At 40.8% G+C, this 72,089-nt stretch overlaps 1 protein-coding gene and 1 pseudogene across 1 annotated transcript; both read left to right on the top strand.

The window, feature by feature from the left end:
* The first annotated feature begins 31,300 nt into the window (after positions 1-31,300).
* Positions 31,301-51,905, top strand: LOC128364297 (uncharacterized). Its single transcript, XM_053324834.1, has 7 exons — positions 31,301-31,334; positions 31,956-32,600; positions 32,831-32,887; positions 42,768-43,928; positions 44,053-45,007; positions 46,355-46,943; positions 51,666-51,905. The coding sequence occupies exons 1-7, from the start codon at positions 31,301-31,303 to the stop codon at positions 51,903-51,905; spliced, it is 3,681 nt and encodes a 1,226-aa protein (XP_053180809.1).
* Positions 51,906-55,668: 3,763 nt separating this feature from the next.
* Positions 55,669-70,825, top strand: LOC128364296 (GTPase IMAP family member 8-like; annotated as a pseudogene).
* Positions 70,826-72,089: the final 1,264 nt, after the last annotated feature.

Here is a 72,089-nt window from a genome sequence, read left to right as displayed (position 1 = left end):
GCTTGAGGTTAGGCCTCTTGTCCATCCATTTGTGCCTGCTCTGTAAGGTGCTCAAGTACTCTCTGCGCCACCTGCTCCAAAAAGACTCTGCTAAAGACTGGACTCGTTTCCATTCCTCTTTGAGAAGCTCTCCTTTCCCAAAGTCACTAGGTGGAGGTGGGGGAGCTCCAGTTTTCTGGGTTAAGAGCATCAGCGGGGTGAGGATGATGGGTGACTCTGGATCAGAAGACACAGGAATGAGAGGTCTTGCGTTCATAATGGCACTGACCTCAGCCATGAGGGTCGTCAAAACTTCATGAGTTAGACGTGATTTCCATTCAAGCAACATGCAGTTCAAGATGTGGCGGGCAATACCAATCATTCGCTCCCATACGCCACCCATATGGGAGGAATGCGGTGGGTTAAACACCCAGGTACATTTCTGTTCTTGCAGATACTTTTCAACGCTTTCTTGGCCAGACTGAGATCCATCCATTCCTAACTCTCGACATGCACCCACAAAGTTTGTACCACAGTCTGAGTGTAGCTGTTTCGCTGGTCCTCTAACAGCAAAAAACCTTCTGAGGGCATTGATGAAGCTGCTGGCACTGAGGGTTTCGATCACCTCAATATGCACGGCACGTGTGCACATGCAAGAAAACAACACCGCCCACCTCTTGCTATTAGCAAGCCCTCCTCTAGTGCAGCGAGAGACCACTTCCCAAGGCCCGAAGACATCTACACCCACATAGGAAAACGGTGGTGCTACTTGTAGCCTCTCAGCTGGAAGGTCTGCCATTTGCTGGTGCTCTGTTTTACCTCGAAGCCTTCTGCAGACAACACACTTGGAGAGCACACTACTGATTCTTCTTTTAGCCCCAACCAACCAGATACCAGACGCCCTGATGGCACCCTCTGTAAAATGCCTCCCTTGGTGTTTCACAGCCTGGTGATGATGGCGCACAATGAGGGTTCCCAGATAGTGACGGCCTGGAACAATGATGGGGTTGACTTCATCCGTGCTCAACAGCGACTGTGCGATGCGACCTCGCACTCTAAGTAGTCCAGTGCTGTCAATGAAAGGATGCAGTTTCCGCAGACTGCTTTGATGAGAAAGGTTGGCTGACGTTTCAATGCACCTGAACTCTTCTTCATAGTGCTCGCGCTGTACACTCTTGATGACCAGTAGCTTAGCTTTCTCCCACACTTCTTCTGATAGGCTCTTGTGACAAATGTGCCATCCATGGCAGTTATCTCCCTGTCTAGCCTGAGAGAAGAATTGTGCGATGTGGATTAAGTGTGCTACTGCCTTGATGAGAGTGTTGAAGTTGGAGAAACGCTCAAAGCGTTCAGTGCTCAGTCTGTCCTTGGTGACGTTAGTGATGTTCACGGTCACTTGTGGGCGTATCTCAGAATCTGAGTGAGGGTCAATGAGATCATAGGTCTCTTGTGGTTCTGGTACAAGGGAGGATGGTTTTTGCAGAAAGGCTGGACCTGTGAGCCATGTTGTACTGCCCAGAAGTGATGCTGGTGCCGATCTAGATCCATAATCTGCTGGATTATGATCCGTGGGAACATACTGCCACTGTTCAGGAGCTGAGGACTGGCAGATTCGCTGAACCCTGTTGTTCACATAGACGTAGAACCTCCTGGATCGATTATGGATGTAGCCAAGCACCACCCTGCTGTCGGTGTAGTACTTGATGCTGTCAAACTTGAGATCCATTTCCTCCACAATCATGTCAGCCATCTCGACTGCCAACACTGCTGCGCATAGCTCCAGTCGAGGGATAGAGAGGTCTGGTTGTGGTGCTAGCTTAGCTTTCCCGAAAACAAAGCCAACTTCTGCATGACCGCCATCATCGGTTACCTTTAAGTATGCCACCGCTGCCACTGCTTTCACCGATGCATCCGCGAAGACACAGAGCTCCCTAGTCTTGGCATTAGTAGTTGGGATGGATGTGTAGGCTCGTGATATTTTGAGCTCTTGGAGGTCCTGGAGAGAGTTCCTCCATCTGTCCCACTCTGCTTCCATGCCTTTTGGAAGGGGGGAGTCCCAGTCTTCGGCCTGTGTGGAGAGTTGTCTCAGAAGTAGCTTTCCCTGTAATGTTACTGGGGTAAGGAAACCGAGAGGGTCGTAAATGCTGTTTATGGAGGACAGAACTCCTCGCCGAGTGAAAGGTTTCCGTTCAGCAGCCACTTGGAACATGAACATATCTGCTGCTATGTTCCAGGATACTCCAAGAGTCCGCTGTAGAGGCAGATCATCGGAGAACAGGTTTCGGTCTTGAATATCCTTTGCTCGGTCTTCAGGGCGGAAGGCATCTATGACTGCTTGTCTGTTGGAAGCCACTTTATGAAGCCTGAGGTTGGAAATGGCAAGCATTTCTTGAGCTCGCTTCAGGACACTGATGGCTTCCTCTTCCGTCGGGAAAGACTTCAGTGCATCGTCAACATAGAAATCTCTATCGATGAACCCTTTTGCATCGCTACCGAAATCTCCTTCTTCTTCTCTGGCTGCTCTTCTTAGGCCATAGACAGCGACGGCTGGGGAAGGACTGTTCCCGAAGACGTGGACACGCATTCTGTAGTCCACTATGTCGTTGTCCAGGTCGTTATCACGGTACCACAGAAAGCGTAGAAAGTTCCTATGGTCTTCTTTCACCAGGAAGCAATGAAACATGTGCTGAATATCAGCAGTAACGGCCACAGGATCTTTTCTAAACCTCATGAGCACTCCTATGAGGGTGTTGTTCATGTCCGGACCTTTGAGTAGCACGTCATTGAGCGAGACCCCCTGATAGGCCGCACTGGAGTCGAAAACGACACGGATCTGCTCCGGCTTCCGTGGATGGTAGACTCCAAAGAATGGGAGATACCAGGATTCATGGTCATCCTGTAACGGAGGTGCTACCTCTGCATGTTCATTTTTGAACAGCTTCTCCATGAATTCCATGAAATGTGCCTTCATCTGGGGACGCTTCTCTAAGGTTCGACGGAGTGACATGAGACGATTTTTTGCACAGTCTCTGTTATTTGGCAGCCTACGCCTAGGTGTCTTAAAAGGCAAAGGTGCAACCCAGCTGTTCGAATCGTCTTGATGAACCTCACTGTCCATGATATGGAGAAACCTCATGTCATCTATGGAGGGGGCAAGCTTGTTATCACTGGGAGTACGATGAAAGATAGAATGACCCATGTTCTCTTGGTCTGGTGTTGACAGTGAACCGTCTGAGGAAAACATTGGAGAAGGTTGGTACAATGAGGTGGGACTGTATCTTTCTTTGACCTGAACTTGATTGCTGCAGGGTTGAAAGTAGCTTGGACGACCATTCTCAAGGATAGTGGTCTTGAGAGTGCTCACCTCAGATGGTTTGTGAGCCCCTTTTAAACAGACGTCACCAACAACGACCCATCCGAGGTCCAACTTTTGAGCAAACGGTGCACTGTGAGGCCCATTGATTTGCTTTCTGACTTTATGTACTCTCAGGATGTCCTTGCCGAGCAATAAGAGTATGTCTGCTTGAGGATCCAGAGATGGTATCTCGTGTGCAATCTTCCTCAGGTGACTGTGATAATGGGCTGCATCCGGAGTTGGTATCTCAGAGCGGTTGTTCGGTATCTGGTTACACTCCAGGAGTGGAGGTAGTGGAAGACTGATCTTCTGATCGATGGACTCAATTATGTACCCACAGGCACGTCGTCCTGCTGTCTCCTTGAGACCTGCGCATGTCTTCAGCATGTATGGAAATTCACCACCTTGGTGGTTGAAAACACTGAAGAATTCTGATTTCGCCAGAGATCTGTTGCTCTGCTCGTCAAGTATAGCATAGATTCTCTTCGATTTATCACGGTGACCATCTGGATAAACACGGATGAGACATATCTTTGAACATGTCCTAGCACTGACTCCTTCTCCACATACCTGAGTACATCTACAGTAGTAGCCACTTCAAAGTTCCCCTCCAAGCTGAATGCCAGCTGAATGGCAGCTGACTCCCAGCCAAGTTCCAGCCAAGTTCCAGCTGAGTTCCAGCAGCTGGAGAGACCCCTTCCTTCTCCTGGGCGTGTCTATCTTTTCCTGTAAACCCACCTATTCATTGTAATACAAGGTTTGACCAGGAGATGGCGCTTCTGTCACAAACTAGCCCACATTCTGATGTTTTATGAATTTTTACTGACAGGTCAGTGGTCATCCGAAATTCATTGAATCAAATCAAAAAATTAAATAACCTACTGACTACTGATTATTTTGTTATTTGTTTTGAATCTAACACAAAAAACGAAAAAAAAAACCTTTTCATATTTTAATTTTAGGCTCAGATAAATAATACGAAATGACAAAAACGGACCACAGGAATGTATTTGATTATGTGCAATTATACAGCACATTTGTGCCAGCCAACCCCGGTCTATTCAGTGCTTTAAGCCAGGTAAACCCATCCACCTTATTAGCATTATCATTGCTCAACCTTTTGTTTGGGCTTAATGGGCTATTTGGTTCCATTGTCACACAAATCACGCACAGAGATCAGAATAGTGTTCCTGGACGTCGGAACTATTTTCTGAGAGGGGTCACTGTTAGCTTTCATAATAGTCAAATCTCTCCTGCGTCATGGTGCTGCGCAGCCAGGTTTTCAGCCTGCGCAAGGCTGAGAAAGAGCGCTCAGATGCTGCGACAGATATGGACCAGACAGAGTTTAATGAGCACTAATTATATGAAAAAGATTAATATAAGTCAGACAAATTGAGTTTAAATTCAGATTCGTTATTATTATTACAGTAACTAACTAGTTAATTAACTATAAGTGTAAAACTGAAAACTCAATCACACATATGTGCTGGACAGAGTGGGGGCACCACACACATCTACAACTACACCCCTCACTCACTTAGAAAAGATGTAAAAATGAAAACTCAACCACACATACAGTAGCATATGTGCTGGATATAGTGGGGGCACAAACAGTGTCTTGATCTTGATTTTCGGTGGGGAGGTGTCCAGCACGAAGGTGATGGGTTGAGGGGGATGGTTACAGTGCTGTCCCATTGTCTTTCAAAGCGAATGCCCCCCGTCCCCCGCTGGCCCGCACTCACATTACCTCAAAACCCAAGTGTGCCTCCGACACAAACGTTGCGCGAAAACATAACGCGAGCTGCGCCGGTAACACAGAACACAGCCGATCAGTTAACACAACTCACTATGATTAAAAAGTACAAGCATATTCTTCTGAGTCATGCCTGAGTCATGCAGTAGCCTGCTACAGATACTTGTGTAAAAAAGACTGAATGACTTGGAAGTCGCCAAATGACTTGCTTTAACGAATTTCGTTAGTTTATATAATGCAGATTTGTAAAATATTATTTTTATGAGGGTCACAGTCACAGACTGTAGACACTTAGCATTTCATAATTGTGATAGCAGCGGTGCAGCAGATGTAATAATGTCCACGCAGCACGCTGGATGAAAACTAATATTAAGCCTATAGCCGATTCATTATAATGTCCATGGACATAAATTGAGTTATTTTGCCTTAATAATGATAAAGTAATACACAAAAAAATGGTCGGATTGGGAACCCATATAATATTAACACTACGTATTAAATAGCGCGTCCTGTTTTAAATCACTAGACTGGGTTTGTCTCATGGGCTGTTTCTTGGTTTGACAGTGACAGTGATCAGTGATCAGTCAGATGAATTATTAAGTGTCCGCGAGTGTTTCCTGTGACGGACGGTGTACTGTCAGATGTAAGGCATCCGTACTTTCTAATGGATTAACTATATTGTACCCTTCATTAGGCGACTTTATACAGAAGAATAGAAGTAAAACAAGTAATATAAGTGTATATAATATTTAGCCTCGTATTTTAATCAGGTTTAATCACAGGGTTGTAATGTGATAAATCCAATTTTTTTAATCGTTGGACAGCCTAGTCTTTTCTATGAGCAGTGGGTCTAAACCGGTCTAAACACACTGCTCCTCCCCGTGGATAAATGAGGCATTGCAGCTGGTTTTCACTCGGGCAGCTTAGGGGCGTTTCCAGTCGGGGCCTCATTGACCACGTCATCGCGGGGGGATCGCATTTCCCCCCTGCTTCCATTATCGGCCAGCCAAGGACCGGTCAAGGACCAGTCAAGGAGCCATCAAGGAAACACGGGAACTTTGAAATGGCTTCATCTGTAGAGGTTACATCTTGAGTGGCTGTCTTGTCTTCCTCCCCGCCGTCCTCTGTAGAGGGAGAACAAGACCTGACTTTCCACGGTGCAGGACCTGGATGGAGCGCTGATGGGTGTCAGTCACTCTGACATTCTTTGCATTGCACTTCAGCCTTGCATTCTCTTGCAAAATGGTCGAAAGATGAGCAGCATCTAAAGCAGATGGAGTTTTCTTTGAGAAACTGCTTGCGTTCTTCGAGAGTTTTCTCCCTGAAGCCTCTGCACTTTCTCAGTGGATGAGGCTTCTCGTGGATTGGACATAACTTGCCAAGATCTACGAATTTCTTCTCACCTCCTGACTTCCTAGGTGGGGACACAGTCATCTTATGAACAGATATGGATGGCCTGTTATATCTGTCTGACCTCTCTCTTCTGTCTGATGGTGCTGTAGAAGTGGTGAAGTTGAAACTGGGATCTGTGCGTGCCTTAGCTTCTGTGCACACAAAATCTACGAAGACAGAGAAAGGAGGGAAGCTGACTTTGTGATCACGCTTGAATTTTGACCCAAAAGACATCCACTTGTCCTGGAGATTATATGGCAACTTCTCTACGATGGGATGAACCCCCCTGGAAGTGTCTAAGTAGGATAGCCCAGGTAAGTAACCATCCAACTTTGCTGCTTCAAGCTCCATCAGCAGGTCTCAGAGTTCTCGAAGCTTTTGCGGTTCCTTATTAGTCAGCTTTGGGAAATTCTCAAGTTTTGTGAAGAGAGCTCGCTCGATGGCTTCAGGAGAGCCATATGTCTCTTCCAACCTCTCCCAAGCCATAACAAGTCCAGCTGGTGCGTTTCTTATGTTGGCTGCCTTTATTCTGCGAACCTGTTCTGAAGACTCTCTACCAAGCCATTTACTGAGGAGGTCAAGCTCTTCTCTAGAAGTCAGGTCCAATCCAGCAATGGCACTCTGGAAAGATGACTTCCAGGCCCAATAATTTTCTGGTCTTTCATCGAAGGTGATTAGGCCTGTTGTGATGAGCTGGTTGCGAGCTAGACACTTAGCAAGGTCATAAGTGGTTGGGGTTCTGTCATACTCTGACTGACATGAATTTCTGTGCAGGTAAGTGGGAGATTTATGTTGAATATGAGGAATTTGTCCAGCTTGGTCCAACACCTGATGTTTGATTTCCAAAGGAAGGGCTCCGTAACCATCATTATGGTGTTCATCTTCCCTCTTGCCTTTAATATTGGATGTGTGTAATAATGGTTTTGTGGTTGCGTTGACTTTACATGAGCTAGATCTCTCACATAATCTTCGGTGCGCTGCCTGCTATTTTGAGGTGGGAGAAGAACGGGAGTTTTGACTGCACTTCCTGAAGCAGCATCCATCAAACCAGCCTCCAAAATGTCTGCTTCGGCCTGAGCGGCATCTCTCTCTTTTTCCACTTGAAGAGCTTGAAAGGTAGCTTCAAGGCGAGCCTGTTCGACCTTTAACTCTATCTCCCTCTTAGTATAGGCTGCTCTGGCCTGAGCTGCTTCGGCCTTTGCCCGTGCTCTAGAAATAGCCAGACTGGCTCTTGAACTGACAGATGATCTACTTGAACGAGTGTGTTGTGATTGAAGATCCTCATTTTCTTCTTGTTTCTCTTTTCCTGCCTCATTTTCTTCATGTTGTTCGAGACTTTTGTAACTGTGCTGGCTCCCTTCCATAATTACTGAAAGTGTGTTGATGACTGCCTGATATGAGATGAGGAATGCTCCACGTGGATATTCTTGTTGTTTTTGAACTTGTTGTTATGCTGTCGTTTTACTGTACTGGCCTTACTAGAGCTCCCTAGCTATCCAGTCAGCTTAAACATAACACCACTCAAACAGGAGGACCAGGATCCGTTTTTGAGATTTATTTGAGATGGTATTCTTTTTTGTAAAACTGAAAAGATACAGAAATAATATATATGAATTACACATTGCACATAAAAGGGTAAATGAGCACAAAAGAAAAGTTACGCTAATTGTCTTTAAGCTATACACAGTAACAAATATATCACAAACTCAAAATATCCTCTTTCTGATTAAATCTACCTTCAATGCAAACATTACTCACCGACAATGCGTTTAACAAGCCTCAAGGTTTAGCAGAACAAATCCGTGTGGACATCAACATGCCGCATGGCAATGGAGGCCAAAAAAGAAAGTGAAACTTAACATCATCTGCACTAACGTTTAACTGCCACTAGGAGGCTCTAAACTTAAATAGTTAATGTCCAAAACATATGTAATATTAGTAGTTTACCATAATGAATGTAATATTAGTAGTTTACCATAAAGAATGTAATATCAGTAGTTTACCATAATGAATGTAATATCAGTAGTTTACTGTAATGAATGTAATATTAGTAGTTTACCGTAATGAATGTAATATTAGTAGTTTACCGTAAATTAATGTAATATTAGTAGTTCACCGTAATGAATGTAATATCAGTAGTTTACCGTAATGAATGTAATATTAGTAGTTTATCATAATGAATGTAATATTAGTAGTTTACCATAATGAATGTAATATTAGTAGTTTACCGTAATTAATGTAATATTAGTAGTTTACCGTAATTAATGTAATATGAGGCGTTTTAACCTCAATGTGTAAAATACAGGGAGGAGAAAATGTAAATACGTTATTTATCACACACATTGTGATTTACCAAACCTGAAGCTAATGTTGCTACGGTAACTGTGTCTATAATAATAAGTTAGAAAGGCAGGTATTAACCGGCTGTTACTATGGAGACGAGGAGACGGAGACACAATGACAGAATACACAAAGGAACAGAGTTTTTCCACCTGTGTTAATATTTTAGGTTTTACTAACGGCATTAACTTTGTCACTAATGATCTCCCATATGTGGGTTAACCCTAACCCTCTCCTGTACAGCATTTATCTGGTAATATATTTCTGCTGTAACTCAATATGTTACTCAGAACCTTTAATTCCATGAGATCATTTTTCTGCTCATCCAAACTCTCCATTAAGACACAAAACCTTCATTTAAATACTGCTGTCTGCTCCTGTTGTTATTTACAGTTATTCTTAGTAGATCACCTGAAATACACACAATAACTAAACATGTAATCTATTACACTGAACATGCAACTTAGTACCTTTGTTTGGGATCTTAGTAAATTAGGTCCTAAGTGTAAATGAGAATTTTAAAACCTGATTGAATCCAACTTGCCAAATTTAGAGAGAGGAAGAGACATTTGTTAATAATCTTTGAAAATAAACTGTAACCTGATCAAAGTCTAAAGGTTTAGACAACAACACAGTCTGAACCTGGAAATCCTGTTTAGCTATGAATATGTACACTCCATTACTTATCAGTGGGGGTGGGACGACATGCTTTGGTCACGATTCGATTGTATCACGATTCTCGATAATTGCAATTCTACAAGTATTGCGATTCGATATAATCAATAATTGCAATTTTCTTTTCCTTCTTAAAAAACAAAGTTGAATCACACACTTCTAGAGATGATAAACTATGAATGATATTCCCATAAACAATGCACATCAGTCTGTGTCAATGTAATGAATTGTTCAATAGATTAACCAATATGTTTTAAAATAAGTGCTCTGACTACTCAGTGCTCTCTGAAGTAGTGTTATGTCTGATAGCTTTAACAAAATAACATACACATGTATGCTGCACATAAAGAGGTATTTTCTGTTGTTCAGTCGACCTGAGCTGTTGGAACAATAAATAAAAGATAAATAATATTAATGGTTTATTTTTGTAGTTACCAGTTTTACTTTTTCCATCATTAGGCTTCCATACTAACTATGTGCGCTAGATTCCCCTGCTGCTCTCCTCATCTCCTACTGTTGACTGTGAGATCTGAGCAGGTAGAAGCTGATAGTTCACTAACTAGAACCAGGGAGCACACTGTAACAAGGTTAATGATCCACACACTGACATATCATTGATATGACGCGCAAAAGCCATAGGAATCCCATCGTTTTTTGTGCATGTGCATACGTGCGCAGGATGCAGCACACACTTTCTAGTTTTATGTAGTGTGAACTGCTCCTACACTTTAGAAGATTTAGGTGTGATTGGTGTAATAAGCAGCAACACAGATCTATCAGGATGCTGTGCTCTCACACGCACTGCATTGATAGTCACACACACAGACACACACAAGCGCTCAGTCACTCCAGTGCGCGCTGTTGCTTGCTCCAGATGTCTCATTTGCGGGCTTTAAGGAGCCGCTATCAATATGTGGGAGACACACAGAGCATCCAGGAGAGCTACTGAAGCATCCTCCCCTACTTCAGTAGTTTATGAAGGGAGGGGCAGGTTGTGTTATGAAGGGGGGGGGGCAGGTTGTGTTATGAAGGGAGGGGCCAGGTTGTGTTATGAAGGGGTGGGGGCCAGGTTGTGTTATGAAGGGAGGGGCAGGTTGTGTTATGAAGGGGGGGGGGGGGGGGCAGATTGTGTTATGAAGGGAGGGGCCAGGTTGTGTATGGAGGGAGGGGGCAGATTGTGTTATGAAGGGAGGGGGCAGGTTGTGTATGGGGGGAGGGGCCAGGTTGTGTATGGAGGGAGGGGGCAGATTGTGTTATGAAGGGAGGAGCAGGTTGTGTTATGTAGCCTACACCGAAGCCAAAAGCGAAGTTATATGGTTAACTAGCTGCTAGCAACTTCTAATGAAATCGAGCAAGTTGAACTGATGAAAATTCTTCAACAACATTTTATATTTCATGAATAAATTAAGAAACATCCAACTAGTTAAACCATCAAAATTTCCAGAAACATAAAATAACTACAGTTAGACCTGAGAGCAGAGGTGTTTATGGAAAGATGTGAGGCTAAGTTAAGGTGATTGGGGGGGGGGGGGTGTATACTGTTTATATAAACAACACTTTGATTAATCAATGAGCATTTGACAAAAGAGCTTCTATAGAAATGAATGTGTAAATGATTATTTCTTGTCTGATATGAATGAAAATCAGAGTTAATCTCAAAGGGTTAGGGTTAGAGATAATGGTTAGTGTTTTTATTAGTGAGGCTGTAATTTGACCAGCAGAAGAATCTTTAAACTTCATGATGATGTCAAGTACTTCTGAAGACTTTACAGATTCAGAAATATGTAGAGAGGGAAAATCTTTATTTATATATTCAGAACCACAAGCATTGCCAATATGTTTGTAAGACATATTCCCATATATACAAAAAATGTATTCTATTGATTAGTAATAAGTAAGGAGTCTGTTATCTGTACACCATATATGCGTGAAATCCAGTCAGGATGGAGTAAAGGAGTTTCTGTTGTTGAGTAATTCATTCAGAGTATCACATGTAGAAGATCTGGTAAAATAGTCACTATTATATTTCTGTTTGACATTCACCATAATTTTTATATGTAGTGCCATTTAAGGGATTGGGAATTAGAAAATATATTATCATATAATTAATTTATCTTGAGATCAGATTTCATTGATTAGTAGTAAATCATAGTTTATTCATGTTCACAGATCTTTTGTTTCCATTAGAGGAAAACAATGGTTGAAAACAGGTTTGTATAGAAAGTATATAAACCATATTAACATCAGATGCTTCATATTCTGTTTCTATGAACACTTTTACAAACATCTCTATGAAGTTATTAATGTTTTATTGTTTACATTTCTAAATGAGGATCTCTTTAGTTTATTCATATTTGTCTTATTATGTAGGATAAAAACGGAGAAACAGGAAGATGATTAAATATCAGTATAAAAGATGCCAGACTTAATAACATCAGTCAATACATTAGTAACAATATTGTTTGTTTACAAATGAGGATAAAATCAATTGGGAGATAACAGATTTATGTATATATGTAACACATCTAAATAGGGCTGTCAGCCTTATCATGTGAATCTTGCACGTCTGTGCACAGTGCTCAGCATGTGTTCATTTGTCAGGAGTCTTACAGCTGGTGTTACATTCCTGCACTGTCTGCTCATTGTTGGACTTTTCTTCCATGTGCTTTGGATTTGGGTAAAAAAGATTGTTTTTTTATTGCTTATTTAAAAGTCATGTCTTCTTCTTATAAAGTCACTGAGGTTGAAACAAGTAACCACACTGTTTTGACAATGTAAGGAGTAGAAAGTTCAGATATGTGTTCAGATGTAGAGAGGAAAAGTAAACTATAGATACTTGAAAATTCTACTAAAGTACAATAACTAAGTACAAATACTTCATTACCTCCCACCTCTGTTAACATGAAGTTATCCGTGTAGCATTAAGGTCTGTGTGTGTGTAAGGAGGACAACCTTAAAGTCAACTCTGAAACTCACAGGAAGTCACAGCAGAGCAGATAAAAAGTGAGTTATCTCCTTTTAGTTCTGGTTAATAGTCGAGCTGCAGAGAACTGAAGTTTAAATTTGAATCTAAAATAACATCAAGATTTAATTTTCCAAATTATTGTACTCAGTTTGTCATCATTTAACTTTAAGAAGTTATTGCTCATCCATTTATGTTTATGACTGCATCATCATTTGGTTCGGGTCATATCAGCCTGTAGCTGGACAGAGCGTTACTATCTAGGTTGGGGTTTTTAGTAAAGGTTTAACTACAGCTGTTTTAAATGAATCTGGAAAGATGTGTGTTTGAAGTCATATATTTATGATGTTTAAAGACATGACCTGAAATACTGTTGAACACTTGGTTAAAAATGCTCTCGGTTCAGGTTCAATACATGAGGAGGAGGAGGAGTTACATTCACTGATAGTCTTGTATTATTTACTGAGATCTGTGTTTATATCAGTGATAGTAACTTTAATTATGCAGCCCATATATCAATGCAGAGAGTAGACAGGAGTCCAGGATGTCTTGTATTGAAAAGGTTTATTTGCTTGGCCAAGGAGAAACGAGCGAATGATCAGTACACATTACATGCCCTGATGCTTCCTTCAATTCTGAAGCTTCTCTCCTCCGGGATAGACTTTAAACCACACACAGATAATGTCCATGGTTGAGCCATGCCCAAATATGGACAGATCCAACACATCTACGATATACAGAATTTAGTCTACTGGTCTATAGACAAAACATTGCTTAGACCTCACTCAGGACCTTTGTCCTACATCCAACACTATATCAAACCTCTGACTGCAGTTGCCTCTACCCCATTCAGGGAAAACAGTCAAACACATATCTGACCTCGGCTGCTATAGCAACACTATCAGAATGGCTCCTGTTTTCCCCAAAAGGAGCAGACACACTGCTTATACTATCTCAAGAAGAGACAGTGTCTAAACCCTATCATTTGGTGAGGCCTTGCGATGACCGCACAGCCTAGTTTGACCCAGTGCATATTAATGATGGAAAATTCCCTAACAATCCCCTCTTATTGATCAGGAGATCAATACTGACTACCCATACTCTAGACATTACAGTGGCAAGACTACCCACGGAGTACCCCAGAACAGAAGCAGCATCTACCTTACAAATCCACAAAAGTCACATAAGACAAAATCAAATAGTATTGAAAACATAAACTCACACAGTAACATCATTCCATTACAATTAATGTCCCTAGGGAAAAATAAAATGAATTTGAAACATTTCATGAAAATCATTAAAAAACATTTCATGCAAATCATAACAATTCCCCTCTTATGTACCACATATGCCTATTCTGTCACATGACACATGAGTTCTGCCTTCCGGCCAACAAGGGCAGTAGTGAGGCTCACCCTCAAAGGAATGAAGAACCCCTGAAACAATGAAGTATTAAGGAGCTCAGGACAGATATCATGAGTCACATGCACCTATCTCACAGAAGCTATATTTCCCTAAAGATCCTGAAAAAGCAAACAAGAACCCTGTGCTAACTACTCCTAGACTAGCAAGGTGCTTAAGGCCACGCCTCGATGGTATGGAGGTAACAAGACCTATGCGTTTACCCTATCTTATCCCATTAGGAAACCTTACTCTTTAAAAGGTGGTACATACATACACATGTGATTACAGCAATACAGCAAAATACTCATTTCATCCCTGAAAAGGAAAAGTTAAATCACATTAACAATTTTAATCATTGTCACACATTTAATTTATGCACTGACGAGTCTTCAACCCATGTACTTAACGTACAGTCGAGGGTCACCACCATGGAGAGGTTACTAGCACTTTCGAAGCATGGTGGCCTTGAATCCATCATCCATCTCATCCTCTTCATCAGTTGCAGTTTTCTCTTTTCATTGCATTCAAATACACATTTATGAAATCAAAATCACATACAACATTCTCTATAAACTAAACAAAGAAATGATTCTGCTTATTCAAACTAGAGAAATGTTTAACTGTACTTCATTAAACAAAAATGATTAAAGTGATTAATAGTTATTTTGAAATTTGGAACACACAATAAAATCTGGAATCGTTAAAAACCCTGAAAGGAAAATAAAACAAGGAGTACATGAACACACAGAAGCCTCTGAGTTTCATCTGCAGACAGCAGGTGATACGCATCTGCCTCAGTTTAATCGAAGCTTGATAAGCGCAGTTTCGGGAGCGGGAACACACACCAGTTACACCCCTTCCGGCTCCTATATAAACAGACCTAACAGCTTCCCCCTCGTTCACTCTCACTTTCGAGTTTCACATGCAGGCAGTCTCAGTCAAGCTTTCATGGTCATCCCAGAAACAGATCGTACTTCCCGCATCGCATCAACAAAACTTGAACAAATGCTACGATTACTACTCCAAGAGTGAACTCACCACGGATCACGAACTGCAGATCAACCCGTCCGACTTGACTGAAGATTCGTGGGAAACCGGTTCTCCTCTCGTCACACAGTAGCAGACCGCAGCCGAGCGCCCCGCGGGGCACATGCCGGCCTTGCGGGCTCTTCAGCCCACACTGATGTGACACTCCCGGTAGATCTCCGGCTTCCTCTCCTCCACTAGCGAGGGCAAAAACCAGGGAAGCAACGCACAAAGCCGCTGGAGCAGCAGCTTCAACTCTCCCCTCCTCAACCGCTTCAACAGTCCAGATAACTCTCCACCACACCGGACTCGCACTCTCCGTCCGGCCGCCTTTACATCCACGAACGGACCCCGACATCAGGGACCGAACTGCCAACGATTCCTGCATAGGATGCATTCCCTATCAACCTCAGCCACATTAAACTAAAGCTTCATCGTTTACTCAGCATCAACTACAGCAACCGGCGCTCCCGCCTTCCGGGTTTTCGTCTAAGCCAATCACCGCCCGGTTCGGCACGCGTGACGTCACAGAGCCCCGTAGCCCAACGGCCACAGCGCCCCCCGGCAGGGGCCAGGTAGTATTGCGCTACTCATTCTACTCAGACTTGTCAGTATTATCGTTTTGCTGTCATAAAAGAAAAAGAGGGAAAATAAATTAATTAATTAATTAATAAATATAAATAAATAAATTAAATTAAATTAAAGTGGCTCCTGAGCAGCAGTCCACAAACCAGTGGGTGACGTCACATTGTTACGTCCATTTCTTCTATACAGTCTATGGCATTATACCAACGGCATCAGTCCTGCATCATACGTTATCCATCGCCACTACTTTGTAGTAAAGATTCATAATTAATTTAAAGTTACTTCCACATTGTCTTTTCCATATACCAGCTGGAAGCTTCTCACGCAGCTACTCTAACGTCACTTTGCCATTGCACACCGTTACATGTGCTTGAACATTACAAACACCAGGTTGCACGTTGCCAGCATATCGAGTCATCGTCATTTTAGGCATCATCTGCCATTAAACGCATCGTATTGCACGTTACTAACACAGTTATCACAATACTAACCGAAATCACTCTGTATCGTCCACGTTAAAAGCTGGATCGCAAGCTACTAACACAATTTATCACAAATACAACTAACCTGAAATTGATTCTATATTGTCTGAGTCATAAACCCCCTGCCGTCTCCTCACTCCAACCGCAGCGCCGCTCCTAGACAGGGACATCAGGCACCGGGATGCTTGCGACCCATGCGGTTTCTTACTCCAGCCACAGCATTTCGTTTAGACAGGGACATCAGGCACCGGGATTCCTGCGACCCATGCGGTTTCTTACTCCAGCCACAGCATTTCGTTTACACAGGGACATCAGGCACCGGTATGCCTGCGACCCATGCGGTTTCTTACTCCAGCCACAGCATTTCGTTTAGACCGGGACATCAGGCACCGGGATGCCTGCGACCCATGCAGTTTTCTTTACTCCAGCCACAGTGTTCTGTTTAGACGGAACATCAGTCACAGTGATACCAGCAACCATGCCATTTCCTCAATACGACCGCAGCGCTTCGTTTAGACAGGGACATCAGGCACCGGGATGCCTGCGACCATGCTGTTTTCTAAATCCAACAGCAGCACTTCGCTTAGTCGTCTACATCAGGCACCGGGATGCCTGCGACCTATGCGGTTTTCTTTACTCCAGCCACAGCATTTCGTTTAGACAGGGACATCAGGCACCGGGATGCCTGCAACCCATGCGGTTTTCTTTACTCGAGCCACAGTGTACCGCTTAGACGGAACATCAGACACAGTGATACCAGCAACCATGCCATTTCCTCACTACGACCGCAGCGCTTTATTTAGACAGGGACATCAGGCACCGGGATGCCTGCGACCCATGCGGTTTTCTTTACTCCAGCCATGCATTTCGTTTAGACAGGGACATCAGGCACCGGGATGCCTGCGACCCATGTGGTTTTCTAACTCTAACCAGTGTTCCGCTTAGACGGGAACATCGGGCACAGTGATACCAGCAACCATGGCGTTTCCTCACTACGACCCCAGCGCTTCGCTTAGACAGGGACATCAGGCACCGGGATGTCTGCGACCATGCTGTTTTCTAAATCCAACAGCAGCACTTCACCTAGTCGTGTACTTCAGGCATCGAGATGCCTGCGACCGATGCTGTTTCCTTAAATCCAACAGCAGCACAGCGCTTGTTTAGACAGAGACATCAGGCACCGGGATGCCTACGACCCATGCTATTTCCTTAAATCTAACAGCAGCACTTTGCTTAGTTATGGACATCAGGCACCGGGATGCCTGCAACCCATGCTGTTTATTTGTCCAACCACAGCACTTCGTTCCAACGGGAACATCGGGCACCGGGATGCCTACAACCCTTGCCGTCCCTTCATTCCAATCACAGCACTCGGCTTAGGCCAGAACATCAGCACCAGGATGCCAATGACCCCTGCTGTTTTTCACTACATCTGCACCACTTCAATTCGGCCAGGATGTTTGATGTCAGTGACCCCGCCGTTTACTCAACCCAACCTTGGCTCGCCTAGTTCGACAGCAGGCAGCTTTTATCGTGGACATCCTGCTCTAGTTGCCACAGAAGCCTGCTCTAGTCAAGGCTCCTGGCACCGAGAGCTGCCAGCACTCTGCTTCAACCGGAACATCTGCCCCCGGGCTTCCAGCGCCCCGCTGTCTCATCATCAAGGTACCAGGATAACCCATATTTGACTACACTGATCCCTGCAGCTCATTTCTCCCGGGCAGTGACACCGGGATGTCATTGCCCCCAAGTGCTACTCCTGCAACTTCATCAGACAGAACGATGCATCGTTCTCCGCCAAATGGCCAGCTGAGACCACCCCCTTTCACACGTTTGACGTAAACTACCTGTCGTTCTCTCTCGTCACTTCGACCATTTCATTATCAACGCCCCTTTCACATGTTTAACGTAACCTACACTTCATCCTATCTCATCACTTCTACCATTTCATTGTCAATGCCCCTGTCACACGTTCAAAGTAACATATATATGTCATCCTATTTCACCACCATAACTATTTCATTATCGACGCTCTTAGAGCCACCTGCGGTCTATCGTATCGTCCTGTCGCTTCTGTCTTCCTTGTCACGGAACCAATCCTGTCTCGCCGAGCTTCGCTTGTGGTTCCATCTCCTCTCTAGCCGGAACGGTATCTCCTTCTTTTATGATGATCAGCTGACTAACTCCCTTGACATCCAGCTACACTGATGCCGCTCCTTCTGCTGATTTTGGGGGTTTCTACAATGGTAGATGGTTAGCATCAGAATGGCCCCCAGAACTCATGGACAATTGCCAGGTCGCTTCCTCCGCCTCTTCGAAATCTACCCCCGTAGTAGCCACCGCTGTTCTATGGGGACACGAATAGTCTAGTTAATCCATTCTTATACACTATGATAATCTCAGTCGTTGAAATCATTAACCAAGGTCGCTCCAACTCCTTTTCAATCACGCCATTCATGCGTCGCTCACGTGGCACTCCATCACTAACCAATATCCTCCGTGCGGCCTACGTCCCAGGCAACCATAATACCATCGCTGACTCTCATTTTATGTTCCAGAAGTTCAGAAACTGGCTCTGCACGCCAAACCGCTGCCGACTCCAGTTCCTCCATATTCTGCACTGACTTCAATCTGTAAATCCATCTTTAATACTACTGATCTTCGAATTCCAAACTACAATATTAACAGCTTATCTTCTACACTCTCCTCCTACTGGACAGCTTGGAATAAGTTCCAACACTTTCATGACCGACACAACATCATTTCCCCCTCGTTCTATCTCACCACCGTCATCTGCTACATCACCTATGCTCATTCTGCCATGAACATAAAACACCTACTATCAAATCCTACCTCAGCGGTACTAGTTTTTCTCCAAACTAATCACAGGTAATCCCAGCCCAGCCATAAACCATCCCCAAGTAAGTCACTTCTCGCTGGTCTCGTAAGCCAAGAACCAGCCAAACGGCTTTCTCTTACCGCCAATCTGCTGTCCACTTGCTTACACACCATTCGCTGAGGATACCAAACTCCTCACATCGCCCTGACCCTCAAAGCGAGGTTCATATTCCATATTCCATATAGCATCTTCAGTTTCCTTGGATGCTCAGAATTCACTGTGTCACCATCACACTTCGACCCGTGCCGTCTTGCTTGTATCTTGGACTCTCACTATTAACGCTCATTAACGTATCACAGCTATATCTGCTCAGACTCAACGATCTAAGATCCGCACGAGCACATCTCAAATAATTGGAGGTTTTTTGGGGGTTCGTCACTGCCCGGGCGCAGCGGCGGATCCTTCGTCCGACCTCCCCACACCGCATCAAGAATCACCGTATCAAGAATCGTTCCGTATCAAGAATACACAATTCATTCAAATTCTGTCAATAAATCTGTTAAAAGTATCTCGTTGGTGATGTGTTCCTTGCTCGTGAATCGAAGCTTGATAAGCGCAGTTTCGGGAGCGGGAACACACACCAGTTACACCCCTTCCGGCTCCTATATAAACAGACCTAACAGCTTCCCCCTCGTTCACTCTCGCTTTCGAGTTTCCCTCCCCCCCGCCCTCTCTTCTGTTCTTCTCTCCTCTCTCATAGGTTCCTGGGGGTTCGTCACTGCCCGGGCGCAGCGGCGGATCCTTCGTCCGACCTCCCCACACCGCATCAAGAATCACCGTATCAAGAATCGTTCCGTATCAAGAATACACAATTCATTCAAATTCTGTCAATAAATGTGTTAAAAGTATCTCGTTGGTGATGTGTTCCTTGCTCGTGAACACTCAGACACATCACGCCTCCCACTATCTGACTCCCTGATTCATTAAACTAAATACTTTTGCTTACAGACCTGAGGTCTCCTCCTCCTCGTCATCATCCTCCACGGAGAGGTCATCCAGCCCAAGACGCTGTATCCACTCCTCAAAGCCTCGATAATCATAATATCTCATTGTCACATTATTGTTAACATTTGCGTCAACAGTTGTACACACCTGGGGTGCTTGAATGACGGATTTAGTGGTCTTCTTCACCATCAGCTTAATCAGCCAACTCATACAGGCACAGAGGAGGATGAGGAGGAGAATGATGACCAGCAGTGTAGTCAAAAGCTTGATCAGGTTGGACCCCCATGGCCCGAAGATACCTGAAAAATCTCCAAAATTAAACCCATGGTTAACATGTAATTCCTTTATACCTAATGCAGTTTCATGTGCCATATTTGTTGCTACTGAGCTTCAAAAAATGAATTACTCCGTCCTTGCATTCAGAGTCTATTACCTGGTTTGTTTCTCCAGGGCTCTCCCGCAGAGGGCACCCCCTCTTTGAGGACTCTGTAACTACGACTGTATCATGAGCAGAGAAGCCTCCCTGCTCTCCATCTCCTGAAACTTTCAGACCTGTAACTTGGCCCAGTCCACCTAGCAGGAGTGAAAATATGAGTAATCGTCTGATTACCTGCAATTGACCTGCACATCCTCTCCGGCAGCTGGGGGGGCAAGTCTGCACCTTGTGGCATGAATCCATTCTGCCTTTCCTTCAACCTTTAAAGCTGTCCTGGTTGTCAGCAGCACCTGGTACGGTCCTTTCCACCTAGGAGACAAAGACACTTTTTCCAGAGATTTGATTAGTACATAGTCACCCTCCTTAAAAGGATGAATTGGTTCCTCTGATGGTTTGGGGAGCCTCTTGGATACCTGCAAATGATATTTTCTCAAAATCTCTGTTAGTTTTTTCACATAATCAGTCATGAACTCATCCGTCCAGAGCAAGGTAGTTTTGTGTGGAGTTAAAGGGGGGCTTGCCCCTGTGGACATTTGCCTCCCCATCAACACTTCATGAGGACTAAGTCCTGTGGTTGCGTTTGGTGCACTTCGAATTGAATACAACACCAGAGGTAGGGCGTCAGGCCATTTTAGACCCGTCGCCATTACCGTTTTAGTCAGTCTTTCTTTGATAGTTGCATTCATCCTTTCAACTTGTCCTGAACTTTGTGCCACTTGAATCCTAAAATAGCTGACAGTCCCTTTGTGATGTGTGATACAAAAGCTGGACCTCTGTCACTATCTATTCCCTGTGGCACCCCGAATCTTGGGATTACTTCCCTTAGAAGACATTTCACAACAGTTCTGGCATCTTCTTTCCTGGTTGGGAAGCATTCAACCCACTTTGAAAATCGATCAGTTATGACTAACAAATACTTGTAGCCTTGACAACTGGGCATATGTGCAAAATCTATTTGCATATTTACAAATGGACCTGATGGGGGTTCTAAATGGTCATGTCGCACAGTGCTGTTCTGTTTTCTGGTCTGTTGGCATATCAAGCAACTTTCAACAAGAGTTTGTGAGACCTGTGTGATACCCGGTGCAAACCATTGTGAGCGAATAACATCATTGATCACCCCTCTTCCGACATGTGCTGGTCCGTGTGTAACACGTGCCAGAACATGTAGGAGAGCTCGAGGACAAACTGGTCGACCATCAGGGTGGAGCCACAAGCTAGACTCCGCATCAACTGTACAACCTTTTCTCAACCAAAGACTACGCTCCCTATCATCAGCGTGATTTTGCAACATCACAACATCATTAACGGAGGGTAGCGAAAATGGATGGACAGGCTATGTGGAGGCACACTGACGTACCATGGAGGAAGAGGAAGTTGCTGCTTGTTTGGCTGCGAAATCAGCCATTGCATTTCCTCGTGAAACAGGATCATTTTCTTGACTGTGAGCAGCACATTTCACAATTGCAAGCTGGAATGGGCGCATAATGGCGTCTAGCAGGTCATTTACCAACGCATGATGTTGTAATGGCCTGCCAGAGGATGACACAAACCCTCTCATTTTCCATAATTGACTGAAATCATGAGCTACACCAAAAGCATATCGTGAATCAGTGTAGATGGTGGCAGTTTTACCAGAAGCGATAATACAGGCCCTAGTGAGGGCATATAGTTCTGCTGCCTGCGCTGAAGTGCCAGGAGGCAGAGCTCGTGCTTCTAAAACCTCCCAATCATTTACTACTGCATAGCCTGCTAGGTGAACGTTGTCAGATGGTCTGCTAGCTGAACCATCAGTGTAAAGAATCCTCTCAGAGTTAGGTATTGGTGTCTGCAATAGGTCTGGCCTTGGTGATGTACACATATCAATAGTAGCAATGCAATCATGCTCATTTTCAGTTGTGTCAATCAGTGGAAGGAGAGTGGCTGGATTTAGGGGGGGTGAGCGCTTTAAAGTTATGTGTGGGCTGGAAAGGATAGTTGCCTCATAACCTGAACGTCTAGCTGCTGTCATGTGTTGAGTAGCTGATGTGTTTAAAATGTGTAATACTGCATGCGGAACGTGCACGACACAGTCATGAGCCAGTACAATGGGAGCGGACTTATCAAGCAGAATAGCAACTGCAGCCACCGCTCTCAGGCAACCCGGCATACCAAGGACTACAGGGGTCAGTCGAGACGAATAGTACGCAACAGGACGGTAGTGAGACCCATGTTTTTGTATTAGAATGCCTGTAGCAAAGCCTTCTCTCTCATGTACGTGTAGATGGAACGGCTGATGATAGTCCGGCAATCCTAATGCTGGAGCCATGGTGAGAGCATGCTTTAAGTTCTGAAAAGCTTTTTGCATGTCATCAGTCCATTGAACTGCAGTGGGAGCTGACTGCAGTGTGGCTGCTCGCAATACAGAGTCCATAGCTGCATACTCAAAAATCCAGTGTCTGCAATAGTTCGCCATCCCCAAGAATGAAAGCATGCCCTTCTTAGTTCTGGGGGGCGGCATGTTGACCAGCAGTTTCACCCTTTCTGGTGATAGGAGGCGCTGTCCATCCTTCAGGAGGTGACCCAAATATGTGACCTCAGATCGGCAAAATTGCAGTTTGGGCAGTGATGCTCTATGTCCACACTCAGCCAACCTCTGCAGGAGCAAGATTGAATCAGTTCGACAAGCTTCCTCGGATGGAGAGGCTATCAAAAGATCATCTGCGTACTGCAGAAGTGTTGAACCCCCTGGGAAGTGGAGGTCATCAAGGTCTCTTTTTACCGCTGCTGCGTACACTGTTGGACTCTCAACATAACCCTGTGGCAAACGCCGCCATGTATACTGTTTGCCTTTGAACATGAATGCAAACAGATACTGGCTATCTGGATGCAACGGTATAGAGAAAAAAGCTGAACATAGATCAATGACTGTGTAGTGTGTTGAATTGGATGGTAACGAGGCTAAAATCAAATTAGTGTCTGGCACAATGGGAGCTGTGGGCACGACAATATTATTAATAGCCTGCAAATCTTGCACAAATCTCCATTCATCTGGACGATTTGGTTTTGGGATGGGCAAAATGGGTGTGTTGCATGGACTGGAAGTTTGCACCAGTACATTTTGATCCAATAGAGATTGAATAACTGTTTCAATTCCAGTAATGGCTCTGTGAGGCAAGTTGTACTGTCTGATAGCCGGCAATGTGACATTTGGTTTGAGTGTGACTTTATGAGGTTCACAAAACCTACATGATTTTTATGTTTTGCCCATAAATATGAGGGAACCTCTGATAATTCTGATGGAGCCCCATATTCTGCAGGGTGAGGTGGCTGAAACAAAACAAATGTGCTATCTGGTAACTGAGTGTTCTCACTTAATGATAACAAATACAGTTCCTCGCCCAAGTGTATTATTGTTTGGTTTTGAGAGGCTGTTACAGCTCCTCTCAGTGCTTGGCATCGAGCCACCATTTTACCAAGATGTTTTGCCTCTTTTCCGGGCGCAACAGCAACAGTGATGTGTGGAAATGAATCTTTAACATCAAACAGTGTATGTTGTGTATCAGACAGTCGAATTGGAATAGCGCACCCCTGCGGACCAACAAACAAACATTGCTCACTCTCCAACCCCTCTTGTTTGTTTAGGAAATCATTCGCCAATACCTTATACTGTTCCAAAGGGTTAAAGGCTGCTGTGCAATGACACGTCAGGAGAGGCCTCATGGCAGACATCAATGATGCACATGCTGGTGATGTTGTGGCAATTTTCTGAATGTTGGGCACTGTGAACATAGAAGACATGTTCAAATTTTGGCAATGTCCAACAGTACAAACAATCAACAGTGGATTGCAAAAACTGAAATGCTTGGGCTGCTCTGTGATCAGGTAGAGTTAAAAACAGCCCTTCAGGGGTGCAGTGAATTGTTGCATGTAGCTTACAAAGCAAATCTCGCCCCATGAGGTTAATTGGGCTCTTTTCAGATATCAGAAAAGAGTGCTGTACATTTGTGCCTTCTACGCTTATCTCAGCTTGATGTGATAATGGCTCTTCATTAGGAATGCCAGAGACTCCGACTGTTGTGATAAATCTAGAGGTCGGAGTGCACACATGCTCAGAAGATTTTACTGTGGAGATAGTTGCTCCACTGTCCACCAAAATATCAACATTATTACCATTAACTTGAACTGACATCATTGGATCCTCAGAGGGATTTTTGGAAATTTGAATAGTTGCAGCTTGAATGTGAATTGGTTGTTCTGATCCTATCTCTCCATGGCCTCCCTATGCTTGATTGTAATATGTCTGCGATGTGTGCGCAGCCGGCTGAGGTGTGTGTGTGTTAGGAGGAGGAGGATGGGGAGGAGGAGAGTAAGGGTTCGGCTGTTGAGAATATTGGGGCGCCTGTTGGGGTTCGTATGTGAGGCGAAGCTGGTTTGGATTTATGGGATTACTTTGACACTCTTTGGCCCAGTGTCCCTTTCTTCCACATCTGCGACAATTTGATTTCTTTTTGTTGTACTTTCTGTGTGTGGGCTGCTCTCCACTCTGATATGGTGCCTGTTGCACCATCTGTTTAGACCTAGAAGTGGATCTTTCAGTAGTGAAAATACCACTCCTGTACATATCCATCAGCTTGCCTTTTGTTGTTTTCCAACCTATTCTTTGCCACTCTGGGGCTGACAGTTTGTATGCTGTGGAAATTTGCGGTTTCAAATTTTGCAGCAAAGTGTGAATGGCAAGGAGAGCATTCTCCTCTCGTTTCATTCCAGCATTATTATCCCACACTTGCATAAATCGCTGAAGAAATTCAGGCACACCCTCATTAGGACCTTGAACACAGTCAACCACTTCTGAGAAATCACACTGCGTTTTACCACATTTTGTTATTGCTGTTTTAGCTTCATTGTTCATCCAATCACTCATAGGTCTGACTTGCGGCCACTGGCCATCCTCCGTTGCAGCAGGGAAAACAAATTCATCCTTACACAGAGGCCAATGAGTGCGATATGTAAATTCAAGCAACATTTGGACATCAGGCATCAGACCGTTATACACCTTACATGTTTGAGACAACCACAGCCAGTACTCCTCAGCCTGTGTTATTGGATTTGGAGACTTTCTGGCCAAATCCAAAATTTCAGCAGGTGTCCATGGTTTGCAAACAGCTGTCTCCCCAATCGTTATTTTAGGAGCATTAAGGAAACCTGACCCTGTGTCTGCCTGTTGTCTCTGTCTAGTAACTCTGGGTGATGTATTTGTACTCCCAGGTTTTCTGATTGTGGTACGGCAACGGGAACTTTTAGCACCTCTTGAAGCTTGTGCTCCAGCTCTCTCAATTTTCTCCCCGTCTGTGTCAAATTCTGATTCACCTTCACAGCTCTCATCTGATGCATTTGAGTCTCCAGTCTCAGTTAAGAGAGCTATCTTTGACTTTTTAAGCCAGTCTTTTGATTTCTTTCTTTCTAATCCTGATTGTCCAAGGCTACTCTTTTCTTTCTGCCTCACAGCCTGTCCTGTGTTATCTCTCTTTTCCCTTTCTTCTGCCTCCAGCTTCTCTCTTTCCTGTCTGGCCCTAGCTTCTGCTAGCTCTTTCTCCTGTCTAACTCTATCTGCAGCTTCTGTTAGCTCTCTCTCCAGTTTGTACCTTTCTGCTAGCTCTCTCTCCTATCTAACTCTGTCTGCAGCTTCTGCTAGCTCTCTCTCCTGTCTGTATCTTTCTGCTAGCTCTCTCTCCAGTTTGTACCTTTCTGCTAGCTCTCTCTCCTGTCTAACTCTGTCTGCAGCTTCTGCTAGCTCTCTCTCCTGTCTGTATCTTTCTGCTAGCTCTCTCGCTCTCCCAGTCTAACTCTATCTGCTAGATCTGCAACTCCTTCTCTATCTGCAGCTTCGGCTAGCTCTCTCTCCTGTCTAGCTCTATCTGCAGCTTCGGTTAGCTCTCTCTCCTGTGTAGCTCTTTCTGCAGTTTCGGCTAGCTCTCTCTCCTGTCGAGCTCTTTCTGCAGCTGCTACTCTTTGTCCCTCTATCACTGCAGCAGTCTGCAGGAGGAAATCTGTATCGGCTGTGGCTTGCCGTAAGCTGGCCTGTTCATCTGTGTTACTGTGTCGGGCAGGATTTGTTTTAGTGAGCTTGGGATAGTTGGAGACTGAATGTTTACTTTTCTGTAGCTCTGGACGTACAAATTCAACATCTTCCAAAACAGTTAGCAGGTCTTGCTGAGAGGGAACTTTAGCTTGACGCTTTGCCCAATTGTGCATCATAGCTGTGGCACATGCACGCAAATTATCACCATGTCTTTGCTTAATGTTGGTCAATTCAGTAGCTCTTGTCTGCAAAGCCGCTTCTAGCATAGGAATATGATGCGTCTCAACACGGGCAGCAATTTTCTCTATGGCAGCTTTCAACTCAGCAGAGCACTTCTCAGGCCTTTTCTCATCCACATGCACTCCATATCTCTGATGAGCCACAGTTATCCACACTCGCATGCATTCTCTCATGTAAGCAAAGTTCCAGGATGGATTACCCATGTTTGTGTTAACATTCTTCTCAGCCATTTGCAGTTTCTCTTTCGCAAACGACCCCTCATACAGCCACTCTCTCTCTGTCCAGTCATTCATGAGGGAAGAGAACGGAAACACAAAATGCCATCCTTTTAACCTGCCCACAACTCCTGCTGGCACATATGGAGAAAACATGTCTTGAAACTGTCTTGCTGGATCAGCTGGTTGTGCTGAACTTGTGTGTGCCTGTGCCTGTGCCTGTGGATTATCAGGTTGATTTGTCTGTTCCACATTTTCACTGGTGTTTCTTACTGTTTGACAGTCTCTCTGTCTTCTAAATTTTGTTGAATCAATTTGTATGGTTTTAGACTCCAAACTACCACCTGCGCTGGACGTATCATTGCCCTTTTTTTTTTTTTTTTTTCACTTTACAACATCAGATAAAACATACGATTTCAACAGCATATAGGACTCCAACTTCTCTTTTACAATAGCAGCAGTGTTGGTTTGAAGCTTAGAATATGCGTGTATACACAAAATTACCGGCGCCCAGGCTCAAACCGAGCCATGTTTCCCAAAGGACACTGAGCAGATAGTCCGCAATCTTGATTTAAGCGAGGTAGAGCCAATTACTATCCCCGAAAATGTCTTTTCTTACAGCTTAAATCTCATGCGGGTCCCTCTGTGCCGAGTGCAGCCCGTAAGCTGGCCCAGAAACCAAAACAGCCACAATGTGGCCCTACGAGGGGTTGAAAACTCCCACCCCTCCTGACCCTCCAACACCACACACTCTGCTATTACAACCAATCGTTGTCAATCACACTGATTCGGATACAGTATCCATGTTTTGGTCAAATGGATATTTCGTCTGTGATCAGTGCCAATTTATGGGCTTTCTTACTTTTGTCAATTTGCAAAATTAAAATCAAAAAGGTTCTTTTATTTTGATCTCGTCAAACAACGACATGGTAAGGCATAAATTCATAAAATTTTGCACTTACCCAGTCGTTGTTATGTTGAGATCCTGTTCCGGTGACGCCAGTTTGATAGTAACTTTAATTATGCAGCCCATATATCAATGCAGAGAGTAGACAGGAGTCCAGGATGTCTTGTATTGAAAAGGTTTATTTGCTTGGCCAAGGAGAAACGAGCGAATGATCAGTACACATTACATGCCCTGATGCTTCCTTCAATTCTGAAGCTTCTCTCCTCCGGGATAGACTTTAAACCACACACAGATAATGTCCATGGTTGAGCCATGCCCAAATATGGACAGATCCAACACATCTACGATATACAGAATTTAGTCTACTGGTCTATAGACAAAACATTGCTTAGACCTCACTCAGGACCTTTGTCCTACATCCAACACTATATCAAACCTCTGACTCCAGTTGCCTCTACCCCATTCAGGGAAAACAGTCAAACACATATCTGACCTCGGTTGCTATAGCAACACTATCAGAATGGCTCCTGTTTTCCCCAAAAGGAGCAGACACACTGCTTATACTATCTCAAGAAGAGACAGTGTCTAAACCCTATCATTTGGTGAGGCCTTGCGATGACCGCACAGCCTAGTTTGACCCAGTGCATATTAATGATGGAAAATTCCCTAACAATCAGCAGCAGCAATACTGGCTCTAATTGATGTTATTTTGTTATTAATGAATAATGTGTGTGTGTGTGTGTGTGTGTGTGTGTGTGTGTGTGTGTGTGTGTGTGTGTGTGTGTGTGTGGTCAATAGTGGAGAATAATATTCAAGAATTTTTCTTCTTTTGACCTGACAATGGATTTTAGGCTGTGTTTTTCTCTCCATCAGTCAGTCACACTCTGAGCAGCTTACAGACTTTGCTCAGTTTGGTGACATAACTTTTACGTTGTCTTTTGCAAGTCAGAAAAGGTTTGAATACCAGGCTGGGTAGAGCTCTGAAACTTTCCTATGTCCCAAAAGTTACCGTAAAAACCAGTGTTTAAGTCTCAGTCTGTTTTTGGGGGTGTCATGCTGGGAAAACTTTTTTTTAATAAAAGACTGGTTTATTTGAATGCACCAGTAGTTATTCATTTATAGACATATATATTTATACTCCAAAACATTCTCAATTTACTTTAATTAGAAACACAATAAAACATATTATACCTGAAACAGTGTGTCAGCTTAATGGTTAATGGTCCAGTAATGATTTAACTGAACTGGACTGGTACATTAACTCAGACCGGGTTCAGATAGGATGAGTTTCAATTAAACCTTTTAAAAGAACACAGTAACTTTATATATTTAATACAGTGTGCAGCTGTGCGGGTACTCGTGTCGTAAGGCCCACCAAGCTCACTGACCTCAGACTCTGTGTCAGTCAGAGTCAAACAAAATATCATCCTCTGATCCATCCAGTGGAAAAGCAACAAAGTTAGTGAATCTTTTATTCTTCAGATCTGTGCTCATACTGTGTTTCTCTGCCACAGCTCAATAAAAGCTGATTATCTGTGCGCTCCAACATCTGCTGCTGTTAGTCGGATCAGTTTGGTCTGTAAATACTGAAACATCACAGCAACTAGTGTCTGAAATACTTCTGATCAACGCACTGAATCAGCACTCGTCTGTGAACCCACCTGGTTTTAGTTTCTGTTTTTCTGTACAACATTCAGCAGTAACGGCTCATCAGTAGTCTCTTTTGATTAGCTGCAGTTACAGCTGGATTGTGCAGCATGTGCTTAACACCGCTGTTTATAGGAGATTATACTTTTATAAGTTTGGACGCTCACATCATTATCTTTATAGTTATCATTATACAGCAGTTTTTACAGTAATTATTGTTCCGCTTTGCTGTTCCATTATATTTCTTTAGTGATAGTGTAAGCAGTAAAAAACTGTCTTTGGAGTAATAGAAAAAGTGAAAGTTCAGGTTTGTATATACAGTATACATTGAGTAGAGAGCTGAGAGCCAGAAGACATCAAAATAGTTAAATGATGTTCTGTAGAAACATCATGTGTTCTCCTCTGCATCACAGTCAGTCTCAGAAATGTTTCTGTTTCTGTCCAAACAATCTTTTAATAATCTCAGTCATCAAGTTTTCCCAAAACATCTCTCCTCTCAGAGAATATCTCTTTAATAAATTGATATTAAAATCAACTACTGAGGAGCAAAGTTTAAAACCCTTTAAAACCCCAAACTTATAAAACCCTTAATAGCCAGTCTATGAAGTTGTTGATATCAATATTCAGAAGATTATATATAAATCCTACAATCACATTTATTTCTAATTTAGAAAAATAGATCTGAAATTACATCCATGAAACTTCACTGTTTGAAATCATGACCCTTTTTTACATAAAGAGAGATATCTCTGCTTCCTCTATACCTGTGTGTGCCAGTATAATCTGAACGATTGAATAGTGAGTGAATTTCTTCATTAAACAATGTTTCAGACAATTCAGTTATTGAGAGGACATGATTCAGTGATTCAGTGATGATAGAAAATGATAAATTGTTATAATTTCTGTGAAGGCTTGTTATGTTCAGATAGTAGGCAAGCTGTTGGTCTGTAGGTTGCAGTAAGAGAATTAAACTGTTTTTCAGAATAATAATAATAACATGCAGATGGCCAATAAGCATTATTTAATTATTTATATCATAGGAGTCAGCATTTATAGATATGTATTTTGAAGAAAATAATAGATCTGGATTAAAAGAGATATATACGATATAGTTCTTACAGTCATCTTAAAGTTCAAATAGATAAAAGACCAAGTTGGAATAAATTGTTGAGTTTGAAGCGTTTCCGCTTGAGGAGGATTGAGAGGAACCAGAGGAGAGATCATCAAGGATGACATTTAATATTTTGGAACTGTTGAAATAAAAGATAAACAACACATATCATATAAGTGAGAACTCTACTGAGGTGTGATGGGGATACTTCCCATTGATCAAATCTGATGTATAAAAAATTATTTAGTTCTTGTTGTTCCTTTAGTTGAGGTAAAAGTTATTTTTCTGAAAAATCCTCATAAATATAATAATTAGCTGCTTTCAGGCCAGTGGCAGTTCTAGCTTGAATGACACCCTGTCCACAAGGACATATAATAAATAATATATAATAAATATATATTTAATAAATATATTAAATATATATTTATTAAATACATTAAATACATATTTAATAACCATATTAAATATATATTTAATTAATATTTATTATATGTCCAGAAGGACTTCTAATGATATATGTTAAATATAAAAAATCTGTGGAAAAAAATGATAATATAAATAATAATATAATAATAATATTGAAATAGAGAATAATATTTCTCAATTGCACAAATCCTTCATCAGAACAATGGAAAACACACTGAAGAGAATCTAATTATTACACTACTGCATTTAACACACTGTTTAAATGGCACAATACTAAACCAATTCACCTTGGAGGTACACAGATTCATTTTGTATCACCTTTTTTTTTTAGCCATTTCACACAACCCAGAAAAATAAAAATGTGAATGAACTATAGGCCTGTATTTATAATATTATTAATGAAATGTGCGCTATTTGAAAGAAAGTAGAGGTGTGACTAATTCCATTGCAGTATTGCTCTATGAAGTGGGTCCCCATTCCCCCTGCCCGTTCCAGTAGGGAGACGCAGAAGTGAACTGTCCCCCTCCCCTTCTCTCACAGCTTCTGTGCACACGGCACAACAGAGTGATAGATTGACTTGACATGCAAATAATAGAAAACCACTTTGCCGTATAAACCTTTTTTTTTTGTGTCGCCACCCATGAGTCATGACAAAATGCTGCCCTGGGCGCTTGCCCAATTAGCTCATATCAGGGATCGCTACTGCTACAGACATCTTCTCTGTCTTTTTGCCTCAGTTGATCTAAGCCGCCCTCCTGCATCAAACCCGTTCTGTGTGCTTTTTCAGTTTCTACAAATTCTGGATCTACTTTTAAGTGATCAGAAAGGAGTTTCTTGGTTTCTGCCTTTTCATCTGAAACTCTATCAATTATAATATTATTCTGTCATGGCTGGTTTTCCAAATAGTCAGATTTGGTGGAGAGATTATCTATGGAGGTTTTGAAATTGCTGAAATTGTCAAATATGAATTTTAAAGCAGTCAGATTAATATTATTGACATTTTTCCAGATTGTCAGGGTCATCTAGAGTAGTTATATCATTTATGTGTTTCTAAGGTGTTTAGCACAATAACTTCAGAGTTCACTTTATTTTATTCACATCACTTTTCATTTCAGTGTCTGAGCTGAGGGTTGTTCTGCTGGGGAACAGCTGGTCTGAGAGGAGTTCAGTGGGGAACTTCATACTGGGAGAAACTGTGTTCAACACTGAAGAAGAACCAGATCACTGTCTGAGAGTCAGTGGACAGTTGAATGAGAAAAAAATAGCTCTCATCAACACCCCAGATCTGCTGAATCCGAACATCTCTGAAGACAAACTATCAGAACATGTAGAAAACTGTGTGAGATTCTCTGATCCTGGACCTCATGTGTTCCTGCTGGTTCTACAGCCTGAAGACTTCACTGAGCAACACAAGGAGAGACTACAATCAATCCTTGAATTCTTTAGTGATCGATCATTTGATCGTTCAGTGATACTGATATCAACACAAAGAGAGAAGAGTTCAGGTTTGATGAAGAAAAGTATGAAACAGCCACAGTTCAAAGACATGATCAGTAAATGTAAATCCAAGTTATTTTGGCAGAAGAACCTTCAACGTCCAAAGCTGTTACAGATCATGGACCAAATTGTGAATGAAAACAATGGAGATCATTTGATCTGTGAAGCATTTGAGGAAGCAGCAGCTGTTTTACCAAGTGAACATGGAAGTATGAAACAAGAGGAAACAGCCAGGACCCGCTTGGATACTGTTAAAGCTGCTGGTGAGTTCAGGAATGTTTTTACTGTGATGAATACAAATGATCTGTGATGAAGTTTGAACAGAAAGTTAAGAGTTATTTTGGTTTACATTTATTTTTTACAGGGTTGAAATCTTTCTTGAATCCAGCAAAAAACATCTTCAACAGTGAGTGAACTTACTAATTATCATGTATATTAGACATCTATAAGATAAAGTTGATTCTCTGTAATTGATGTTTTTGTCTTTTCACAGGGTTCAGGCCTCAGACATCACAAACTCCATCACCACCTGGATGTACAGACAACCAGTGTAAGTAGATTACATTCAGCCCAAATACTATGTTTATTATTATAATGTTTTATTTGAAATTTGATCGACTGCATCCATCTGATTAAATCTCAAATTCTCCTTGTTAGTGTAACAGCTGAGCTTTGTCCTCCAGCTGGAGATGTTCCTAAAATAAACTGTCCATCTGTTTACTGGCTTGTTATTTAAGACACATGTGTACCACTAGCTTAAAACAGCAGAGGTTAAATAAAATCCCTAATCAATATTTACTCAACCTGTCAGTTCAGCGTGTAGCCTCCAGGTGTGTCTCTGTAGTCTCCACATGATGAACTATACATGTAGATATCAGTGCACACTTTCACACAGTCTCTCCTTTATGACCTTCATGGTGTTGTATTAGTTTTTCACATAAAAAGTGACAAAGTCAGTTGAAGACTGAACAAAAGAGACTTAGAGAGATCCTAGGGTAACACTTTACAATAAGGGTCCCTTAATTAACATTAGTTTAGTGCATTATTAAACATCAATTAACTGTTTAATAATACATGAACAATAATTATTATGTATTACTTAGCATTAGGTAACACATTAGCTAATGCATTAGTAAGCACTTAATTAATGTTTAATACTCAAAGTTAATTAATAAATTATTAAGCATTAATAAAAGTTGAATAATGTAATTAGTTATCATTATGCATGCACTACTCAGCATTAATTAACACGTTAGTTCATATATTAGTAAGCCGTTAATAACGTTTCTAGTAATCATTTACTAATGGTGATTATTTGGACTGAATAAGCATTAAGTAACAGCTAACTAATGCATTAATCATGAGCTATATGGCATACACTATAGGATTCATGGTACTGGTACTTTGAGAAGGGCAACTGTCTGCTATTTATATGATATACCATCACACAACAGTAGGTAGTGTTAATGTCTGGAACGCTTTGATGAAGGAATTTGGAGTTTTCAACGGGGAGTTCCCCAGTTCCGAGTTGTCACCAGCTTAGCACATAATGCTGTTCTACAGTATAGAAAAAATACTGATTTCACTTTTAACGTTCATATCCAGTATATTCCCAGGACTGGGATGTTGGAGTCTACAATTTGAGGTGCTGTGTTATTTACTGGTGTGGCTACAGAGTCTATAGTTAATACATGAATAAACAAGGACATGCATGGAAGCAGGGACAAGAGACTAACGTTAACCTCTATTATAGTCTGCCATCATTTCTCTCCGGTTTCTACTTTATTCCTCCTCACTGTTCTGTATTAAAGGTCCGGACACTGAACAGGGACAGAGTTGCTCTGTCAGAGCCGGTGTTTTAGTTTGATTGGTGACTGTGTTAAATGGTGACTTTCACGGAGGTGTTCTCTTAAAAGCCTTAAATTTAGTAGTTTAATCCTCTTTAAATACTCATCTGTGTTTAATATCTAAGTTACGCTAAAGTTAAATTGTGCTCAGAAGACTTATTCACCTCTTGTAAGGTATCTTGTAATGTGAGAAAGTCACCAGTTAAATCAAAACACCGGATCGACTGACGCGGCGGTAGAGTGAGCTAGAGAGTGCAAGTGAGTCTTAATGAGAGATCTTCTTTATTTGCATTTGTACAATAAATCAACTCTGATCCTGATCCACTTCTAAGACATCTGGAAGTTATTGATCAGCAAAGACAGTTTAGTAATTTGAAGAAACACAATGTAGAAAGTACTCTCAGAGTGCACCAGAAAAATGTACAAAAGTTTTCTTCCAGACCCCCCTTGAAAATTCAGTGGGAAACACTGAGCATTGAATGTCAAATTCTCATTGGAGCTGAGCCCCCCTAAAGTTCTAATCCTAGAATCGCCCCTGCATGGACGTGAAGCATTTGAAAGTCAGTTTCAAGTATCATTTCATCCAAATATTTCAACTTTGAAAACTGATTAAATGATTATTATTTATTTTATTTTTTTGCATAGATTAGTAGAGAGAGACAGGAAACTCCTTTAGAAGACTGAAGCATGTTTTACAGTCGCTCCCTCTGACAGATGAAGGTTTTTTTTGTGAATGTGGAAATGATTCAGCTTAAAAACTGTAAATTAAGTATGATGCAGTTTTAGTGAAAAAAATAACATGAATGAAGAATAAATAAATATTAACTACAATACAATAGTATTAATTAAACTAGAAAATTCCAGGGAAATTTTGAGTGCCACGGGGCTACTGCTGGGATGAGTACATGATTTATTTCCTGTGTTCAAAAGTCACCCTGATCATATTCTGGTTTCAAGAATTGCACTACCACTAACTCAGTAACTTTTACTGTTGCAGTATTAAGTACATCTTACTGGTCAGTATCAAGTGTAACAGTAGATGTAAGCAGAGAGTAGCACACAGAGCACAAGACAGTCTAAGCACTACACTACAGCATTTTACACTTCATACATACCCTGTACACATATATACATCTTTATATACATATATATATATATATATATGTATATAAAGAGAGAGAGAGAGAGAGAGAGAGAGAGAGAGAGAGAGAGAGAGAGAGAATCAATACTAGCTTGGTTAGCTGGCAACCAACGTCACATTTTATGAATCCCAACACTTATGTCGACATTTTGACAAAAATTATTTGTCTCCTTTTTACAGTTGGCCGTGAGCTCGAGTTAAAAATAAAAATTAAGGTTATTTTTTACTGCTTCTCACACTCAAGCTAACTGCCGCTTCCACTCTAACTTTGACGAAAAAAATTTCCACTCCTCATTTGACTGCCCATAGTTTGAAGAGTTTACATGTTATGTAAAAAGTTTTTTATTTTGGAGAGAGGACAAGTTTTCCTCCGTTTTAAAGTTTGAATCACGTTTCTACCTGCAGGTATGAGAGAGCTAGGTGACTCCGAAAAAAGGTGACATTTTGTGTTGTTTTACATTTTGATGTATGCTTCGAGGCACTCCTCTTTGTCTCGGAGCTGTGCACCTGTGGCACTAATTTAATGAAATTAATCAATAATAGGGTGACATAGATTTTGATTTCCAAAAAAGTGGACACTCGGCCGGCCATGAACCTACTTAAATGATACTCGCAGTTTACTCAAAGATTCCTTATAATTTTAATATATTTAAAGTTTATATGTATGGATAGAATATTTTGTTATATCCATCCATCCATCCATCTTCTTGCCGCTTATCCGGGGTCGGGTCGCGGGGGCAGCAGCCTAAGCAGGGAAGCCCAGACTTCCCTCTCCCCAGCCACTTCGTCCAGCTCTTCCAGGGGGACCCCGAGGCGTTCCCAGGCCAGCCGAGAGACATAGTCTCTCCAGCGTGTCCTGGGTCTTCCCCGGGGTCTCCTACCGGTGGGACGTGCCCTGAACACCTCACCAGGGAGGCGTCCGGGAGGCATCCTGATTAGATGCCCGAACCACCTCATCTGGCTCCTCTCGACGTGGAGGAGCAGCGGGTCTACTCCGAGCTCCCTCCGGATAACTGAGCTTCTCACCCTATCTCTAAGGGAGAGCCCAGCCACCCTACGGAGGAAGCTCATTTCGGCCGCTTGTACCCGCGATCTTGTTCTTTCGGTCACTACCCAAAGCTCATGACCATAGGTGAGGGTAGGAACGAAGATCGACTGGTAAATCGAGAGCTTCGCCTTTCGGCTCAGCTCTCTCTTCACCACGACGGATCTGTGCAGAGTCCGCATTACTGCAGACGCCGCACCGATCCGCCTGTCGATCTCCCGTTCCATCCTTCCCTCACTCGTGAACAAGACCCCGAGGTACTTGAACTCCTCCACTTGAGGCAGAATCTCATCCCCGACCCGAAGAGTGCACTCCACCCTTTTCCGGTTGAGGACCATGGCCTCGGATTTGGAGGTGCTGATTTTCATCCCGGCCGCTTCACACTCGGCTGCGAACCGATCCAGTGAGAGTTGGAGGTCACGGTCTGATGAAGCCAACAGGACCACATCATCTGCAAAAAGCAGTGACCCAATCCTGAGGTCACCAAACCGGATCCCCTCTACACCCTGGCTGCGCCTAGAAATCCTGTCCATAAAAATTATGAACAGGATCGGTGACAAAGGGCAGCCCTGGCGGAGTCCAACTCTCACTGGAAACAAGTCCGACTTATTGCCGGAAATGCGGACCAAGCTCTGACACCGGTCATACAGGGAACGGACGGCCCTTATCAGGGAGTCCGATACCCCATACTCCCGGAGAACCCCCCACAGGATCCCCCGAGGGACACGGTCGAATGCCTTCTCCAAGTCCACAAAACACATGTGGACTGGTTGGGCAAACTCCCATGCACCCTCAAAGATCCTGCAGAGGGTGTAGAGCTGGTCCACTGTTCCACGGCCCGGACGAAAACCACACTGCTCCTCCTGAATCCGAGATTCGACTATCCGACGGACCCTCCTCTCCAGCACCCCCGAATAGACCTTACCAGGGAGGCTGAGGAGTGTGATTCCCCTGTAATTGGAACACACCCTCCGGTCCCCCTTCTTAAAAAGAGGGACCACCACCCCAGTCTGCCAATCCAGAGGCACTGCCCCCGATGTCCACGCGATGCTGCAGAGTCGTGTCAACCATGACAGCCCCACAGCATCCAGGGCCTTGAGGAACTCGGGGCGGATCTCATCCACCCCCGGGGCCCTGCCACCGAGGAGCTTTTTAACCACCTCGGCGACCTCCACCCCAGAGATAGGAGAGCCCACACCCAAGCCCCCAGGCCCTGCTTCCTTACCAGAAGGCGTGTTGGTGGGATTGAGGAGGTCTTCGAAGTATTCCTTCCACCGATCCACAACGTCCCGAGTCGAGGTCAGCAGCGCACCGTCCCCACCGTACACAGTGTTTACGGTGCACTGCTTCCCCCTCCTGAGACGCCGGATGGTGGTCCAGAATCTCTTCGAAGCCGTACGGAAGTCTTTTTCCATGGCCTCACCGAACTCCTCCCATGTCCGGGTTTTTGCCTCAGAGACCGCCCTAGATGCGCTCCGCTTGGTCTGCCGGTACCTGTCTGCTGCCTCCGGAGTCCTACAGGCCAAAAAGGCCCTATAGGACTCCTTCTTCAGCTTGACGGCATCCCTCACCGCCGGTGTCCACCAGCGGGTTCGGGGATTGCCGCCCCGACAGGCACCGACCACCTTGCGGCCACAGCTCCGGTCAGCCGCCTTGACAATGGAGGCACGGAACATGGCCCACTCGGACTCAATGTCCCCCGCCTCCCCCGGTACATGGTCGAAGCTCTCCCGGAGGTGTGAGTTGAAACTCTCTCTGACAGGAGACTCTGCCAGACGTTCCCAGCAGACCCTCACAATACGTTTGGGCCTGCCAGGTCTGCCCGGCATCCTCCCCCACCATCGGAGCCAACTCACCACCAGGTGGTGATCAGTTGACAGCTCCGCCCCTCTCTTCACCCGAGTGTCCAAGACATGCGGCCGCAAGTCCGACGACACGACTACAAAGTCAATCATCGAACTGCGGCCTAGGGTGTCCTGGTGCCAAGTGCACATATGGACACCCTTATGCTTGAACATGGTGTTCGTTATGGACAATCCGTGACGAGCACAGAAGTCCAATAACAGAACACCGCTCGGGTTCAGATCAGGGGGGCCGTTCCTCCCAATCACACCCTTCCAGGTCTCACTGTCGCTACCAACATGGGCGTTGAAGTCCCCCAGCAGAACGAGGGAATCCCCAGGGGGAGTGTTTTCCAGCACCCCCTCCAAGGAGTCCAAAAAGGCTGGATACTCTGAAGTGCTGTTTGGACCATAGGCACAAACAACAGTCAGGATCCGTCCCCCCACCCGAAGGCGGAGGGAGGCCACCCTCTCGTCTACCGGGGTAAACTCCAACATACAGGCACCAAGCCGGGGGGCAATAAGTATTGCCACCCCTGCCCGGCGCCTGACACCAGTGGCAACTCCAGAGTGGACGAGAGTCCAACCCCTCTCAAGGAGACTGGTTCCGGAGCCCTTGCTGTGCGTCGAGGTGAGGCCGACTATATCTAGCCGGAACTTCTCAACCTCACGCACCAGCTCAGGCTCCTTCCCCACCAGAGAGGTGACGTTCCACGTCCCTAGAGCTAGCTTCTGCAGCTGAGGATCGGACCGCCAAGGTCCCCGCCTTCGGCCGCTGCCCAGCTCACATTGCACCCGACCCCTTTGGCCCCTCTCACTGGTGGTGGGTCTGTGGGAGCGGGGTCCCATGTCCCTTTTTCGGGCTATGCCCGGCCGGGCCCCATGGGGGAAGGCCCGGCCACCAAGCGCTCGCCTCCGAGCCCCACCCCCAGGCCTGGCTCCAGGGGGGGGCCCCGGTGACCCGCGTCCGGGCAAGGGACACGAAAATCCAAATATCTTGCTCGTCATCGGGGTTTTCTGAGCTACCTTTTGTCTGGCCCCTCCCCCCGGACCTGTTTGCCATGGGAGACCCTACCAGGGGCATAAAGCCCCCGACAACTGAGCTCCTGGGGTCATTGGGACACGCAAACCCCTCCACCACGGTAAGGTAGTAGCTCAGGGAGGGGATTTTGTTATATTACAAAATAAAATCTCTCAAAGACAGAAATTCAGATAGGCTTTTCAGAGGTTATTGAACTTTCTTTATTATGCCTCAATTGAAAAAAAAGAGTGCAATCCATAGACCTGTAGCTGTGGTGGTGTTTCACAGAATGAAATGCCAATGCACCCTCTGCTGCATTTACAGCATCCTGTTTTTCCGGGTTTCACAAAGATCTCAGTCAACTTTGCTGAACTACTCTCACCTTGCACTGCCTTTGTTGTTTGTCTGTGTCCATATGAGCTTTGAGGTCCCTCCTTTATTGGACACAGACACATATGTACCAGCTTTGCACACGGTGCACTCAGCCTCCCACATGTCCTGACTGGGTCGGTAAACTGGGATTTTTTTTCGCAGTTCATCTGTGAATGTGCATTTGCGTTTTGGCATCTTGAACGATTCAGCTGCATCGCCAGTGTCTGCTGCTTTCTTTTTTGTTGAGTTTTGGAGATCCGCCCACAGGGCAGCCTCTCTGGGATTCCTCTCTGACAACCAGGCGAGGGGGGCACACACATATACACACACACAGAAGGAAAACCAGACATTATCATCAATTAATAAAAAAACCCGGACGGGACGTAAAAAGTGGACATGTCCGGGGAGAAGAAGACGTTTGGTCAGCCTAATCAATAAACACATGAACATACAATATACATATATATATTCATCAATAATTGATGAAAATGAAATACATTACAGTAATATTTGTGGGTTTTACCACCACAGTGATGGTGACTTGTTTACTTCCTCCTGTAACTCAGATTTATCTGTAAAGCTGTTTTTCATCATGTTTAAATATCTGCTGTGTCTTATGCTGCGTTCCATTGCACTCGGAACTCAGAAAGATCTGAGTCGGAAGTTCCAACTTCCGAGGTAAATGCGTTCCATTTGTGCAAACTCGGAAAACATGGCCGACCACAGAAAGGTGATGTTTGTTTGGATGTTGTTTGAGCATCAAAAAACACTTATGTGGAAGTATATCAGTTACTTCAGGGAGAGAGAGAAAGACAGGCGCAATATGCTGTAAGTACAACTTAAATAACACGCCATTAAACGCAGCAGCGAGGGGAACCTTGCATGCGAGCCTTGCAGATGTCAACAAATGCTGCACTGTATTCCCTATTCCATAATTTCCTCCTTGCTTAAACATCTATAATGTGTAAAATAAGAAGGATAAATAAAGAAATGTCTTTCTATTGGATATCATGTAGCAGTAGTTATTACATTTATTTGATTATTAGTATTATTCATAATTGTTGTGTTATTATTATATTCATTATCATTACTTGATTATTATTCATCATTATTATTTAACTATTATTATTACTTCATCTATTCTACCCATTATCTTATTCAGTATTGTGGTGTGAATGTTTTGCTATGTGTGAGCAGCTGTCAAAAAGAATTTCCCTCAGGGTCAGTAAATCTATCTATCTATCTATCAGGTATGCATTACTGCTGTCACTATCCATCAAGAAATCCATTTTGAAGACGGAAAAGTATACATAGAACAGTATACAGAAAACAATGGAATGAAAAAACAAACAAACAGTGGGGCCAGGGGTAGATTATATCAAATCAAACAAATGATTGTAGAAATATTTATAGTCTTAATTGCCTTCTGATTTGTAGATGTAGAGATTAATTTGAAATCATTTTCTATTTCTTTTTGTAGCACAATAACAGTAATAGTTGAGAGGAGGGTGATATTTACCTCTGACAATGTGCGCCGCCATCTTGCTATGACGTCATCCCCCCGACTCGGGCTGCTTGGATATTTCCCGAGTTCTCGAGTCGGAGTTCCGACTTCAATCAATCAATCAATCAATCTTTATTTGTATAGCGCCAAATCACAACAAAGTTATCTCAAGGCACTTTACACATAGAGCAGGTTCTAAACCCAACTCTTCAGGTTTTAACTTTAAAGAGACCCAACATTCCCACATGAGCAACAGTGGCGAGAAAAAACTCCCTTTTAACAGGAAGAACCCTCAGGCAGAACCAGACTCAGAAGTGGGCGGACATCTGCCTCGACCGGTTGGGGTTGAGAGGAGAGAAAGGAAGGATAGAGGAGAGAGGCACAATGAAAATCAACAATGGAGCCAGATGGTCCGGGACTGGAATCCGTCATCCGGACGTCTACAGGCCCAGATTACCTGTGGGACGAGAAAGCAGAGCCAGAAACCAGAAACCAGAAAGACAACTCCGGGGAAGAAGTTTAGGTTATTGAATGCATTAATAGAACATGAGTGTTAATGGATATAGATAGATAGAGAGAGAGAGAGGGAGGAGGAGGAGAGAGAGGCCCAGTGCATCATGGGGGTGGGGGTCCCCCGGCAATCTAAGCCTATGGCAGCATAAGTTAAGAGCTCAAAGAGCCCTAACTATAAGCTTTATCAAAAAGGAAAGTTTTAAGCCTACTCTTAAATGTAGGGAGGGTGTCTGCCCCCCGGACCAAATCTGGAAGATGGTTCCACAGGAGAGGAGCCTGATAGCTGAAGGCTCTACCTCCTGTTCTACTTTTAGAGATACTAGGAACCACAAGTAGACCTGCATGCTGGGAGCGCAGTCTTCTAGTAGGTACATAAGGTACGATCAGTTCTTTGAGATATGATGGGGCCTGACCATTGAGAGCTTTGAAGGTGAGGAGAAGGATTTTAAATTCTATTCTGAATTTTACGGGAAGCCAATGCAGTGAAGCCAAGATGGGAGTAATATGATCTCTCTTTCTAGTTTTTGTCACAACACGGGCAGCTGCATTCTGGACCAGCTGGAGAGTCTTTAGAGACTTGTTAGGACAGCCTGATAATAATGAATTGCAGTAGTCCAGCCTAGAAGTAACAAATGCATGGACTAGTTTTTCAGCATCATTTTGAGACAGGATATGTCTAATTTTTGCAATATTACGCAGATGAAAGAAGGCAGTCCTTGAAATTTGTTTTATGTGGGAATTAAAGGACAGATCCTGATCAAATATAACTCCTAGGTTCCTTACAGTGGAGCTGGAGGCCAGAGTAATGCCATCCAGAGTAATTATGTCGTTTGATAGTGAATTTCTAAGGTGTTTAGGGCCAAGCACAATAACTTCAGTTTTTTCTGAGTTTAATAACAGGAAGTTGCAGGTCATCCAGGCTTTTATGTCCTTAATGCATTTTTGTAGTTTAGATAATTGGTTAGTTTCATTTGGCTTTATTGATAGGTATAATTGTCTTCAAAGGCCGTTCCATTGCACTTTTCCAACTCGGAGGTCGGATCTTTCCGTGTTCCGAGTACAATGGAACGCAGCATAAGAAGCTGAAATTAGGTCGACTGTTGTCACCACTGTGGTCATGTGATTTTTCTCTTTGTTGTTTTTCAGTCTCTACACTGAGGATTGTGCTGGTGGGGGAAAAGGACGACATAAAGACAACACTTGGCAACTTCATTACTGAGAAAGAACAATTTAATTGCCAAAAAAATCCCTCCTGTGTGGCCGCCTGTGGAGAGTGGAGAGGAAAACCATTGACTGTAGTAAAAACTTCAGACATCTTCAGTCAGTCTGAGCAGACAGTGAGAGAAGAAGTGAGAAGATGCATGAATCTGTGCCTCCCTGGACCAAATGTTCTGCTGCTGTTAGTGAATCCTTCTGAGTTCAATGAAAATGACAAAGAAAGACTGAAGTTCATCCTGAGTTTGTTTGGTCGAGATGCTTTTAAACACTCCATGGTCATCATCACACACAAGGAGAATACAACAAGTTTCACTGTGAATCAGCTGATTAAAGACTGTGGAGGAAGATACTACAACATGTTTGACAACAACCACCGACAGTTAATGGAGAAGATTGTTCATCAAAACAGAGGAACCTTCCTCACCTTCACTGAAGAGACCAGAAGACCAAAGTCTTTAAACCTGGTTCTGTGTGGGTGGAGAGGAGCAGAGAAGACTTCAGCAGCCAAGGCCATTTTAGGTCAGACAGAGCTTCATTCAGTCTCCAGCTCATCAGAGTGTGTTCAACATCAGGGAAAGGTGTGTGGACGTTGGGTTTCTCTGGTGGAGCTGCCTGCCTTTTATGGAAAACCTCAGGAGGCAGTGATGAAGGAATCATTCAACTGTATCTCCCTCTTTGATCCTGAGGGTGTCCATGCCTTCATCCTGGTCCTACCTGTGGGTCCCCTTACTGGTGAAGACAAGGGAGAGTTAAAGACCATCCAGAACGCATTCAGCTCTCGAGTCAATGACTTCATCATGATTCTGTTCACTGTGGAGTCAGATTCTACAGCTCCAGCTGTTTCTGACTTCATAAAAAAGAACAGAGAGATCCAGGAGCTCCGTCAGAGCTGTGGAGGAAGATGTGTTGTTCTCAACATCAAGAACAAGCAGCAGATCTCTGAGATGTTGGATATTGTGGAGAAGATGAGACAATCTGAAAATAAACCATGTTGCTATACAACGGAGACCTTTGCACATGCCCAGATGGATAAACTCATACAACAACAAGCTGAACTTGAGAAGTTGAAAAAGAAGAACGAGATCACTGGTGAGTAATTTAAAGCATTTTTATGTGTAATAAATCATGTCCTGTCTTACATTATTGAGTCTACAGCACTGTACTGTAGCAACTGTGAACATTTAAAGTAACTGCAGTTGTTTTGATGTTACAGGTGATGATGAGAAACAGAACTCAGAGTGTCTCAAGATTGTTCTTTTAGGGAAGACTGGCTGTGGAAAGAGCTCTACAGGAAACACCATTCTGGGAAGAGAAGCATTTAAAGCTGAATTAAGTCAAACATCAGTCACCAGACAGTGTCAGAAAGAACAGAGTGAAGGAGACCGTCGTCGTGTCATCGTGGTCGACACTCCTGGTCTGTTTGACACCACTTTGTCTCATAAAGAGGTTAATGAGGAGATGGTGCAATGCATCAGTCTTCTGGCTCCAGGACCACATGTCTTCCTGTTGGTGTTACCGATTGGCAGATTCACAGCAGAAGAGAAGGAGACATTAAAACTCATCAAGGAAGGCTTCGGGAAGGATTCAGAAAAGTTCACCATCATTCTTTTCACAAGAGGAGATGACCTGCAGCGTAGCAGGATGTCCATTGAAGAATACATTAACAAGAAATGTGATAATTCCTTTAAGAAGCTGCTTGCTGACTGTGGAGGAAGATACCATGTGTTTAATAACTGCGAGGAAGGGAGCCACACACAAGTCAGTGAGCTGATAAACAAGATTGACTCCATGGTGAAGAAAAATGGCGGCAGCTGCTTCACCAATGAGATGCTGCAAGAGGCAGAGGCAGCAATAAGGAAGGAAATGGAGAAGATCCTGAAAGAGAAGGAAGAAGAGATGAAGAGAGAGAGGGAGGAGTTTGAAAAAAGACATAAAGAAGAAATTAAGGAAATTAAAAAACGAATAGAAAAAGAGAGAGCAGAGATTGAACAGGAGAGAAAACTGAAAGAGAAACAACTTCAGGAAAAGGAGGAAAAGATTCAGAAAGAACAAGAACAGAGAAAGAAAGAACAGGAAAAGAGAGAAGAAGAAGACAAGAAGAGGAGAGAACAGGAAGAAATTCAGCATCAGCAGTGGGAACAGAAACTTGCAGCTTTTGAGAAAAAGATGAAGTCAGAATCAGAGGAAAAACAAATCATTGATAAAAAGCTGATGGAGAGCAGAGAAGAGAGGAGAAAAGAACGAGAGGACTGGGAGAAGAAACAAAAAGAAATGTGTGAGAAACGAAAACAAGAAGATGAACAGAAACGACAAGAGGAACAGAAAAGAATAAAAAAGCTCCAAGAAGAATATGAACAGGAAATGAAGGAAAAGATTCAGAAAGAACGAGAGGAGAGAAAGAAAGAACAGGAAGAGAGAGAAGAAGAAGACAAGAAGAGGAGAGAACAGGAAGAAAAGCAACGACAGGAGTGGGAACAGAAACTTACAGCTTTGGAGAAAAACATAAAGTCAGAATCAGAAGAAAAAGAAATGATTAATAAAAAGATGATGGAGAACAGAGAAGAGATGAGAAAAGAACGAGAGGACTGGGAGAAGAAACAAAAAGAAATGTGTGAGAAACAAAGTCAAGAAGATGAACAGAGACGACAAGAGGAGAAGAGAAGAATAAAAAAGCTCCAAGAAGAATATGAACAGGAAATGAAGGAAAACATTAAGAAAGAGCGAGAAGAGAAAAAGAAAGAACAGGAAGAGAGAGAAGAAGAAGACAAGAAGAGGAAAGAACAGGAAGAAATTCAGCGACTGGAGTGGGAACAGAAACTTACAGCTTTGGAGAAAAACATAAAGTCAGAATCAGAAGAAAAAGAAATCATTGATAAAAAACTGATGGACAGCAGAGAAGAGATGAGAAAAGAACGAGAGGACTGGGAGAAGAAACAAAAAGAAATGTGGGACAAACGAAAGCAAGAAGATGAACAGAGACAAGAGGAGGAGGAGAGAAGAATAAAAAAGCTTCAAGAAGAATATGAACAGGAAATGAAGGAAAAGATTCAGAAAGAACGTGAACAGAGAAATAAAGAACAGGAAGAGAGAGAAGAAGAAGACAAGAAGAGGAGAGAACAGGAAGAAATTCAGCAACAGGAGTGGGAACAGGAACGTGCAGCTTTGGAGAAAAAGATGAAGTCAGAATTAGAGGAAAAAGAAATGATTAATGGAAAGCTGATGGAGAGCAGAGAAGAGATGAGAAAAGAACGAGAGGACTGGGAGAAGAAACAACAAGAAATGTGTGAGAAAACAAAGCAAGAAGATGAACAGAGACGACAGGAAGAACAGAGAAGAATAAAAAAGCTCCAAGAAGAATATGAACAGGAAATGAAGGAAAAGATTCAGAAAGAACGAGAAGAGAGAAAGAAAGAACAGGAAAAGAGAGAAGAAGAAGACAAGAAGAGGAGAGAACAGGAAGAAAAGCAACGACAGAAGTGGGAACAGGAACGTGCAGCTTTGGAGAAAAAGATGAAGTCAGAATCAGAAGAAAAAGAAATGATTAATAAAAAGCTGGAGGAGAACAGAGAAGAGATGAGAAAAGAACGAGAGAACTGGGAGAAGAAACAAAAAGAAATGTGGGAGAAACGAAAGCAAGAAGATGAACAGAAACGACAAGAGGAACAGAGAAGAATAAAAAAGCTCCAAGAAGAATATGAACAGGAAAGAAAAGAATATGAAAAGAAAAGAAAAGAAGAAGATCAGAACAGAAGAGAACAAGAGGGGAAAGAGAGAAAAGAATTAGAGGAAAAATACAATAAAGAGCTGGAGAATGTAAAGAAGAAATATGAAGATGAAGCCAGAAAGAAAGCTGAAGAGTTCAATGAATTCAAAGAGAAACACATGAACGAATTTGAAGCTCAGAAGAAAGAGTATGAGGAACAACTGAAAGACAAAGATGAACAGTATGATCTGTTAAAGGCACTAAAAGCCAATGATGAAAAAGAACAGAAGAAAAAATATCAAAGACAAATCAGTCAGTTAGTGAAAAGTGTCTCCAAAAAGAGAAAGAATCTGAAAAGAATCCGCACCTTACTGGAAACACAGGAAAAGGAAATGGAAAAGGTGAAAAATGAAGATCAGAAAGAAACTCTGCTGAAAAAACATGAAGAACAAATAAGTGAATTGGTACAGACACTTATGGATGGTGATCCCAAGTGCAGAATATTATAACTGAGATGCCTGAAATAAAAAAACCTAAAACAATTAACAGATTAAACTAACATTAGAGGAGATTATTACACTTTTTTGGAGTTTATAAAAAAGAAAAAGATTAAAATCTAAGGACGTCTTTTTTAATCTAATCCTCACATACCCATGTGTGTGTTGAAAACATTGCAGTCGCTGAAGAGTGAAATTCATCTCTCTATTCTCAGTTCTCTTTTTAAAAAGAGACATATTTCACAGTTTCTCCTTATATACATCAATGGTTAGTCAGTATCATTCAGTAATTCTGGTCTGTTGATATATTTGAACATTGTTTTTGTGGCCAAATTAAGTGTATTTAAAAGATGAACTAAATCCTGAAGATGAACTTTTTCAAATGAAAAAATGTTGATTTGAGTCTGTGATAAATCAAACTTTTAATATCTAAACTATCCGTGTCGTTTTTCCTTTTCGTATTTTTTATTTGAGCCTAAAATTGAAATATGAAAAACCAGACATTTTTTCTTTTTTTGTGTTAGGTTTAAAAACAAAAAACAAAATAATGTGTCACTTTTTAATCCGTGTATCATTCGTTCTTTCTATTTTCGATTGGAAATCAAAAATCAAAAAAGGAAAACGTGACAAATTATTTTGATTTTTGTTTTTAAATCTAACACAAAAAAAGAAAAAATGTCTGGTTTTTCATATTTCATTTTTAGGCTGAAATAAAAAATACGAAATGGAAAAACGGGCCACAGGACTGAATTTGATTTTAATATTTAATTGGTCGTGACCCGGAAGTTTGGTAATGAGCGTTAGCTTTCTAGCCGCCATGGATCTGGACCACTGGACGAGCCAGGTGCCATCAACCATGGACCATGGAGAGCTATGTGCTGTTTAAGGGAACAAAGCGTGTGACGCTAAAAGAGGAGGACATGACTGATAAAATCAACAGGATTTTTCAGATTACATAAGATTATTCTTCTTTCTGCTCACTTTCCATGAGATTTGGGAGGTTTTTGTTTTTATTGTAGTTTATTAAAATGCAAAATCATTTTTCTGACTGATTTATTGCCCAATATCGCTGTAATCTCGCTTTCGGAGAAGTTCCGCTTCTTCCCCCCCACCTCCCCCCTTGTCTTTGTTGTCACTTTGTATCCGCTCCACAGAGGGCACATGGCTAATTAATATGCACGTGCTGACCATTTATGGTTGTGTCCAGGCGTTCCGGGGCAGAGTATGAGGTGTGTTTACGTCCGCACCATTCTTGGGTCCGGTGTGATATATCAATGGAAAATTGCGAAATTGTCTTTTCGCCATATGTAAAAATGTAGTAGCAGTTTTACACCAGATTTGTAAGTATATATTTACAATGACCAGTTACCCTCACTCATGTGAACCTATCAGTGGGTTGCTGTTTGCTTTCTAAAGATAACAATCTCCGTCGTATTTTGTGGCTTGTTTCTCAGCTGTTTATAGTCCCACAGGTATCCATGTGTTTATCATTAAGCATTATCATTATCATAAATCACAAGCATCACCTGACGCCGGAATTCATGGTACAAGCTGTGATAAATTCTCTCTGCTGCGTGCAGAGCCATTTCCGGTCATGTAAACGACCAATTAAATATTAAAATCAAATTCAGTCCTGTGGCCCGTTTTTCCATTTCGTATTTTTTATTTGAGCCTAAAATTGAAACATGAAAAACCAGACATTTTTTCTTTTTTTGTGTGTTAGATTTAAAAACAAAAATCAAAATAATTTGTCACTTTTTCCTTTTTTGATTTTTGATTTCCAATCGAAAATAGAAAGAACGAATGATACACGGATTACGGATTGATTGTTTTATTCTCTTTTCCTTTATTGTTTGTGTGATTATTTAGATTATTTAGAAGTTCCGCTTGGTGATTTGTTTTCTTTTGAATATGAAGTACATGATGTTTGTAATATCAGTGAAATCAAAAAGTTTCCATCTTTACTAAATATACATGTTGTGTTATATTGTTTTCTTCTGTACTGTTTATTACCAATTATTGCATTATTGTGTTTTATTCACTTTTCCTTTATTGTTTGTGTTATTGTTTAGAAGTTCAGCAGCTGAAAGTTCTGCTTGTCATTAAAATAATTTTTGTTTTCTTTTGAATATGAAGAACATGATGTTTGTAATATCAGTGAAATAATATCACAGCAAATATTAAACAAGTATGAATATCATTTAAACTGCTAATCAGATTAATCAGAATATCATTATACACAATGAACACTTTGCTTTTTGTTGGATGTCAATTAAAAAAAATGATTCTGAACAAACCTTAAAACATAATTCATATTAATCCCAGATCATCTTTTCTGTATTTGATCTTTGTTGTGTTTGTTAATTGTTGCAGAAAGATGAATAAAGTGTTTTCTCTGTAGTTCAGTGTGGACTGATGTTTAATGCTGAAGTCAAACAGACTCTTCACACAGATAAACTAATGAAACAGAACAGAGCTGACAGGTTTGTTTCTACCTGCACAGGAGACACTGTGGAAGGAAGTTTGTTTTATCTGACTCTCCTCTTCATTCACCTCTACATTTATTTCTCTAGTTCATTCATCATGTCATCCAAGTAACTCCTGATATTCCTGCTATACTTACAGTGTTCAAAAAATAAATCCTGACAAATACGAATAAATAACATTTAAACTAAAAATGTAAACATCTTTTTTAATCAAGTTATTAATTATTATGTATGCATTAATTATCATAAAATACATTATAATGATTATATTGTGTTATTAATTAATTATAAAAAATACATATAAAAAACATTTACACTGCTGCAGTTCTCTGAAGCAACAGGAGTTTTAAACTCTGTAAAGTTGATGAAAAGTCAGTCATAAGTTAGTTTGGTTGTTACATGTGTTAATATTTGGAAACAGATCGTCTGCATTGAGTCTCAGTCTCTGTGAATGTTTGTGATGTGACAGGAGGAAACTTGTCAGAAATGAGGACAGGTGTGTGAGCAGAGCTGTCAGTAAGTAATCACAGTACCTTCACTAACTAACACTGACTGAAAGACACTGAACAAACTACAGCCTCCAACATGAACATCAGACACTTCTGACAGGATCATGAAACATTACACACTTCATAAAGCTCATACAGACTATTCCTGTTATTCCTGTTATACTGGGTTCCTGTTATTTTGTCCACAGTCACATTATTAAAATGCTCTGAACCTCACCTGTGTGTTTTTACACTGTTGTGTCCAGCAGGTGGAGCTCTAACATCAACTTCAGCTTCACTACGTGTTGCTGGTTTGTTAGTATTTGAATATATTCATATCTTTCTGTGATTTTACTATTAATGTTTGTCCCATTTTATTTGTTAGGGTAACATATATAATATAATATAATATAATGTAATATAATATAGGCTCACGTAAGGATGTAACAGAGAGGACACAGCAGGGGCGATCTAACCTCTGTTATAGTCTGCCGTCATTTCTCGTCGCTGCTCTCCGGTTTCTACTTTATTCCTCCTCACTGTTCTGTGTTAAAGGTCCGGACACTGAACAGGGACAGAGTTGCTCCGTCAGTAAGCGGCTACAGAGGTAGACACAGAGCCGGTGCAGCTGCATGTTGTGACCAGCAGGTGTCACTCTAACACAACTGAACCTGAAGCTTTCACAACTAATTTCTTACTGACTCTACAGCACCACCTGGTGGCGGAATTTATACAACGCTTAACTCATAAATAAACCAACTGCAATGCAAATTAATTCATTAAATGAACTAAATTACTCACAAAACCCCACAAGTTTATCTTAGAGAAGCACAGTTTCTGTGTTCAACATTAACTGTTGTCAGCAGCCCCAGGAGTTTATGAGAAATGCATTTGTTTTGTTATGTAATGTATGTTTTCTTCGACAGGGTTAAATAAAACCTACTGTGATCGCTGTCTTTACGTATGCTAACCAAAAACTTCTACGTTTGTATTTTGTGTGTGTAATTTAGTTCATTTATGGTTTAATTTGCATTGCAGTTGATTCATTCATGAGTTAAGCGTTGTATAAATTCCGCCACCAGGTGGTGCTGTAGAGTCGGTAAGAGATTAGTTGTGAAAATGTCGAGAGAAGAAGAGTCAGTTCAGTGTTGTTCACAGCATGACAGTAGCAGCTAGCTTAGTTCATAGACATGTATACGTATATATGTGTTGTTTATTAAACAGCTGAGTAAACATACTGGTGTACAGACTGTCACCGCTCACTTTATCACTTCCACGTCACGTCTGGTATTTGATATTTTCCCTCTCCGGTTTGGGTCATGTTTCAGTGTTTCGGGACTTGTTAAAGTGTTTTGCTAATATAATTTTGTTGTATGATATGTAAAAATGTTTTACAAAATGTAAATTTGTCTCAAACTTTGTAAAAGTGTTTCACATTTTGTATTGTTTCACATTTCCCGGCCACAGTCATTTTCCCAGTAGAACCACAGATTTCCAGACTGTGACAGAGGCCGTGAACGCAGCATCACTATGCCCTGTTGTTTACATGCGGGTACCTAGCAACGGCCGCCCAGCGTTTCGGCTGACTCCATTAATTATCCCGGTTAGCTTCTGAGTGACCGGGGTTGAACCTGCTTCTAAGCTCCACACAGGTGCTCCGGATGGCCGGTGTGCTCATAGATCCGAGCCGGGCTCCGGTGGCCTTCGGGCGGCTCGCGGTGCCGCAGCTGTTCGGGGAGCTGCAGCAGCTGGAGGCCGACAGGAAGCAGCGAGCTCTGGCTTCACTCTGCGACCTGATGCACGACCCGGAGAAGCTCTACCAGGCTGTGACTGGAGGTGAGACAGTTGGCATGAAGCAAATATACACAGGGAGAAGTACTCAGATACTTTAATGCAGTAAAAGTACCAATACAGATATGTACAAATACTACATTACAAGTCCTGCATGAAAAATCCTACTGCAGTAAAAGTACTGCAGTATTATGAGTGATGTAGTATGCAGTATTACAGTAAAAGTACTGCAGTATTATGAGTGATGTAGTATGTAGTATGACAGTAAAAGTACTGCAGTATTATGAGTGATTTAGTATGTAGTATGACAGTAAAAGTACTGCAGTATTATAGTGATGTAGTATGCAGTATTACAGTAAAAGTACTGCAGTATTATAGTGATGTAGTATGCAGTATTACAGTAAAAGTACTGCATTATTATGAGTGATGTAGTATGCAGTATTACAGTAAAAGTACTGCAGTATTATAGTGATGTAGTATGCAGTATTATAGTAAAAGTACTGCAGTATTATAGTGATGTAGTATGCAGTATTATGAGTGATGTAGTATGCAGTATTACAGTAAAAGTACTGCAGTATTATAGTGATGTAGTATGCAGTATTACAGTAAAAGTACTGCAGTATTATAGTGATGTAGTATGCAGTATTACAGTAAAGGTACTAAGTACTAAACTAAACTAAGTTTTATATAAAAATGCAAAAAGAAACAAAAATTAAAGAGTGAAATGTTCCTTAAAGTCATTATATTGTAAGGCAGAACAGATCTTTATTGGTGAAAAAGTGCCTTTATTTATCATTATCGATTAATTGTTTAAGCTGCTTTTTATATTTTCCCACAGCTCAGAGACAGATGTGTTCATGTCTCATTTTGTTCTACTAACAGTTCAGAAATGTAAAATATTTATATTCTCTTTATAAGAGAAAGGGATTTTATATTTTTAATTAAACTGTACAATTCTGGGATATTCCATCTAAAATGAATCAAAGACTTAAAAGGTTATTGATTGAAGTTAATTTCCCCAATAAATAACGTCTTTTCCTTCAGTCGTGCCTCCTCGCCTCTCTGTGTCACACACTTACAGTAACTAGCTCCATATATATTATGCTCCATGCTTATGTATATATTTATTATTTCTACTGAGAGTGATTGTTCTGTGTTTTATACCAATATACGGGTCAATGATGTGACGCTACTTTTTATGTGTCCATGTGGTTTAGTTTAAATTTAAAGGGTTAAAATGTGAAAATAAACGTATGAATAACTTCACACATTCTTTTTTTGTGGACCCAGCATCAAATTTCTGCTTTTAATCCATTTAGAGAGAATATATTAGAGGATTATGGTAAAAATGTCTAAGTGGTGTAACCATAAAAACTTTGTACCAAATAATTCAACTTGCTTAAAAACAGTAAATAGTCAATAAAACACCTTCCTTCCTTCCTTCCTTCCTTCCTTCCTTCCTACCTTCCTTCCTACCTAACACCATATCAACTCGTTTGGCATGATCTTACATTATAACTTTTATATTAAATAAAGCTAATGGAATACTATTGTTCTAAATATTACATTTAATCTGGAGAATCACGGAGATCAGGAACCACATGAAGTGTCTCAAAGTGTAACCACCATTTAAAAAGCTGTTTTGTTAAACTTGTGAAACAGGAAGTGGTTTTACAGAGAAAGATCCTGATGATCACAACTGCTGCCTGACAAAGTTAGAAGCTCTTAACAATTACTCAGAAACTGATGTTTTTTAGACTTAGTCAGGTTTGCTCAGTTAATATGTCTCATGGTGTAACCCTAGAAAAACATTGATGATTCATAATAATTCATTAAAATTAATATTTACTGTAAGAATTACATTTCAGATATTGAGACCAAAGCCATGTGCTTACACAGGTGTTGAATTTGATTTCAAAATAAAATGTCAAAATAACTGCTGACATCATTTGAGTCCTTTCTGTTAGAGGACTTAGTTTATGATGCTAATTAAAGATGGATCATAAAAAACTACTTTTGAACATGTATAGTAGCTTTAAAATACCTAAAAACTAGAGCTGGGTAATATATTGATATTATATCGATATCGTGATATGAGACTAGATATCGTCTTAGATTTAGGACATCGTAATATCGTGATATGTCATCAGTGTTGAATTTACCAGACTGTTCTGTTATTTATCTTTTACCCACTTTGTCATTATATCCACATTACTGATGATTATTTATCAAACATTTCATCGTGTTAATAGCACCAAGAGTCATCTCTACATTATTGTTGTAATATCGATATCGAGGTATTTGGTCAAATATATCGTGATACTTGATTTTATCCATATCACCCAGCCCTACTAAAGAAACAATAATTAATTCAGAGAAATGTTACTCAAACATAACATCTGTAAAATATAATTATTTACATTTCTGCTTTTTAATTACAAATAGAAACAAAACTAAAACAATAACTCTAAATAAATAAAATAGATTTCCTCCATTAGATGCCATCTTCTAACAAGGAAAAGTCTTTTTACTCTGCTATGAAGTTATTTGTTAACTTATATCAATATATTAATATTTTTTATTCATTTTTATAACTTATCAGTGAAAGTGAAATATTATTGAACTGCTGTAAATGTTGCTGATGCTGTTCTAAGTATGAACCAAAACTTGTCTCTGTGAGGAAGAGTGAGATACATTTTTATTTCAAATTTAAATCAACATATTCTTGAAGTGGAATATTTTAGTTTAACTTCCACATTTGTTGAAACATTTACTAATAAAGACTACAGGATAGTGAGAGCTGAACTGTTCCATTATTTAGTTTCCTCCATCATGGAAGCAGTGAGTCAGTGTTGGGTCTGAAATGCACCAGACCTCCAGGAGGGAGAGAGGAATCCATCCTGGAGTCACTCAGCTTATAAAGGCTCCAAACAGGTGACAGCAATCCCATAATGATGTGGGAGGAGCCAGACCATCCAGGAAATCTGGAAAGAGGGAAGCAAAGTCAGAAAAATGGGAAGCAGAGGAAGACCAACACAGTTCCTGTTAAGGTCTAGGGCCGTCACAAGGGATCCTTTATGATCCACTGAACCTCTCTGTGTGTTTTACACTGTTGTGTCCAGCAGGTGGAGCTCTAACATCAACGAGTGAGGTGAAGTCTGTTTTCCAGCTTCTCTACTGCAGATAAGATGAAATACTTTAAGGTGGTTCAGGTTGGATTTAATATTAAATAATTATTATATAATATACCACATAACACCAGAGACTTCACTACAGTACTGTATAGATTTTATTATTGTGACTTAAATCAGTGATAATTAGTGTTTCAGCTGTAAGACTGAAGACACATAAAGAGACACATGTTAATGTCAGGTGTGAACAGAGCATAAGATTTAATGGGAATCTGTCTCTTTTCACACGTTCTGGTAAAATCATTACAATGTATATAGGTTATGTTTAAATTATACTAATATTGTATAGTGCACATTAGCATTGACATCACTGAACAGTTTATAGTTTACTCAGCAAATAGCAGCCTATATTATAATTATAGTATCATATGTAGTCTCATTATTATTATTATTATTATCATACTTTTTTTTCTTTTACATTTGTGTATGTGTTTAGTTATTGTACGCTACATTAACTAATCATTGCAATTTTTTATTTAACCTCTAAATGTTTAACAATGAAAATTAGTGAAATAACTGATACATTTTATTAAAAATGTGAATTATAAACAAATTGTGCCCTCTGAATAAAAGGGCTGGTTGTCTTTTTGCCTCTCAATGTACAAACTTTTTGGGATTTTGTTATTTCTTTAGACAGGAGTGTGAGCATGACGGATGGCAGTGATCCAAATGCATGACTCAGAGACAGACAGGTACATGGGAAGCAGGCAGGTCAAACCAGAAAAACCACCAGTCCTACAGGCAGACAAATAAAAGAGTCAGGCAGAATCCAAAGTCTGAAAAAGGCAAAACAGAATCAAAAATGTTGGTAAGTTAAGAATACACACTAGATGATCTGGGTTGATTGTGGAAGAGCTGCAGCAGAGAGTTCAGGTGTATGAGGTGAACTGGTGAGGTGGGTGTGGCTGAGAGGCAGAAGCGGAGCAGAGGAGGACTGGAAGGAACTTCCCACTGCAGCAGGAGAGATGCAGAGCAGATTGTCACATGATAAAAATCTTTTCTTCTCTAAGTTTTATCTTTCTCTCATTTTCTCTTTTGGTCTGGTTCTGATGGTGCAGCAACAATTTCACGGAGGAAACTGGGCATGACGTCAATGGCTGTTAACTAACCATCCACAGGTGAGTCTGTTCACATCATTTACTGTAGTCAGAAATAATCACAATAACTTTTATAACTGAGCTGCAAACTTTTCTCTTCACTCAACTGACGGACAGACGAGCAAGAAAATACTCAGTTTCACAAAGTCAAAGGATCGTTTCAGTCTCGTTTCTTCTGCAAAGTTTAAAGTTTCATTAGATTTTGTTATCGTTTGCATTAATGTAATTATTCCTCCATTTTAGATTTTAAAACCAGGAAGTAAAAAAACAAAAACCCTCTGATCAAAATGTCTTATTGACATTAAGATTAAACGTCGTTAAATGAAACGGAAGTCTTTCCCTGAGTTCAGCTTTATCAGAGCGAACATGTTTTTATATGAAACTCTTTATTTTAGAAATGCACACTTTGTCCTTATGTCCCTGTTAGGACTCTCATTAACATTGACTCTGTGTTTTTCATTTATTGAACATTTGACTGTAAAAATAAAACACATACTGTCTCTCAGCTGCAGTTTTTAGATTTTAAAGAGTGAACAAATGAAAACATGACAGTTTTGAATCAGTGGTTTAATCAGTGTGAGCAAAGCTTTCCCAAACTGTCTCTTGATGTTTTTATCTGATGTTGTTTCAGGAAAGTTGGTGACAGAGACTCTTTGTCTTCAGCAGGACTCCTCAAAGAGGACACAGAGCAGAAACACTGACACCAGTAAGTATCCACTGTTTGTGTCACCTTAACACTTTTTAATGAGCTCATTACTGCAGCTGCACTCTGTTTATTTCTTCTTCTCTCCTCCAGATCAACCAGTCTCATGTTTTACACCACATTATGGAGACGGCACCACCTGGTGAGTTCAGTCACATCTGATTATAACCTCATAATACTGCAGTACTTTTACTTTTAAAAACTGTAACTGCTGCTCACTAACAGCAGCTGGATCATCATCTGTAATGAAAATTTTAAAACCTGACCTGATTGAATCCAACTTTAGAGAGAGGAAGAGACATTTGTTAATAACCTTTGAAAATAAACAGGAACCTGATCTAAGTCTAAAGGTTTACACAACAACACAGTCTGAACCTGGAAATCCTGTTTAGCTATGAATATTTACACTACATTACTTATCAGTGTAAATGAATTTTAGATACATAAATGTTTAATGATTGATCTGATTCTTCTGTTTTGTTTTTTTCAGATGATGATTTAAAGTCTCAGAGGAGAAACAGCCCTACACTCATTCGTCCTGACTGTAAGTTGAACTGATGAGAATTCTTCAACAACATTTTATATTTCATCAATAAAGTTATTAATATTCAACTAGATGAATCATCAATTTAGCCAGAAACATAAAATATGACTGATATGATATGATTATTATTATGATCCCAAAAATTCTTCATCAGAGCTGTCACAGTGCAAATATTGCGCCCAAGGGCCGCCAAGGGTGCTGTAAGGGCCCATTTATGCTCAACGTACGTAAGAAAATGTATCCATCCTTTACAAACAATGTTACCGTCACTGCTCACATACTTCCATGCGTCCTTTACGTTGGCATGGATGTTAACCATTACATCCACCAGGGGGCAGTGCAGAGTCAAAAGTTTATGACAACAACAAACTCAAAAACAAACATGGCGACTGTGGAGGAGATATTGATAATGTTCCTCTTGCATTAAAGACAAAAACATATGTTTAAAGTTTCTAACCGACTCACAACACCTTTCCTCAAAAAATTCCGCCATTGTTATTTTTTCTTCGTGTCTCACTAGAGCTACGTATCGAGTAGCGACAGCAACACTGCCCCCCCATGGTTTCCGGTGGTGCTTCTCCGTTTGGTCCGTATCCGTAAGCTTTATGGAAACGTGTAGAAATACGGACGAAATGAACGCGGAGCACGAACGGAAGGCTCCGTCTGTATCCATATTTAACGTTGAGCATAAATGGGTCTCAATAAACTCACTGACCTCAGAGTCCCAGAGTCAAACATCATCATTCTCTGTTCCATCCAGTGGAAAAACAACAAAGTTAGTGAGTCCTTTATTCTTCAGATCTGTGCTCATACTGTGTGTCTCTGCCACAGCGCAATAAAAGCTGCTCATCTTTGTGCTTTTACTCATCGTGCTTCAACATCTGCTGCTGTTAGTTGGGTCAGTTTGGTCTGTAAATACTGAAACATCACAGCAACTAGTCTCTGAAATACTTCTGATCATCACACTGAAGCAGCACCCGACGGTGAACCCACCTGGTTTTAGTTTCTATTTTTCCATACAACATACAGCAGTAACGGATCATCAATAGTTTCATTAGCTGTTTATACTGTAGGACATTATAGTTGTTAAGTGTGGACGCTCACATCATTATCATTATAGTTGTAGCAATTTTGGATGTTTAAATGTATAAGCTCTTGTTATAAGGGGCACCACCTCCATGTTTGGGAGGAAATATTTATTTACCTAATTAATTGAGTTTAATAAATCAATACATTTTGATAAATCAGTCAAATTTCTGAATTTGTGGCTCTACGGTTCAATAGATCCCCTGTATCACTTCAAAGAATAGACATACACAATTGATTGAGTTTATGGATTTTATTAACTACACACTACTAATAAATGATGTATAAATAAATGTAATGATACAATACAATATGAATTCAACAGGTTACTCGATATAGCGACATGAATGAAAGATGATGGTGAATGATGAATTTTATTGAAGGATATGTTATTATGTGGAAATTAAGAAAACTTAAAACTTAAGTTTTACTTCTAAAGAAAATCTGAATTACTCGATCTGACATCAACCCTTGATTAAAGCAATATTTGGATCCTACTTTCATCGATGGAGGGTCTCGATGTCCGTCCTTCAGAACCACGCGTACGCACACCAAGTGGAAGATCTCAGAGAGCGTCGCAGGTCCAGGCGTGGTTAGGATGGACCGGGTTGGCTGGCCTTCCGCCAGACTGCTTGTCTCCGGTAGTTGTCTGCTGGCAGACTTTTTTCCTCTCAGTTATGATGAGTCGTAGGGTCGACAGACGTTTGTCTGCCTAAAAAGCTCTCGCAGGTTGATGAAAGATGGAGGGAAAGTCCAATTTGACTTATTCACTGTTTAATAACTTTCTGGACAGATCACACGTCGAAATCACCAAAAATGTCAAAAACAGGCTGAATGCAAAATGAAAAATACAAGATTTCAAAAACTGGCGCACAAACTAAGCTAAGGAATAACTAAAGATTACAAGAAAAAGAATAATAAGGTGATAAAAGGAAGAGTGTGTGAGGTGAAGGGATGAAACAAAGCTGAGCAAAACCGGTTTCAGATGGGTGCAGCTAGTTTTTGTCCCTGGGGAGGGCTTGTGTGTCAGCCAATCAGATTCATCACAGCTACTCTGAGGATCTAATTTCCAGCTTTCTATGACAAATCTTTTCATCATCATCATTCATTCAGTATTTAATCCTGATTATAAAATGCATACTATAATCTATTTACACAGAACACAGGATGTATTATTCTGGCATTGATATGACCTCAGCTTGATTCATCAAGCTGCCTTCATTAAAACCTGAAAAGGATTAATATGATCAACACATTGTTATTCTACTTATTCCATGATAGATAATTGATTATCACCAAAATGTAAGCATAACATCAGTGTAACACTTCCACACATTAAGTAAACATTTTCATACCAACATTTGTGTTTATGAAAGGAGAAAGTATAATCACAGTTCTTCAGATACACATTTATCTATGATCGCTGTAATAGCTGTTACAGTGGAGGTTTCTTTAGGTAATTGATACTGATATAAGTAATTGGTATTGTTTAAACCATACTATTGACTACTTTTATGTAGTTCTTGTCACTTTTGGTTGCTCCATGGAACGTCAATGGATCTTTGTTTGTCCAAGAGGGAGACCCTGTCTGTCTTTATATCAAACCTGGTCCAATTTACTCATCTCACGGTCAAAAGTCACTCTGACCAGATGATGTTCTGAGCCGTACTGATGCTGTGTCTACAAGTTAATCAAATCTGATGTATGAAAAACGATCTAGTTCTTGTTGTTCCTTTAGTTGGGGTAAAGTAATTTTCTTCTCAGATGAACTTCTTCTGAAAAATCCTCATAAATATAATAATTAGCTGCCTTCGGGCATCTTCTCTGTCTTTGAATCTTAATAGTTTCACCTCAGTTGATCTAGGCCGCCCCCCTGCATCATATTTCCATGTTCTGTGTGCTTATTAGTTTCTATAATTTCTGGATCAAATTATTAGTGATCAGAAAGGAGTTTCTTGGTTTCTAGTTTTCCATGTGGAACTCTATCAATTATAATACTTAATTGCAACTGGTTTTCCAAATAGTCAGATTTGGTGGTAAAATAATCAATGGAGGTTTTGAATTTGTTGAGATTATCAGATATGGATTTGAAAGCAGCCAGTTTAGTATTGTTGTCAGTGTCTGATTAACCTCTTAATCCCCAGGAATCTGTTTTTTGCTACTCCTTCAGTTAGGAGCGTGGTGTTTGACTTCTGTTTAGTTTAGCAAGAAATGTCTATGCTAGCTTACTAGACAAGCTTCTTCTGAACAGAAAAGCATGTCATGTGTCCGTGTTCTTGAGTGTCTTGTTAAAATGCCCTGTGATATGTTTATTTATAGAGAGACAGTCTTGCCCCTGTCTGCGGGGGCTCTACTGATGAACAGGTTAAGAAAACTTTATACTGTTTTTATATCTGACACCTTTTATGAGGCCATCAATTCTGGCAGTCTAGGTCTATAAGTTTTAAGCCTAGTAATAATGAATTGTAGTAATTTAGCCTAAAACGAACCATGCATGGACTAGTTTTCCACAACTTTATGTTTCTGATTTTTGCAACGTTATGCAGGTGAAATGTGTTTTATGTGGGAATTGAAGGACAAATACAACTCTTAGATTCCTTACAGTGGTGCTGGAGGCCAGAGTAATGCTATAAAGATTAATTAGATCATTGATGTGTTTCTAAGGCACAATAACTGACTTGAGTTCAGTAGCAGAGAATTGTAGCTCATCCAGGTCTTTATATATTAAAGGCATTATTAGAGTTTAGTTGATTTTGTAGAATATGTAATCTTGATGAAAATATCTTTCAGACCAGAAGACAACTGTAATCACTGAGTTTTTGAATGATCCATTTGTTAGTACCCCCAGCGGACCCATTAATTGATGTGAATAAAATAAAGATTTAATTTGTATATTTCTGTATCATTACAGTCAGAGATTATGTACCATCCAGGGAGCACAGAAGCAGTGTTGGACATCAGCCTCCTCTGAGTGAGTCTGACTGAACAGAATTGTTTTAGTATTTATCAAAATTGAATTAAGTGTTTCATGGGGGGTCAGGCAAATTATCTAAGAAACCAAATACCATATTTAAAAGACTGATAGAAAATATTACTAAAATAATAAGATTTAAATCACTTTTCATTTCAGTGTCTGAGCTGAGGGTTGTTCTGCTGGGGAACAGCTGGTCTGAGAGGAGTTCAGTGGGGAACTTCATACTGGGAGAAACTGTGTTCAACACTGAGGAAGAATTAGATCAGTGTTTTAGAGTCAATGAACGGATTCAGGAGAAAGAAATAGCTCTCATCAACACCCCAGATCTGCTGCATCCAAACATCTCTGAAGACAAACTGAGAGAACATGTAGAAACCTGTGTGAGACTCTCTGATCCTGGACCTCATGTGTTCCTGCTGGTTCTACAGCCCAAAGACTTCACTGAGGAACACAAGAAGAGATTACAATCAATCCTTGAACTCTTCAGTGATCAATCATTTGATCATTCAGTGATTCTGATATCAACACAAAGAGAAGAGAGTTCAGGTTTGATGGAGAAATATGAGGAACATCCACAGTTCAGAGACATGATCAGAAAATGTAGATCCAAGTTATTTTGGCAGAAGAACCTTGAACGTCCAGAGCTGTTAGGGATCATGGACCTAATTGTGAATGAAAACAATGGAAATCATGTGAGCTGTGAAGTATTTAAGTTAGCCGCATCTGTTTTACCAAGTGAACATGGAAGCCTGAAACAAGGCGAAACAATCAGGATCAACTTTGGTCCTATGAGAGCTGCTGGTGAGTTCCAGATCGTTTTACTGTGATGAATACAAATGATCTGTGATGAAGTTTGAACAATAAGTTAAGCCTTATTTTGGTTTATGTTTATTTTTTTACAGGGTCAAAATCTCTCTGGGATCCAGCAAGAAACACCTTTAACTGTGAGTGAACTTACTAATTATTATCATGTGTATTAGACATCTATAAGATGAAGTTGATTCTCTGTGATTGATTTTTTTGTCTTTTCACAGGGTTGAGGCCTCAGGCATCAAACACTCCATCACCACCTGAACGTATCAACCAGTGTAAGTTAATTACATTCAACCCTAATACTGTGTTATTATTATAATGTTTTATTGGAAATTTGATCGACTGCATCCATCTGATTAAATCTCAAATTCTCCTTGTTAGTGTAACAGCTGAGCTTTGTCCTCCAGCTGGAGATGTTCCTAAAATAAACTGTCCATCTGTTTACTGACTTGTTATTTAGGACACATGTGTACCACTAGCTTAAAACAGCAGAGGTTAAATAAAATCCCTAATCAATATTTTCTGAGTGAGAGATCAGTTCAGCTACCTCTACTCAACCTGTCAGTTCAGCCTGTAGCCTCCAGCTGCATCACTCTGCCTCCTTGATCTACAACAACTGTTTTGTGTCTGTGTAGTCTCCACATGATGAACTACACATATAGATATCAGTGCACACTTTCACACAGTTTCTCCTTGAAGACATTGAGAGTGTTGTATTCAGTTTTTCACACAAAAGGTGACAAAGTTGTTTGTAAACTGGAAAAAAGAGATTTAGAGATATCCTAGTTTATATATCACACTAGATATATCACACCTCCTGACTGTTTGCTTGCAGTGCTAAATAATACAAGGCACTTCCTGCTGCTTTTATAACTTAAAAAATATAATAACCATTATCAATAATACATTTCACATTTAGTCTAGTTATTACTTTGAATGTGAGATCAAACAAAATACTTGATGGTATTGGACATTTCCTTTTTTAAACATGACTCTTCTCAAATATCTTTCAGGAATTAAAGCTAAATATTAGTTTGTCTGGAAGCTGATATATATTAAATATTTTACAGATAATATTCTGTTAAACTGAGATGAGAATTATGACATCAGTGTCTGTTTGGTAGAGATAAAACTCATGCAGCTCATTTTAAGCCTCAGTGTCTCTTTATCACCAGCTTAGCACATAACACTGTACTACAGAATAGAAAGTACTGATTTCACTCTTCATTCTCTTCACTTAGTGTTAAATTGAATTAAATTAAATGCATCAATAAGCACACATGGACATACAGTATACATATATACACCCCTCTATAATTGATGACAAAGAAATACTACATTCACTAAATAATACAGTGATATTTGTGGGTTTTACCACCACAGTGAAGGCTGTAAGACTCCATCTTTAATTCCACCAAAATGCTTTAGTGATCAGAAATTTGAGGTGCTGTGTTATTTCCTAGTGTAGCTACAGAGTTTATAGTTAAAGTCAGTTTCAAGTGTCATTTCACCCGAATATTTCAACTGTGAAAACTGACTATATGATTATTAACAGAAACTGCACGGCTCTCATCTGGAGGTAAAAAGGAGCAGAGTGAGGTAACACAGGAGATGCCAACAAAAAGCAAAGACTGTTCCTACCAGCTCAGTTTCTCCTTTAGAAGATTGAAGCTGAACTCATTCACACTGACAGTGAAAGTACAGATGTTTGAGTTAATCATGTTTTACAGTCGCTTCCTCTGAATGATGAAGGTTTATTATGTGAATGTGGAAATTATTCAACTTAAAACTGTAAAATAATTATGATGCAGTTTTTGTGAAAAAAAAACCATGACCTTCACAGACTGTGAAATGCAGAGTTAAGTTGCTCATTAAAACAACAGGAATTTCTTTCTTTCTTTCTTTCGTTCTTTCGTTCTTTCGTTCTTTCTTCATTTAATGCAAATCTAAATGAAACTAATTTAAATTGAAAATCAAAAATGACCCACCCAACCCTGGCTTACTGCATTCACTGAAATATTGCATTAGATATAATGTAGCAGCGTATTAAATTAATGCAGTGCAGCAAAAGCATAGAGAGACAAGCACACATAAACATTTGATAAAATATCAAAGGCAGTGACTTTATATCAAGTATGTAACTGTATATTATATACGAACATTTGTAAGTTGCATTATATGTATATATGTATCCATACATGAAAACATTTGCATGCATAAATAAGCACATGCCAACATAAAGAAATACATTACAGTGATATTTGTAGGTTTTATCACCACAGTGATGATGACTTGTTTACTTCCTCCTTTAACTTTAACGCAGATTGAAGAAGGACAAACTGCATGTGTCTCTGGAGATGTTAAGGGACTGTCTCACTGATTATCAGAGAGCCGTACGTGAAGCAAAATCTCAGTACCTCTCTAATATTATTTCTAGCAGCAGTCATTGTCCCAAGGTGTTATTCGATACAATTAACGCTGTTGTTAACCCATGCATTTCTGCTGTGACTGATGTATCAATAGCCACTTGTGAGAATTTCTTTCTTCATTATTTTATTGACAAAGTGGATTCTGTCAGAAAAGACACCAGTGAGAGAGTTATTTTGAGTTCAAATAAGCCTGTTGCCCCAGCTCATTTTGCTGTGTTAGATCAGTTTGAGCTGGTTTCTCTCTCTTCTCTCTGTGATGTAATGAAATCTCTGAAACGTACTAATTGCCCATTGGATATCGTCCCTGCCAAACTGTTGAAAATGGTTTTTAATACTGTGGGGCCCAGTCTCCTGGTTTTTATTAACTCCTGCCTTAGATTAGGAACGGTCCCAGCTGCCTTTAAACATGCTGTGGTCAGGCCCCTTCTTAAAAAGCCTAATTTTGACCCCTCAGTGTTATCAAATTTTAGACCTGTTTCCAATCTGCCCTTTCTTTCTAAGGCTTTAGAAAAAGTTGTTTTTATACAATTACAGTCCTTTCTTGAGGATAACTCTGTTCTTGAGAAGTTCCAATCTGGGTTTAGGTCTCGTCACAGCACCGAGTCTGCACTGTTAAAGGTGCACAACGATATTGCTCTGTCCGTGGATGCCAAGTGCCCTATTGTCTTAGTGCTGCTTGATCTCACAGCAGCTTTCGACACGGTGGACCATGCAGTCCTCCTGTCACGTCTCAGCAATTATGTTGGCATTCACAGCACTGCATTGAAGTGGTTTGCGTCTTACTTGTCCAATAGAACCTTCTCCGTTATGGTTGGTAACCTGTCCTCTTCCAGTGCTCCTCTCTCCTGTGGAGTCCCACAAGGATCTATTCTTGGCCCTATCCTCTTCTCATTGTACATGCTACCACTTTGGTCAATTATAGCCAGGCACAACCTTTATTTCCACTGTTATGCAGACGATTTACAAATCTATCTGCCAGTGAAGCCAAAATGTAACGGTGCACAATGTTCTTTGCTTGACTGTATTGCTGATATTAAGCAGTGGTGGATAAAACTGAATGCATTGTGTTTGGGGATACTGTGATGGCTGGCTTTGGCACTCTGTCTTCAAAGTTCAGTTCAACTGTCAGAAATCTGGGAGTGACCTTCAACAGTCATCTGAGGTTTGACAAACAAATTAACAATGTTGTCAGTACTAGCTTTTTCCAGTTGCGTCTCCTGGCCAAAGTTAAAATGTTTTTAAGCCGTACTGACCTTGAGAAAGCCATCCATGCTCTAATAAGTTCAAGGTTAGACTACTGCAATGCACTTTATGTCGGCGTCTCCCAGTCTTCCCTCAGTCGCCTTCAACTTGTGCAAAATGCTGCTGCCCGACTTTTAACCAATACTAACAGACGTGTGCACATCACTCCTGTTCTTAACTCCCTCCATTGGCTTCCTGTCCTTTATAGAATTGATTTTAAACTTTTAATGTTTGTTTTTAAAGCTCTTAACGGCCTCGTCCCACCGTATTTATCTGAGCTTTTAACTGTTCGTAATCCTGGTAGAGCTCTGAGGTCAAAGTACAAGCATTGGGGTGACCGAGCCTTTTCTGTTGCTGCCCCCAGGCTCTGGAATAAGCTCCCCGCCGAAATGCGTACTATTCCTGACCTGGGCCTCTTCAAGTCCAGGCTAAAAACCTACTTTTTTAGGATGGCTTTTAACACCCAGTAGTATGACACTTTTATCTTATTTTATTTTATTTTATCTTATTCGTTTTGTTTTATTTTATTGCTTTCACTGTTATTTTATTGTTTTTAATTGTTTTTATTTATTCCTCTTTTTATTTATTACCTGCTGTAAAGCACTTTGGTACACAGAAAGGACTGTTGTAAAGGGCTGTATAAATAAACTACATTTACATTGCAAACTACATTTACATTTACATTTAACTTAACAGAGACTGAATATAGGTTGACTGTTGTCACAAACTCTGAACTGTGATTATGTTATCCTCACTACAGTGTAGGAACTGCAGCTATACAACTAGCTAAACTCTTCCTCGCAGATAGTGACTTGAGTGGTAGTGAGCTTTAGTTGCTGTTTACTGAGGCTCTTTTACATCATGTTACACGGACAAAGTGAAAACTGTAACAAGACAAGATACAAAAATCACTATTTTACTCTGCAACATGTTTTCCTCAATTTAAATAGATATACATGAAACATTTTTAATACATACAAATCAAATGCCTTTTCATGTAAATGATATTTTTTAACATTAATTTATGCATCCAACTATGAAATTATTTACTTATGACATTGCCTCTGTGGCGTTTTCAGTGTGGATTACACATGATGAACACAGAAACACAGGTGTGCAGATTCAGCTGGCTCCCTCAAACTAACGTGAAGTGAACTGTGAACCCGTAACTTCCTTAGCAAGATAAACACCTTTAAAAATAAAAATCTTTCAAAATCAAAGCACATTCAAATGTATGCCTTAAAGGCAACACAGTGATCATGTGTTTTTCTCCTTGTTGTTTCACAGTCTCTGCACTGAGGATTGTGCTGGTGGGGAAAAGTGAAGACAAAAAGACCAAACTTGGTAACTTCATTATTGGGGAAGAAGAATTTCATAGCCAAAGAAACAAAAAGACCAAACTTGGTAACTTCATTACTGGGAAAGAAGAATTTCATCACCATAAAAATCCCTCCTGTGTGGCCGCCCGTGGAGAGTGGAGAGGAAAACCATTGACTGTAGTAAAAACTTCAGATATCTTCAGTCAGTCTGAGCAGACAGCGAGAGAAGTGAGGAAGTGCATCAATCTGTGCCTCCCTGGACCAAATGTTCTGCTGCTGTTAGTGAAACCTTCTGAGTTTAGTGAAAATGACAAAGAAAGACTGAAGTTCATTCTGAGTTTGTTTGATGAAGATGCTTTTAAACACTCCATGGTCATCATCACACACAAGGAGAAGGAAACTTTCACTGTGAATCAGCTGATTAAAGACTGTGGAGGAAGATACTACAACATGTTTGAAGATGACCACAAACAGTTAATGGAGAAGATTGAGAACATTGTTCAACAAAACAGAGGAACCTTCCTCACCTTCACTGAAGAGACCAGAAGACCAAAGTCTTTAAACCTGGTTCTGTGTGGGAGGAGAGGAGCAGGGAAGACTTCAGCAGCCAAGGCCATTTTAGGTCAGACTGAGCTTCATTCAGTCTCCAGCTCATCAGAGTGTGTTAAACATCAGGGAGAGGTGTGTGGACGTCGGGTTTCTCTGGTGGAGCTGCCTGCCTTGTATGGAAAAACTCAGGCGGCAGCGATGGAGGAATCATTCAGGTGTATCTCCCTCTGTGATCCTGAGGGTGTTCATGCCTTCATCCTGGTCCTACCTGTGGGTCCCCTCACTGATGATGACAAGGGAGAGTTAAAGATCATCCAGAACATGTTCAGCTCTCAAGTCAATGACTTCACCATGATTCTGTTCACTGCAGACTCAGATCCTACACATCCAGCTGTTGTTAACTTCATAAGAAATAACAGAGAGATCCAGGGGCTCTGTCAGAGCTGTGGAGGAAGATATGTTGTTCTCAACATCAAGAAAAAGCAGCAGATCTCTGAGATGTTGGATACTGTGGAGAAGATGAGACAGTCTGAAAATAAACCATGTTGCTATACAACAGAGACCTTTGCTCATGCCCAGATGGACAAAGTCATACAACAACAAGCTGAACTTGAGAAGCTGAAAAACAAGAACATGATCACTTGTAAGTAATTTAAATTTCAATAAATGTAATCTTTTCTCTGTCATGTCTTGTATTACAGTATTGTTTTGATGTTACAGGTGATGATGAGAAACAGAACTCAGAGTGTCTCAGGATTGTTCTGCTAGGGAAGACTGGCAGTGGAAAGAGCTCTACAGGAAACACCATTCTGGGAAGAGAAGAGTTTACAGCCAAATCAAGTCAAACATCAGTCACCAAACAGTGTCAGAAAGCAGAGAGTGAAGTGGACGGTCGTCGTGTCGTCGTGGTCGACACTCCTGGTCTGTTTGACTCCACTTTGTCCCATGAAGAGGTTAATGAGGAGATGGTGAAATGCATCAGTCTTCTGGCTCCAGGACCACATGTGTTCCTGTTGGTGTTACATATTGGCAGATTCACACCAGAAGAGAAGGAGACATTGAAACTCATCAAGGAAGCCTTTGGAAAGGATTCAGAGAAGTTTACCATCATTCTTTTAACTGGTGGAGACAAACTAAAGCGTGAGAAGCGGTCCATTGAAGAATACATTAAAGATGAATGTGATGATTCCTTTAAGAAGCTGATTGCTGACTGTGGAGGAAGATGCCATGTGTTTAATAACTATGATGAACAAAACCGCACACAAGTCAGTGAACTGATAAACAAGATTGATTCCATGGTGAAGAGAAATGGCGGCAGCTGCTTCACCAATGAGATGCTGCAAGAGGCCGAGACAGCGATAAAGAAGGAAATGGAGAAGATCCTGAAGGAGAAGGAAGAAGAGATGAAGAGAGAGAGAGAGGAACTTAAAAGAAAACATGAGGAAGAAATGGAGGCAACGAAAAGACAAATAGAAAAACAGAGAGCAGAGATTGAACAGGAGAGAGAACTGAGAGAGAAACAACTTCAGGAAAAGGAGGAAAAGATTCATAAAGAACGAGAAGAGAGAAAGAAAGAACAGGAAAAGAGAGAAGAAGAAGACAAGAAGAAGAAAGAACAGGAAGAAATTCAGCGACAGCAGTGGAAACAGAAACTTGCAGCTTTGGAGAAAAAGATAAAATCAGAATCAGAAGAAAAAGAAAACATTGATAAAAAGCTGATGGAGAACAGAGAAGAGATGAGAAAAGAACGAGAGGACTGGGAGAAGAAACAAAAAGAAATGTGTGAGAAACGAAAGCAAGAAGATGAAGAGAGACGACAGGAGGAACAGAGAAGAATAAAAAAACTCCAAGAAGATTATGAGCTGGAAATGAAGGAAAAGATTCAGAAAGAGCAAAAAGAGAGAAAGAAAGAACAGGAAGAGAGAGAAGAAGAAGACAAGAAGAGGAGAGAACAGGAAGAAATTCAGCAACAGAAGTGGGAACAGAAACTTGCAGCTTTGGAGAGAAAGATAAAATCAGAATCAGCAGAAAAAGAAAACATTGATAAAAAGCTGATGGAGAACAGAGAAGAGATGAGAAAAGAACGAGAGGACTGGGAGAAGAAATAAAAAGAAATGTGGGAGAAACGATATCAAGAAGCTGAACAGAGACGACAGGAGGAACAGAAAAGAATGAAAAAGCTCCAAGAAGAATATGAACAGGAGAAGGAGGAAAAGATTCAGAAAGAGCGAGAACAGAGAAAGAAAGAACAGGAAGAGAGAGAAGAAGAAGACAAGAAGAGGAGAGAACAGGAAGAAATTCAGCAACAAGAACGGGAACAGAAACTTGCAGCTTTGGAGAGAAAGATAAAAACAGAATCAGAGGAAAAAGAAAACACTGATAAAAAGCTGATGGAGAACAGAGAAGAGATGAGAAAAGAACGAGAGGACTGGGAGAAGAAACAAAAAGAAATGTCTGAGAAAAGAAAGCAAGAAGATGAACAGAGACGAGAGGAGGAACAGAGAAGAATGAAAAGGCTCCAAGAAGAATATGAGCAGGAAAGGAAAGAATATGAAAAGAAAAGAAAAGAAGAAGATCAAATCAGAAGAGAAAAAGAGGAGAAAGAGAGAAAAGAATTAGAAGAAAAATATAATAAAGAGCTGGAGAATGTAAAGAAAACAAACGAAGCTGAAGCCAGAAAGAAAGCTGAAGAGTTCAATGAATTCAAAGAGAAACAGATGAAAGAATTTGAAGCTCAGAAGAAAGAGTATGAGGAACAACTGAAAGACAAAGAGAAATAGTATGATCTGTTAAAGGCACTAAAAGCCAACAATGAAAAAGAGAAGAGGGTAAAATATCAAAGAGAAATCAGTGACTTAGTGAAAAGTGTGACAAAAAAGAAAGGGAATCTGAAAAGAATCCACACCTTACTGGACACACAGGAAAAGGAAATGGAAAAGGTGAAAAATGAAGATGAAAAAGAAAATTTGCAGAAAAAACACGAAGAGCAAATAAGTGAATTGATACAAACACTTATGGATGAAACTGATGATTCCTGGTGCAGTATATCATAGCTGAGATGCCTGAAATAAAAAATAGAAAAATAAAACAATTGCCAGATTAAACTAACATCAAAGGAGATTATTACACTTTTTTGGAGTTTAAAAGATTCAAATCTAAGAAGATGTCATTTTTAATCTAATCCTCATATACCCACGTGTGTGTTGAAAACATCTCAGTCGCTGCAAGAGTGGAAATCCTCTCACTATTCTCAACTAGCCTACATATTTCACATTTTCTCCTTATATACACTAACACACATCAATGGTTAGTCAGTATCATTCAGTAATTTTGGTCCTGTTGATATATTTGAACTTTGTTTTTGTGGCCAAATGAAGTGTATTTAAAAGATGAACTAAATCCTGAAGATGATGATTTTAGTCTGCGATACATCAAACTTTTAATATCTAAACAGCTCTTTAAAATATTCTTTTTTTAAGTATATTTTTTTGGGCTTTTTTGCCTTTAATGTACAGGACAGTGGAGATAGACAGGAAACAGGCAGAGAGAGGGGGGAATGACACGCAGGATAAGACCGCTCGGCTCGGGAGTCGAACCGGGGTCACCTGCAACGAGGACTATAGCCTCAACACATGGGGCGGGTGCGCTATGCTCAACCCCTCTTTAAAATATTCTATTTAAAACTGCTGTAGGTCTGAATAGCTGATAACTGCTGAATCTGCAATATTCAGGATCTTTGTTTCTTTTTTCTGTAAAGTTTTGTAAAGATCAGAATCAAATATTGAAACCAAATATGTTTTGAGTATTGTTTATTTTGTTGTTGTTTTTGTTTTAAATAAGAGGGTAGGTGTTATAAACTGCAGTTTCCATCTTTACTAAATATACATGTTGTGTTATATTGTTTTCTTCTGTACTGTTTATTACCAATGATTGCATTATTGTGTTTTATTCTCTTTATTGTTGTGTAATTACTTATAAGTTCTGCTTGGTGATTTGTTTTCTTTTGAATATGAAGAACATGATGTTTGTAATATCAGTGAAATCAAAAATATCACAGCAAATATTAAACAAGTATAAATATCATTTAAACTGATCGTCAGATATATTAAAATGATGAAAAATATCATTATACACAATGAACACTTTGCTTTTTGTTGGATGTCAATTAAAAAACTGATTCTGAACAAAACATAAAACATAATTCATATTAATCCCAGATCATCTTTTCTGTATTTGATCTTTGGTGTGTTTGTTAATTGTTGCAGAAAGATAAATAAAGAGTTTTCTCTGTAGTTCAGTGTGGACTGATGTTTAATGCTGAAGTCAAACAGACTCTTC

The sequence above is a fragment of the Scomber japonicus genome, chromosome 9 (assembly GCF_027409825.1).
Source record: "Scomber japonicus isolate fScoJap1 chromosome 9, fScoJap1.pri, whole genome shotgun sequence".
Classification (NCBI taxonomy): Eukaryota; Metazoa; Chordata; class Actinopteri; order Scombriformes; family Scombridae; genus Scomber; species Scomber japonicus.
This window is presented reverse-complemented; position numbering and strand designations above follow the sequence as displayed.

Coding starts and splice junctions, on each gene's coding strand:
- LOC128364297 (XM_053324834.1), top strand. CDS start 31,301: ATGAAGTGGGTCCCCATTCCCCCTGCCCGTTCCA. Junction 31,335..31,955: donor CATTCCCCCTGCCCGTTCCA/GTAGGGAGACGC, acceptor TTTTCATTTCAG/TGTCTGAGCTGAGGGTTGTT. Junction 45,008..46,354: donor GCAGCTTTTGAGAAAAAGAT/GAAGTCAGAATC, acceptor GAAAAAGATGAA/GTCAGAATCAGAAGAAAAAG.